Genomic DNA, 70,977 nt, shown 5'->3' on the forward strand with positions numbered 1-70,977 from the left:
AACCCTGCGCAGGTGCGTTTAGGGGCTGGCACAGGCAGAGAGGCAGGAGAGGGCTATGAGGGGGCTGGGAAGGAGGCAGGCAGGAAACCTGGAGGAGAGCTTCACTTCAGAGGGCTTCAGGGGGAAGGTCCAGCCCAGGAGGCGGGGAGCAGGGTCAAGAATGTGCACTGGTGAAGGGATGGGTGTTCGATCATTGTGTGAGTGTAACCCAAACATGAAAGCTTGCAACTACCTCATGGTGATTTAATAAAATTTTTAAAAAGAATGTGGCCAAGGGACTGGAGCAATAGCACTGCAGGTAGGGCATTTGCTTTGCACGTGGCCCCAGGTTCAATCCCCAGCATCCCATATGGTCCCTCGAGCACCACCAGGAGTAATTCCTGAGTGCAGAGCCAGGAATAACCCCTGAGCATCGCTGGGTGTGACCCAAAAAAGAAAAAAAAATGTGGCAGGCAACTGGGTCAACCCTTTTGGAAAACAGTATGGACGATTCTCAATAAATTAGAATTTGATCTCCCATTTGACCCAGCAGTACCACTCCTGGGAATATATCGCAGAGAGGCATAAAAGTATAGTCGAAGTGACATCTGCACTTGTTTGTTCATTGCAGCACTCTTTACAATAGCCAGAAACTGGAAGAAACCTGAGTGCCCGAGAACAGATGACTGGTTAAAGAAACTTTGGTACATTTACACAATGGAGTACTATGTAGCTGTTAGAAAAGATGAAGTCATGAAATTCACATACAAGTGGTACTACATGGAAAGTATCATGTTAAGCGAAATGAGTCAGAATGAGTGGGATAGACACAGAAATATTGCATTCATCTGGGGAACATAAAGCAACAAAATGGGAGATTAACACCCAGGAGTGGTCGAGATTAGTACCAGGAATTTTGCTCCATGACTTGGAGGCCAGCCACACGTTCTAGTGGAAAAGGAAGCTCAGATAGAGAAGAGAACACCAAATAAAGGGTGTTGGGAGGATCCTCCCAGGGTGGGAGAAGCATGCTGAAAGTACATTATAGACCAAACATGATTGTCACTCAATGCCTCTCTTGCAAACCACAGGACCCAAAAGGAGAGAGAACAAAAGGGAATGCCCTGCCACAGAGGCAGGGTGGGATGGGGGGGGATGGGGGGTGGGAGGGATGCTGGGACCCGTGGTGGTGGAGGATGGGTGCTGGTGGAGAGATGGGTACCTGATCATTGTATAACTGAAACCCAAGCACAAAAATTTGTAAGTCTACAACTGTACCTCATGGTGTTTCACTAATAATAATTTTTTAAAAAAAAGTGGCCGGGAGGTGTGCGCAGGCGCGAGGTGGCACATCCCTCACTGATTGGGTCCTTTTGCTTCCAGCACTGCATTGGGGGAGGTGGTTACTTTCCGGAGGGGGTCAGACAATGCGGGGACTTCTCTGCTTTTGACTGGAATGGATACGGGACCCACTACTGGTACAGCAGCAGCCGGGAAATCACGGAGGCGGCCGTGCTTCTGTTCTACCGCTGAGAGCTCAGAGTTGGAGACCCAGAGCCTGAGCCACATCCCAGTGACAGAAGGACAAAGGTTACCCGTGAGCACAAAAGAATAAACTGCACTGTGGCGAGTGTGATGGCACCACGGGTAGGGTGCTTGTCTTGCACACTGCCAACCCAGGTTCAAACTTTGCTCAGTTTGAACCACCTCTGGTCCCCTCGTCAAGAGTGATCCCCAAGCACTGCCGGGTGTGGCCCCAAAGCAAAGCAAAACAAAAAAATAAACTGCATCCATTCACGACTCTGGGTTTCTCAGACTTCTTCCATTGAGCTGAACCCTTAAGAGTAATGTAGCTAAATGATACCATTCTGATGGATTTTTATCGCCAGCATCCTAGTTGGAAATCACATCTCTGGGACTCCAGAACACTCTCCTCTGGGCACTCCATGTTAGAGTGAAGGGTGGGAGGAAAGATTCCTTTCTTGTTCACCCCTCCTGCCGTGACATCAGAGGCTACTCAAGCTACCAACTTACAGGCTGGTAGCTCTGTTCTGTGGAAACAGAGGGCCAGAGTGACAGTATTGTGGGCAGAGCATTTGCTTTGCATGTGACTGACCCGGGCTCCATCCCCGGCACCGTATATAGTCCCCTGAGTCCTACCAGGAGTGATCTCTGAGCACAGAGCCGGGAACAAGTCCTGAGCACCTCAAAAACCAAAGAAATAGAGGCCCAGCCACTGTTGCCAGCGTCATTCCCACTCGGAGCTGCAGGAGAGTCTCCCTGCGTGGATTCTGGTGCCAGTCCTGCTGTGGGTCTGTTTCTCCCAAGGACAGTCGCTGGCTGCAGACTTGAGTGGGCGGGGCTGGGCAACTGCTCCTGCAGCCACACCCCAGCATTGGCTCCTCCGTCCAATTCCCCTCAGGGTGGAGGAGCACGTCAGGCTGCATGCAGGCTGTCCTCTCCTCTCCATGGAGGGGGGACAGGAGAGCCCACCCCCCTCGGGACCGGTCCTCAACGGGACAGGAGGGCAGATGAGGGGAGGGGGCTGGACCTGAGAGGCAAATGGGGAGGCGGGAGTGGAGGGGGCACCAGGAGACACAATAATGGGTCCTAGAAGGTGTGACCCACTGGGGGGGGCGTGCCCCAAGGTGGTACCTGCACAGGGTGATGGTCAAAGTGGGGGGTGGGGGGAGGGAGGAAGTGGTTGGGGAAGAAGAGAAGACGGGAGAGATGGAGGAGGAGGAGGAGCTGGAGAAGGAGGGGTAGGAGCACAGTCCCCCATCCCCACCCGGGCCTTGTGAGGGGCTGGGAGGAGACCATGGAGGGACTTGAGAAACCCGAGGTTCCCCTGCACTGCCCTCTCCCCTCTCGTGTCTCTCCAGCTCCGGCGTCTTCTGTGGGGGAGAACGAGACACTGGGTACTCCCGAGGTGAGATCGTTCAGGCCCAGGGCACATAGAGCACCCAAAAATAAGGCAGGGGATCCCGAGTGAGTGGGGTCATGTTTGAGTCAAAGCCTGAGGAGCAGCTGGTCTCTTCTTTTTTGCTTTTTGGGTCACACCCAGAGATGCACAGGAGTTATTCCTGGCTCTTTCACTCAGGAATTACTCCTGACGGTGCTCGGGGGACCATATGAGATGCTGGGAATCGAACCCAGGTAGGCCGCATGCAAGGCAAACGCCCTACCCGCTGTGCTATCGCTCCAGCCCTGCATCTGGTCACTTCTCACCCCCTGAATATCACTGTCAGATGGACAGGTGACCCCACTTCCGTGAGGGAACTTCCCAGTAAAGAGCCGAAAAGTCCCCAGGGGGTAGAAAAGCTTCTCTGCTTCCCCCTGCAAAAAGGATGTTGCTACATGAAAGCCTCCCCTGAAACTCACTGCCTGGTGTAGCAGGTGAGGGCTCACTTCTCTGCAAAACAGTGCTGCTCCCTGGAGGAAGTTTAATTTTTTTCTTTTGGGGTCACACCCAGTGATGCTCAGGGGTTACTCCTGGCTCTGCATTCGGGAATTATTCCTGGCAGTGCTCGGTGTTTGGAGGACTATATGGGATGCCAGAGATTGAATGTGGGTCAACTGTGTGCAAGGCAAATGCCCTACCCACTGTGCTATTGCTCCGGCCCCAATGAATGCAGGAAGTTTAAAGGGGATCCCGGGTCCCTGGACTGCTGTCAGGTCACTGCTGTGTGGGGAGAGGCAGGCTGGGTGGCCTGCTGCTCACCCAGAGCCTCACATTTGCACCACCCAGTGCCAGAGAGCTTTGTGGAAGACACCTCCAGCCCATGTCCCCCACAGTTGCCAGGGCCTAGGTCTGTGGCTCTGGCCCCAAAGATCAGAACTGAGACCCGGAACAACAGTGCAGTGGGGAGGGCCTTTTGCCTTGCAGCGGCTGACCAGGGTTCAATTCCCAGCATCTTATATGATTCCCCGCGTAACGCCAGGAGTGATCCCTGAGCCTAGAGCCAGGAGTTAAGTCCTGAGCATGTGACCCAAATCCTAAAGAAATAAAGTGTTGCTGTGTCGATCTCAGCATCACCTGTGAGATCTGTCCCCAGTGTTTCCCTGGGCAGTGGGGTTCTCCCTAGCCCGTGCCCTCGCCGGCAGCTGGGGATGGGGTAGGTTTGTTCATCTCCAAGCACAGCACAAGTTCCTGTGTCCTACTCGCTCCGTGACGTTGAGCAGACATGGAGAACAGACAGAAGCACGTAAAAGGACCACTTCTCTGAAATCCTGAGAAAGCAGAACAGCCGCTCCATCCACTGCAGCAGCACCTCTCTGCCATCCCCTGGGTCATTTACTGACCCCAGGGGCCAGCTCGAGCAGCGGCCTTCAACAACTGGACCCCAGCCATGCCAGTGTGCAGGTGTAGACAGGCTGAGGAACTCGGAGCTAAGAATTCAGGAGGAGCCCACCTGCGAGTGCCCCCTGGTGGCCACAGTGAGGAACAGCAAGACACAGCGAGGGTCCTTGGGCTCAGTGCAGAACTGGTGGGTTACTTATATGGGTTAATTTCAGTTCCAAACAATGACACAGCAAAGGTCCTCACAGGAGGGTGAGCTGAGATTCCATCACAGCATCCGGAGATATTGGGGCATCCACACAGATCCTGAGGCAATCCTGTTGTCTAATCCAATAGATATCAGGGAGCTCCACACATATCAGTCTAGCCTCGCTCCTGTCAATCACCCTGGGAGACACCAGAGAAGATGAGCTTCCCCCAGGACTGCAAATTTGGGGCTCCCGCGTGCCAAGCATTCTTACCAGTCACCTCCCCAGTCTTCATGCAGCCAGAAGACTGAAAACTTTGTCCTGGATGGCGTCTCATTCCAGAATCTCAACTGTGCTGGGGGCCACAGTGTTGGGGATCAAAGAATGCCCCATACATGCTAGGGATGAACTCTACCTGTGAGAGCTCTCCCGAGAGCTGGGACACATATTGTAATAACACAAGTAGGATTTCTGCGTTACTGACAGAAAAATAAACCCGCAATACTGGAGTGGTGGTGAAAACAGTTCCTGCATTATGTATAGTATAAAATATATTCTACATCCATAATTTATATGACATAATAAGCACAAAATTTATTCCTGTTCTTAAAAATTGCCTTACTGGGGGCTGGAGCGATAGCACAGTGAGTTTGCCTTGCACACAGCTGACCTGGGTACGATTCCCAGCACCCCATATGGTCCCCCCAAGCACTGCCAGGAGTGATTCCTGAGTGCCGAGGCAGGAGTAACTCCTGAGCATCGCCAGGTGTGACCCAAAAAGAAAAAAAAATGCCTTACTTGGGAAGCAGAGAGTTGGACAGCACATTAAAGAGACGGTAAAGCCATTTGCCTTGCATGTGGCTGACCCAGGCTTGATCCCCAGTATCCCATATGGTCCCCCCAAGAACCACTAGAAGAATTTGCTGAGTGCAGAGCCAGAAGTAACCCCTGAGTATTGCCAGGTGTAGCATAAAAAAGAACAAAAAAAAATCAAATAAAGTGGCTTTTTAAAGGGGGCTGGGGAGATAACTGAAGACAATGCTTGGCACGTGGGAGCCCCAGACCTGCATGATAACCTGAGTAATGCTAGGTGTGTCCCTCCAAAAAAAATTGGGTTTTGTTTTGGCTTATGGACCACACCTGCTAGTGCTCAGGGCTTACTCCTGGCTCTGTGCTTGGGAGTCACTCCTAGCGGTGCTCTGGAGACCATACGCAATGCCAGGGATTTAACTGGAGTCAGCTGTGTGTAAGACAAGTGCCTTACCTGAGTTCTGCCAGTACAGCTGAGTGTGGCCCAAACAAAAACACAAAAACAAAATCCAATGGGAATGAACTGCAGCCCTCCCCTTGAGAACACATGCGTTCATACATTCACACACATGCTTACACATAGTATCACACACAGTCACACGCTCACGCACACGCACGGAGTTGGTGGCCCTTTTTCTGCGGGGGTGGGAGTAGGCCCACACCTCATGATGCTTAGGGCTTACTCCTACACCTAGGAATCACTCCTGGAGATGGTCGGGAGGACCATATGGGAGTCCGGGAATCGAATCCAGGACAGCCTCATGCAAGGCAAATACCCTAACACCCTACCTACTGTACTATCACTCCGGGCCCTCGTGGTGATGTCTAGAATGTTGCTGTGCTCAGTGTGTTTTTTCACTGGCCAGTAGCTGGCTGGAGATGCCCAAAAGCCCCGTTAGCACGCTGAAAGATGGACCCCAGTAAACAGTTGGGAGGTGGCAACCGGCCCCCACACTGCCCCACCCTGTGTCCACCAGGGGCCACTGGCAGCACAGATGCTGCCAGAGGAAGAGTCTTGGGGGTCTGGCAGGTAGGGTCCGGGGACAGACAGATGACAGACAGCACAGCAGGTACATGTGGCACTGCCTGCAGGTGTGAGGAGCAAGTCCTGGGGAGAGATGGGGGAGAGGCGGGTGACAGGAACACCCCCAAGTGCAGCAGTCAGAGTGGTCACCTGACCCTGAGTGCTGAGGGCCCCCCGTCCCCGGGTAGTACAGGAAAGGATCTGACGGGCATGTCCAGGCTGGAGGGACGGCCAGCAGAGTCCTTGGAGCCAGAGGAAAGTGGAGAGGGCTCCTGTCTCCCACTCCCCCTCCCCCTTGCCCTGCTTCCTGCTGCCGGGAGGGCTGGGGCTGCCCTCTTGGCTTCAATGCCCCATCTCACTGCACAGGGGTCCTCCCCACCCTGTTCCCAATGATAGGGACACCCATCCACAGGCCCCACAGCTGTGCAGGATGGGGTCATGGGGCCCCGCAAGCTCCCTCCCTCCCAGGCCTGAACTCGGGAGACCAGCTCTAGGTCCTCCTGGAGCCCCCCACCAGCCGAGCCCCCCAGGATGGGTCTGCCCTGCCAGCCCCCCACTCCTGCACTGCAAGGCTACCCTTTCTGATGGCCGCCAGGCCTGGGCAGCAGGGTGGCGAGCCCCAGTGAAGACTTCCAGACTGCCCCCCTCGTTCTTGCTCCCCAGCATTCTCTACCTCCATTTATGACATTCTCGACTGGCTCCCATCACACACACACACACACACACACACACACACACACACACACACACACCAGTCTCTGCAATACTGAGACAGTGCTGTGCACAGTGTCCTTCTAAAACCTCCCTTCTAGAACCTTTTTGAGCCCCCTGTAGTTCCTTGGTGGCTGCAAATTAGCTGGCAGTAGGCTCAGGGCTCAGAGCCCACCATATGCAGTGGGACGGTGAGTGTGAGCATGCAGCAAGCCTGAGAGCGGGGAAGGAGTTGCCACGGTAACCACGCTGACACCCAAACCTTCCACAGTGATCTTGCCGCTTCCCCAGAGGGAACAGTGGGCAACAGCCTTCGAGCTGACTGCCTGATGCTGCTTTAGAAAACAAGGCAGGAGGGAAGGGCCCCGAACTCTGGGTCTGTGGCACACAACCTGGGGCCTGGCTGGTTTGTGCAGTTGAGACCTGGGTGAAGCATCTGAGCCAGAATTCAGGTGCTGCTGTGCAGGAAGCGAATCAGAAGGTCGGTGCGTACAAGGGCCCGGTGATCAGAGGATAAGGTGGAAGACAGGCAGCGCCTGGGGGACCAGAGAGGAAGGTCCAAGTGTGGCGTGGGATAATGCCAAGGTCCCATGAGGTCATGCATCTCCTTGATCACCTCTGCTGGGGAGCTTCATGCTATAGTGACTCAGCGAGACTCAGGGACACAATGACCAATATGGAGGGTGGATGTAGAGGGCATGGTGACCCCGCCCCCCAGCACTGGAATCAGGGGCCACCTCCACAGCAGGGACAGAGAAGACTGGCTGAGCTTAGAGCAGGAAGAGGGTGGCAGAAGCACACAGTGTAACACTGACCAGAGAGCAAAGTGGCCTGGCTCTGGAAGGCAAACGTGGTTTCTGCACGCTACGATCACTCTCTCCAAGAAGGCCGCCTGCCCACACCCCACCAAACCTCCCACCCCTTGCTGCCGTGGCCCACCCCGTTCTCCACTATGATCTCCCTGAGCCCCAAGAACAAAGATTCAGGTTGTGTCCTGACCCCAGCCCAAGAATGAGCCGGCAACAAGCAGACCCGTGACCACTAGCCGGGGAAGGAAGGACGGGAGCAGTGGTCAAAGGGAGCTGGTTCTGGGTCTCTGTGGAACAAAAAGACTTCAGTTAAAATGCGCCAGGGCCCGGGTGTGGCTCGGAGGTACTGTGAGACCTTAAGTTCGATGCCTAGCACCACCATGTTATGACCCAAAAATACAAACAAAGGGGCCAGAGCCATAGTGCAGCGGGGAGGATGTTTACCTTGCACGTGGCTGACCCGAGTTCAATCCCCAGCATCCCATCTGGTCCCAAGCACCGCCAGGAGTAACTCATGAGTGCATGAGCCAGGAGTAACCCCTCAGCATCGCTGGGTGTGACTCAAAAAGCAATAAATAAATAAATAAATTCTCAAACTATTCTGTGAAGTCCACTGTGATAGTTTACTGCGCAGAGGAGAGTGTCCCTCAGAAAAAATTATCCCACGTTTCCCCAGATTTTCTCAGGCCACTGTCTCGACAGCGGGCAGGCTGAAGACCGTCCTGTCCCCAAACAGCACCTGTGAGGCCTGGATCCTAGGACACTGAGACAAACAAGGCCCCCCGCACTACTTCAAAGTCTGAAAGGCAGACACATTGTTGAGATTTTTCTGTTTTTCTTTTCTTTTTTTTTTAGAGAAATTTATACAAAAATAGTTAAACTACAGTTGTTTTTTATCTGAAAACTAGCTCTCACGTGATCTACTAGTGAACATTAAGTTTCTTGGAACTTCACTCTAAGAAATAACAACCGTGAACCACATTTTTAGAAGAAAACTATATTCTTTTAAAGAAAATGAAAATACTCTCAAAGGAAAAACTTAATTTAAGTCAACTCAGATCCTTTGGTCGTGGAGCCTGGTACACAGTGCTTGCCCGCAGCCGCTGTTCTCCCGCCCGCCCCCTGCTCGCGCGTGGGACACTCCCGGGGCCACTCTGGACCCGGCGGGGGGCGGGGGACACACACGCCCCAGAAGGTTCTCCCCTGCCACTCCCTTTCTGGCTGAGGCGGGGCGAGGTGAGAGAGGGAAGGAGTGTAGGGACCAGGTCGGGTCCCAGGGGTGAAGCGTGTGGCTGAAAGGACCCCCAGAACCTGGGGGCCCACAGCCGCCAAAGGCAGACCCCTCGAGGGCCACGTTCTTCACCCCATACTGTGACCCACCCTCCCTCGGCCCCTTCCTGCCAGGCACAGACACGGCACAGGGCAGGCAGAAACACTCGAGCCCCCGCCACCCCGCCAGGCCCCGCTGGCGGCCCTGGCACCCCCTACCCTGCACCAACCACACGGTCTGGGAGCCTGCCCCCAGGGGCTGGGGGAGGAGGCCCCGGGACAGGGGCACGGGAGGGCAGGAGGCAGGTGCAATCCAGGGGGCAGCGGGGCTGGAGGAGGCACGGACGGTGAATAAATAGAATAGCTTCTCGCGGGGCCGGCCCCTGCGGACAGCAGCTCGGTGGCAGGGGTGGGGAGGGCGAAGGGAGGCAGCGCTGACCTGGGGCACTTACACACAAACACACCGCTCACACCACACAAACCCACCACACACCCCTCAGATCTCACAATCCATACACGCGCGCGCACACACACCTCGGACCTCGCAATCCACTCGCACACACACCCTCACACCAAACACTTCACACAGCACAAACCCATCATTCTCCATACACACTCCCCTCACACCACACACATCCCTCACACCACACAAACCCCTCACACCACACACACACTCCTCACAGAGCAACCTACCACACACTCCTCACACCACACAAACCTATCACTCTCCACACACACACACACCCCCCTCATACCACACAAATCCATCACACACCCCTCAGATCTCACAAATCCATTCACTCCATACACACACACACACCCTTCACAATACACACACACACACATACCTCATAAACCCATCATTCTCCACACACGCGCAAACACATACCTCACACACATACACCCCTCACACACCACACACACACCCCTCACACCACACACAAACATACCACACAAACTCATAAGACACACACACAGACACACATGTATGACAAAACCCATCACACACCCCTCACACTTCACATCACAAAGCCTGTCGTACACACCCCACACACATCCCACATCCCTCACATCTCTCACGCAGACACACAGGCCCCAGGCCGGCCGCCCTGCTCAGAGCTCCGTGACCTGCACAGTGGGGGAGGGGAGTGGGCCTGGCCGGAGGCGCCGGAGGTGGCAGCGGCGACACAGCAGGTGACCCTCCAGGGGGTAGCAGCGGCGCCCATCGTCTCCGCTCAGCTGCAGCCCGCAGTCCTAGGGAGGAACAGAGCCCCAAGGTTACAGACAGTTCAGGGGATGGGTCGGGGGGCGAGGGGGCGCTGCCCGGCCTCGAAGGACTCTTGCTGTCACTCTGGGCGCAGGAGATGTCTGCTGGGGTCAGCAATGGGCTTCAAGGCTGGGACGGGGACAGAGGACAGAGCAGTGACAGTGATGGGCATGAAAATGGGACTCAGGGCTGGAGCCATAGTACAGCGGGGAGGCCTCTTGCTTTTGCACTCGGCCAACACCAGTTCCATCCCCAGAACCCCATAAGGTTCCCTGAGCACCGCCAGGAGTGATCCTGAGCCAGGAGTCTGCCTGAGCACTGTCAGAGGTGAAAGGGTTTCCGGGGCTCCCTCTGGCACTGCTGGCTCACACTCGGGCACTCGAGGCTTGTACACCACACTCGAGCACACTAGGCTTGTGTGTGTCATCCTCGGGCACACTAGCCTTGTATATCACACTCGGGCAATGGGGCTTGTGCACCACACTCGCAGCCGCTCCACAGCCTCACAGATGGTCTGTACCCACGAAGGCCATCACACCTCCAGGGAGTGCGGTAAGGGGCACCAACAGGCAGCGGGTCAGCCCCATGAGGCGGGAAAAGTCACCTCTGCACCCACCTCTTGCAGCGGACCCTGGTTCAATCACAGGCACCACACACGGTCCCCTGAGCACCTGCCACCGAGAATGACCCCTAAGCACTCCCAGGTGTGGTTCCCCCACAAAAAAAGAAAAAAAGAAAAGAAAAGGCCCATCTTCACCCCTGCACCTCTCCAGAGTCCTCAGATCAATACAGGGAGAATGAGGACCGGGCCAAGTGGGGAGAAGGGAGAGGGCCCATGGGGTGACGAGTGCCGGGGCAGAGCCAGGAGAGAGGTGCTGGTGGCCCCAACTCTGCGAGGACACGGCGCGGCTCACCTCGCAGTGGTAGCACTCCACGTGGTAGTCCCTGTCCATGGACACCACCCGGATGGTCGTCTCGCAGCCCTGCAGGGGGGAGAAGGCGAGAGCTCAGTGTGGGGCTCAGCACGAGGCTTGGCACACCCCACACAGCAGTCCTGGTCCAAGCCTGGCCTGGTGGCAGCACCACCCCTGGGCCTGTCCTCGGCTCTGCAGGCAGGGGCGCACCCAGGGGCACCCGGGCCCGAGAGCGGCTCCATCCCCTGGGCGTCAGGAAGCAGCCAGGGGCACTGGCTGGGAGCAGCAGGTGGGCCCAGTGCTCTGGAGAGAGCAGGGCACGGTACCCCCTGGGGGGGGGGGGGTTGCTGCCAGCCAGCAGAGCTCAGGGACCCTGGAGGGTTGCAGGGCACTGGCAAGCAGAGGGGCCCCATCTCCCTGGAATTCGAGCAGGGCCCCTTGGCATGTACCTACCTGGGCGGGGAGGATGGGGCGGGCGCAGGAGGCACACTTTGGTGCAAAGACCCTGGAGGGAAGAAGGGAGTGGCTGTGACCGGGGGAGTGGGGATGGGACACGACACCCAGACCCCAGCACAATGGAGACCCTCAGGCCTCCCTCCGCTTGAGCTGGTGGGAGCAGCCCCTGTCCAGCCTCCCTGCAGGCACCCCGTCTCCCCCCATCTGCAGGGGCAGCCTCTGCCCAGCTCCCTGTGGGTGCCCCGTTCCCCCAGCAGGACGGTGCCAAGTCTGTGCTCTCGGGCTTCTGGTGACTTCACTGCGAGGTTCCCCCCAGCCCCGAGCTGAAGTCCCTAAATGCCTGACTACATGCCCAGTGCGAGGAACCAAGCCCAGCAGCACAGAACCAGCATCCCGGGCCAGGCTGGACCCACAGTGAGGCAGCATGGAGTCCCAGGCAGAACCCCCAGCCCGGAGCCCCCCACCACAGGAGGACGTGCATGCAGGTACAGGCAGGAGAGGGAGGAAGGTTGAGTACAAAGGAGGCTTCAAGGTGGTGTGTAACCCTGTGGGGGATGGGGGTGGGGGTGGGGGGAGTTACAGGGACAGGAGAGAAGCAGAAACAGCTTGGGGGGGGGGGTGTAAGACATAGCACAGAGAGGAAGGCGTCTGCTGTGCACCTCCCCACCCTGTTCCATCCCGATCACCACCTAGTGTGACTCCGAAATCCCCCACCCTGGGAGAAAAAAAAAAAAAAAAAAAAGGACCACAAGAGTTTCCAGGGGAGGCAGAGAAGGGGCAGCGCCCACTCACGTGTGGTAGTCTCGGACGCAGTAGATGTTGTTCTCCACGTCCACCGTGAAGGGCACCCCGTCCAGGCACTCGTTACACACCGAGCACCGGAAGCAGCCCGGGTGGTAGGACTTGCCAAGCGCCTGCAGGATCTGGGGGTGGGAGCGCTGAGGGGTCAGTGTGGGTGGAAGGTTTGGCACAGCCCCGGCAGGGCTGCAACAGGTACAGGGCCCCGGGAGCCAGGAGGGGGGTGGTGCAGCATGGGGCGGGGAAGGGGGTGTCTCACCATCTCCATGATGAGGTGACCACACACACTGCACTTGTCGGCCGTTTGCTGGAACCCAGAGTACTGCGGGGAACAAGGGGGTCAGGGCGTCACATCACAGCGGGCAGGAGTGGGGGTGGGCAAAGGCGGCCCAGGGCCCACGCGGCCGCAGCCCTGACTCACCAGGAAGTCCTCCCGGCAGTACACCTTCTCGCCCACATTGTAGAAGGCCTTCCCGCGAAGCCGTCTCCCTGCAACAGGAAGGGGACGGTCCCTGGGCTGCTGGGAACTGCTTCCACTTCTCAGCACCTTGTTTTTGTTTGCTTAGGGGAGCTGTTCAGGGGCCTCCCCCGGCCCAGCACTGCTGGGGACAGAGCCTGAGCCGCCTCCTGCCCTAATAATGTTTTGTTTTTTTCCCTTTAATTTTGCTAGGAACTGAACCTCGAGCCTCAACACAGGGCTTCTGGACCTCACCTGACTGCTCAGAGCTTCCTCCCAGCGCTGTGCTCAAGGATCGTTCCTGGCAATGCGCAAGGGGCTGTACATGGTGCCAGGGACTGAACTGAGGTTGGCAGTAAGCAAGGCAAATGTCTTCCTCACTAAACATTCTGTCTACAGCCGAGATATATTATTTGGCTTACTCCACGCTCAGGGATCACCCCAGGTGGGCTCACTGGCTGGGAATTGACCCAGATCAGCCCTGTGCAAGGCAAGCACCCTACCCACTGTACTCTCTCTCCGGCGCCCCAGACACTTATTTTGATTGAGCTGGAGAGACGGCTCAAAGGGCAGGGCGCATAGTCTGCACAGAGGAGCTCTGGACACAACCCACAGAACATGGTTCTTCTGGCACCACCAGAAGGGACTCCAAGCACAGAGCCAGGAGTGGCTCCCAAGCAACACTTTTTTTTTTTTTTTTTGCTTTGTGGGTTACACTCAGCGATGCACAGGAGTCACTCCTGGCTCTGCACTCAAGAATTATCCCTGGTGGTACTCAGGGGACCATATGGGATACTGGGAATCAAACCTGGGTCGGCCGCGTGCAAGGCAAACGCCCTACCCACTGTGCTATCACTCCAGTCCCCCAAGCAACACTTTTTGCATGGCCCAAAGAACAGAGAAAATTTAACTGAAGGCCCATGGATGGCTCCGTAGCAGAACACCTGCCCTACAGACGTGAAACTGAGTTTGATTTAGTTCTTGGCCCAAAAGACCTTAGTTTTTGTTTTTTTTTTTTTTGGGGGGGGCCACATCCAATGGTGCTCAGGGCTTACTCCTGGCTCTGCACTCAGGGATCACTACTGGTGGTACTCGAGGGACAGACAGGGTTCCAAGGATTAAAACCGGGTCAGCCACTTGCAAGGCAAGTATTCTTTCTCCAACCTCCAGAAGACATTTTTAATCAACCTAAACAATAAGCATAGTTTTTAATTAACAAATTTGGGGGGCAAGAGCAATGATATAGCAGGTAGAGTGCTTGCCTTGCACGTGGCTGACCCAGGCCTATCCCCAGAACCCCATAAGGTCTCCTGAGCCTGCCAGGGGTGATCTTTGCGCATACAGCCAGGAGAAAGCCCTGAGCACTGCCAGGTATGTTATGGCCAAAAAAAAAAACAAAATAATAATAATAATAATAATGTAATAATTTTTTGAATTTCAAATACTTCCCCAAAAGGAAGTCCTTAAGGGATCGGGAGGCAGCTGGAAGGGCTCTGCATGCCAGGGGCCTGCATTTGACCCACAGCACCCATAAACCCTCAGCACCCATTCGGCTGTGGCACCACAATGAAACTTTTTATTTTTGGCTTCTTTGGGTCACACCCATCAATGCTTGGGGGTTACTCCTGACTCTGCACTCAGGAATTACTCTTGGCGGTGCTCAGTGAAGCATATGGGATGTCGAGAATCGAAACTAGGTTGGCCACGTGTAAGGCAAACACCCTCCCCACTGTACTATTGCTCTGGCTCCAACAAAACATTTTGAAGACATTCTTTCTTTTTTTTTTTTTTTTGCTTTTTGGGTCACACTCAGCGATGTTCAGGGGTTACTCCTGGCTCTGCGCTCAGGAATTACTCCTGGAGTTGCCTGGGGGACCATATGGGATACCAGGGATCAAACCCAGGTCGGCCACTGCAAAGCAAACGTGCCCTACCCGCTGTGCTAACGCTCTGACCCCAAAGACATTCTTTTTTAAAAAAATGTTTGGTTTTCAGCCCACCTGGCTCTACTCCCAGGCAGTGCTCAGGGGTTGTTCCCAGAAGTGCCTGAAGGACCTCTGCTAGGGTCCGCCCTGAGCCTCCTACGTGTACTCCAGTGCTCTGAGCTATCTCCCAAGCCCCAATGTTTTTCAGTTTTTAAAAATCACATTAGAGAGGCTGGAGAGATAGTTCAGTGGGTAGAACACTGGCCTTGCCTGAAGCTGGCCTGGGTTCAATGGCTGGCACCACACAGGGGCCCCCAATAGCTGCCAGGAGTGATCCTGGAATCCTAGGCACCATCAGATGTGGCCTCCACCAAAAAAAACACCAAAAACATAGGAGTTACACTAGAAGAAAATATTCAGAGCTTATGTGCAGAATAATGAATATATATTCTTAAATTCCTAAATCATAAAAATAAAGCAGTCTCAAAATTTAAAACTGTGTGAAAGATTTCAAACAGAATTCACAAAAGATGAATTCACAAAAGATGATCCACAGCCAACAAGCAGATAAAAAGACACCCAACCCTGAGTCATCAGAGAAACACAAATTAAAACGACAGTGAAAGACCGCTTCACATCCATGTGAACGGAGAAAATGAAAACCACCAAAATACGCACTGCTGGCAGAAAGAATAACCTTTCTTATTTTCTGGTGGGAATTTAAAAATGACTCAATCCCTCTGGAAACGAAAAGCAATTTGGCGACCTCTTAAGATTACACATCCACGTTAGCCCATGACCCAGAAATTCCACTCCTTGGAATCTACCCAAGAGAAACGAACACCTCTGCCCACAAACAACCTGTCAAGAATATTCACAGAGCACTGGGACGGCTCTCAACAGTGAAACGGGTAAATAGACTGTGACAGAGTAACCCAGCGGAACCCTACTCTGCAGTAAAACTGAGCTGCTGACACACGCAACAGAGCGGTAAACAAGAAATGCTCAGCAAAAAAAAAAAAAGAAAAAGCCAAAAAAAAGTATAGACCGCAGGACTGCATTTATTCTGCAGTTCTAAAACAGATAAAACTAAATGACTGGGCCGAAGCGGTAAGACAGTGGGTAGGACCATTCCCGGGTATGCAGCTGACCCAGGTTTGATCTCTGGCATCCCATATGGTCCCCCAAGCTCCAGGAGAAGTGATCCCCAAGCACAGGGCCAGGAGTAAGTCCTGGGCACCGCTGGGAGTGTTCCAAAATCAAACCAAGAAATTCAAAAACAAAAACAAACTGAGAAATCAGCCAGAGGGAGAGGAGTAGACTCAGAATAACCCCTCTCAGGTGAGGGGCAGAAAGCAGCCTCAGAGGGGAGCATCAAATGCCCAACGGCAACAGGAATGAAGAGCAGGAGAACTAGTCTTACTGGTCTTCAGTGGGAAGCATGGCACTGGGGCAGGGTTGGTAGGGGGGTTAAGTTAGGGAAGGGACCACTGGGACAATGGGGCAGGGGAAAGTGCCTATCACAGAGGCAGGCTGTGGGGTTAGAGGGAGACTGGGGACACCGGCCAAGGGCAGTGGGCACTGGGGAAGGGACTGGTGTTGGGACAATATGCTTGAGATTCAATCATAAATACCTTTGTAACTTTGTAATTCACAGTGATTCAGTTAACACTCTCTCTCTCTCTCTCTCTCTCTCTCTCTCTCTCTCTCTCTCCTAACGAAGGTAGAAATCACAAGTCTGGTTGTGCAGGGGCAGGTGTGGCTCGGCCATAGGACATGAGCTTCAGGCCTGGGTGTAGTCCCTGACACAGAAACAAACTAGGAGCCATAATGGTAGAGCAGGTGCTACGGAGAAACACAAGGACCATCTAAAAGAGGACAAGACGTAGCCCGAGCGCACGTGAGGGTCCGGGCACGTGCTCTGCTTGCAGGGGTCCCTGAGCCTGAATGAACGGCACCTTGAGCACAGAGCCAGAGTGACCTGAACCCCCAAGGAGGATCCCCGCTCCCAGCACTGCCAGGTGTGACCCCAACACAACCAAAGGACCAGAGAAGGCCCTGTGCTGTGGCTCAGAAGTGGGAGACCTGGGCTCCGGGCCCAGCACCCCCACAGACCGAGTGCCCGGGTGTCTACACCGAGTGTGTGAGCACCACAACTGAGCAGTGTGCATGCATGGAGTCCAGTGTGCAAGCAGCACGCCCAGGTGTGTGAGCATGACAAACACACCCTTCCTGCGTGTCTGCACCCTGACCAGGTGTGTGGCACAGCAACAACAGCAAAGGGAAGGAGGACTGACAACTTTAAAATGCTCGGTTTGGGGGCTGGAGTACAACAGGGAGGGCTTTTGCCATATACACAGCCACGCCGGGTTCAATCCCCAGCATCCCACCTGGTCCCCTGAGCACTGCCAGGAGTAATTCCTGCATGCAGAGCCAGGAGTAACCCAGGAGCATCACTGGGTGTGCCCCCCCCCATAAAAACTGGTTATTAAAACAAAATATGAGACTAATCTCCAAGGATAGTAGAAATGAGGTCCAGGAGGACCAGTCCATAGTTGGAAGCCTGACTCAAGTGCTGAGGGTGGGGAAGGCAGTTGGAATAGAGAAGGGACCGCTATGACAATGATAGTTGGAAATGATCACTCTGCGTTAAAAACTGTGCGCTGAAAGTAGGTAAAGGAACAAACATGATAACCTCTCAGTGCCTGTTCTACAAATCACAAAGAAGAGAAAGATGAAAAGTTTCTGCCACAGAGGAAGGCTGGGCAGGGTGTACATTTATTTAAAAAAAAAATTGTTTGGGGTCAGGCCAGTGTGTCAGCATGGGTGGTAACGGACTTGCAGTTGACCCAGTTTGATCCATGGCACCAGGACCCATGGCACCGTATTATCCCCCATCAGTACCTAGAGTAGCCCCTGAGCACCATGGGTGTGGCCCCAAGACAAAAACAAAGCCCCAAAATGCAGAGACAGTGTACAGGGGTTAGGGAGTCTGCCTTGCACACGACCAACCCCACTTGGATCCCCGCACTGCCAGGAGTGACCCCTGAGCAGTGTCAGGAGGAAGCCCTAAGCACCACAGGGTGTGAGCCCCAATCCCCACCACCACCACCAAGAAAAAGAGGCTGGGATGTGGCTCAGTGGCAGCAGCTTAATTTCCCAGCAACCAAAGACAAAAATCAAATGAAAATAGAAACAAAACCTGGGGGCTGGAGTGACAGCACAGCGGGTAGGGCGCTTGCCTTGCACACGGCCGACCCGGGTTCGATTCCCAGCATCCCATATGGTCCCCCAAGCACTGCCAGGAGTAATTCCTGAGTGCAGAGCCAGGAGTAACTCCTGAGCATCGCTGGGTGTGGCCCAAAAAGCAAAAAATAAATAAATAAAATAAAATAAAAACAAGGAACCTCTTATGCCAGAGTCCAGATGTCCTCAGACTGATGGGGGACACCCAGCGGAAGGGCAAGGGGCCAATGCAATGGAACAAGTGGGAGACAACTTGTGCACTCAAAGGAATTCCGGTGGGGATCAGGAAGAGAGTTGGAGGCCCCAGTGCAAATCTGGCCCTGAGATCAGTCTCTGGCCCCACGTGCCCGCCCTGAGCATCGCTGGTGTCGCCCTGGTGGGCCCTGAGCACGGCTGAAGTGAGCTCATCAAGACCCAGATGCACCCTGCACCTCGCTGACGGGGTGAGCATCGCACAGTCCAGCCCAGCTGGCAGAGTGTCACAAGGAACGGACCCAGGCTGGATCCCAGCCATGGAGCACTGTTCGACAGTGCAGAGGTTAAGTCCCTTTCCTGGCCTGAGGCCGAGCCTAGTTCAAAACCTGAGCACAGCCTATGGTTCCCCAAGCACCAGCAGGAGTCACTTCTGAGCAAGGGCCCAGGAATATCCCTTGAGTGCCACTGAGTGTGGCCCAACTGTCCTTGACCCCCCATCCCAAAACTGACTGCATACACTGCAGGAATAAATCCTTCCATGTGGAGACACTTGGAGCACATGCCCGGGGAAGGGTCTGGAAGGGCTGGTGCGATGGAGCAGGTGTTCTCTCTGCCCACTCTAAATGAACCCCTGGTGGCCACAAACTTCTAGAAGAAAAACTCAGCTACATGAGACTAGGGACTGAAGACGCCAGGCCACATGGCAACGGGGATGTGCTGTCCCTTCCTGTCTCCCCACCCCTTTGGGGTCCTGGCTGTCAGGCCCGCGAACTGCCTCCGGGTGCCATTTCAGTGGGTCAACAACCTTGATCCAGGCAACTCACAAATGATTCTCGGGATGGATTAGCTTGCTACAGAGATGTCTCCGGACCCCAATCATTTACAATTTAGAATTCCAGGAGTGCACGGCTGCTTTCACAGCCGCGTGACCTCTCATGATATTTATAATAAGAAATGGAAAATAAATTATCTAGCATCTGTCTGTGGCAGACATGCAGGCTTGAGTGGTGGTGGGAAAATTCGAAATAATGGTGGTGGGAAGGTTTAATGGTTAGTGGGATTAGTGTTGAAATATTGAATGTAATCAATTAATATGAACAACCTTATGAAAATAAAATTGAAAAATAAAAAAAAAAATGAAAGGGCTGCAGCACACACCTGGCATGGGGAGGTTCAGGAATCACCCCAGGACTGTGTGCTCCCCCAGAACACGGCTGAGAGTGACCACACTAGGCCAGCAGTACCCCAGCCATCACACAGGGAGGGCAACTCACTTCAAACCAAAAGTACCATATTCCACTTTGAAACTTGTCTTAGCGTAAAGGTTTTAGAGCGTGCCCGGAGAAGACCGCCTTCAACACAGACCTCAACAAATCTCCGAGGAATTCGGCTGCCACTGTCAAAACTCAACATGTGCCCTAGTCAAGCGTTGGGAAAAACATAAGTAAAAGAAGTGGGACTTGCAGAGATGACAAGAGTCAGCATTACAACCATGAGACACAAAGTTAAGTATGCTTCATATGCTTATAAAATAAAACCAGATGTCTAAAACAGAAGCTTGCAAAGATTTTTTGGATAGGACATTAAAAAGCAGTAACTACAAACAAACAAACAAAAAAGATCAAACTGATCGTAATTAAGAATTTCATCAGGCTAGGCACTCACTCCAGACTCCAGTGAGCGAGGAGGAATTCTGCCATGTCCCTGCAACCCCAGAACTACTAAATTTCTTCTGGAAGTGAAATCGAATTTTGATGTGTGTGTGGGGGGGAGGGGGAAGAATTACACCCTCACACCCAGTAATGTTCAGGAGTCACTCCTGGCTCTGCACTCAGGAATCACCCCTGGTGGTGCTTGGGGGGACTGTAATGGATGCCGGGGATCAAAAGCAGGTTGTCCGAGTGCAAGGAAACGCACTGCCCACTGTGTATCGCTCTAGCCTCTGAAGTAGAACTTCTTAAGAACATAATGGATGTAGGAGAGAAACCCTACAGTGGCTATGAAGGCCCCGAAGCTCTGTTTGCCAAATCAATACCCTCTGCCGGCCACGAGTTCATTGTAAAAGGAGAACACGCTTGGACCTCAGGAACAACAGAGGTCAGCCTGCTGGAAAGCAGGGAGGTCAGCGCCAGAGGCCCTCGCTTCACACGCACCACGAGGAGCACGGGGGGTTGGCGGGGGGCATTCCCCTACACACAAAGCTTGTCACTCTGACAGTCTGACAGCTCGGCCAACTGAGCTTCCTGAGTCCCCAACTGCATCTGAAACTGCACTGGAAACTGCTGATGACCTAGATTATTAAATAAAATAAATTACAATACATTGTTGCCTTTCTTCAGTTAAAAAAATAAAAAGACTTTTCTGAAAAGTCCATTTAGAGAGTAACAAGGGGCCCAGTGGACAGTTCCGTGGATAAAAGTGCCTGCCGATGGTTCTGTGGATAAAAGCCCCTGCCGTACACTAAGAGGCGATGAGCAGGATCCCCTCTGAGTCGAGTGGGGCCCTGGCAGCTCTGCTATGTGGCACCCCCTCAGCACCCCAATAGTGTGGGAGATCTCTGGCACCCAGCCAGGTATGGGCACTCACCATCAGTTAAGCCTGTGGCCTTGGTGAGCCTCCCCCCACCAGCATGTGCATCAGCAGCACAACTATGGGAGTGTGACCCCAATAAGCACGTGCCCAGGCCTGGGAGGGCCACAGCCACAGGTGTGCACCTCCTGACTATCACAACAGAGGGAAGGAAGCGGGGCTGGAGTGACAGCACGGCAGGGAGGGGGCTCCACCCCTGGTATATGGTTCCATCACAGAGCCAAGAGTAATCCCCGAGCACTATCTGGTGTGGCCAAGGGGGGGAGGGGCTGGGGGAGGGGAGGGGCGAGTGAGGGGAACAGGGAACAAGCAGTCTGTGAACTTATTTCTCATTTATCACAGCAAAAAATAAACAGGCCATGTCTAAAACTGACACATAAGAAACAGGACGGGAGGATGGAGCGATAGTACAGTGAGGACTTGAATGGAATGCAACCACATATAGTACCCGGGCACCGCCAGCAGTAGTTCCCTGAGCACAGAGCTAAGGAGGAAGCCCCAAGCACAGCTGGGTGCCCCCACCCCACCTAAATAACAAAACAAAGAACCAGTAGGCAGTGGGCTGGAGAGGACAGGGTTAAGGCGCTGCGCATGACCCACCAGGTCCCCTCCTCAGCATGGCTGAGTCCTGGTGCTCCATGAGGTGCCAAGGAGGGGGGACTGGCTGCCTTGGGGAAACAGGGGCCTGAGTAGGGGGCTGGCTGTCCTCTCTCATGCCCTCTTGCTGCTGGCCGCTGCAACGACCAGGACACACACATCCCCACTCAGCTGCAGGATGCTTGCCTTCTGGGTGCAATGCTCACACACACACACACACACACACACACACACACATACACAATCCTAGTGCACGAAGAGAGCACACTCTTGGGGCTGTGCCAAGGCCGTGGAAAGGCCGGGCTGCCTGGCAGCTCTGGAGTGCAGGGTAGTGCTGAGTACCCAGCCTCATGCCTACAGGCAGGAACCCGACCACCAGGCCATCCCCAGCCCCTGGCCCGTTTTTGCTACTGCCGAAACAGTTTCTCGGGACTAGCTGACTTCACACATGCTGCCTTACACGCAGGTGGAATAACTATCAGAATGTTTTGTGTAAACACACAGAAGATGCCCATGTCGGGGCAGCACCCCGACGCAGAGTGGGAGAATGCAGCGGGCAGCTGGATTATGTTGGCTGGAGTATGGTTATATTTCTCTCTCTGCAACCTTTCCCAGGTTAAATAATAGCATTTACAGTTTATGCAGATCTTAACTCCGGGGCGAGGGGTGGGGTGGGGGGAACGCCATGGTCCATGCCTGCAAGTGCTCAAGGATCAAACCCAGGTCCCCTAAATGCAAAGCACATTTCCCAGCCCTCTGAAACAGCTCTACATGATGTTTCACGTGGGGTGCTATAGTTTATAGCTGAGACAGAGATTTGACTGCAGGGAAAAGAGGCACTGACCCCAAATCCAGGTAGGCAGAGGGTCCCTCCCTGACTGTTCTCCCCCTGGGCAGTGGGGAGACCCAGAGGCCCAGTCAAGGTTGGAAGCCCAAAGCCCATGGTGAGAGCGTCAACTAAGGGTCCTTCCTGACGCCCTTCCTCCCCGTGGCCCCCGCAGATGTGCTGAGGCCCAGTCCTCTCCATCAAACAGGCCGGGGGGTAGGGGTTAAGGGGTCACACAGTGCCAGCATCCTTCCCCACCCTCCAGTTGAATCGGCACACAGGGCCATGGGGAAGAGATCACCTACCGCAGGAGTCACAGGTGAAGCAGTCGGTGTGATACAGGCCCCCCATCGCCTGGCAGGCCTGACGTGCTCCGTAGATGCCAAGCCCACACTTGATGCAGATGCCTGCGGGGGGAGAGGCAGGGAAGAGTAGGGTGAGCAGTGGATGCAGAGCTGGGGGTCCAGTTCCCACTCCCAGGGGTACTGCTGTCGCCAGCCTGCCCTCAGGCCTCTGTGCCTGGGTCTCTAACTGAACCGGGGGCAACTGGGGAGCCCATCACTCAGCATTCATTATCACCATACTAGTTTTGGGCCCACAGCTGGTGATGCTCAGGGCTTACTCCTGGCTCTGCACTCAGAGATCACTCCTGGAATCTGGGGGACCATCTGGGGTGCGGGAACTTGAACCCATGTTGGTCATGTTGGAAAGCACCCTGCCCGCTGTGCTATCACTCCAGCCCTCAGAACTCAGAGTTTAGCCGGGCAGTGCCAACACACACGGACACTGTCCTCGCCCTCACCGTGATTCTGACATGCTTGTTTAGGAAGTCCCCTGAAAATCTGCCATCAGACTGAAGCTAAGAACCCAAAAGATCCAAAAGATTAGCCGCCAGCCCCAGGCACGCCAGGGCAGTCACCCGCCAGCCACACACCAAGTCTACACCGAAGGTAAGTCTTCTTACTGAGCGCAGTCAACGCAGGGGCACAGCTTGCTCTTGCTCTCTCACTCTCTCTCTCGCTCTCTCGCTCGCTCTCTCTCTCACACACACACAAACACATACACACACATTCACACACACTCACACACTCTCTCTCTTTCACACACACACAAGCCCCACCCTCTTCAGGGGGCTACCTCCCTGCAGGAAGAGACCCCAGCAGAGAATCCGTATTTCAGGTGAAACAGGGAAAGGAAGAATGTGTGAGGGTCACAGGATGGTTCCAAGGCTGACCACAGGCTTCAATGTGGGAGCCAAAATTTGATCCCTGACCCCACCACATAAGGTCCCCCAGTCATGCCAGGCCAGGTGTGATCCCTGAGCACTGAGCAGAAGCAACAGCCACCAAGTAAAGCCCAGATACAAAAACAAACGACAAACAGCCCATGCAGGAGGCCAGGCACCTGGCTCAGCCCTGAGCGTGTGTGAAGTCCTGGGTTTGATCCCCCACACTGCAAAGACCTGCTGGATGGCACAGTTTATAAAGAGGGTATCAGGCGGGACGGAATGAAGATTCAAAGGAAGAGAAGGAAGGGGGGGTCTGGGATTACTGGATGGAATCGGAGGCCGCCGCTCAGCAAGCAGAGCAGGCCGGGAGGATAACCAGCTGAGTAAAGCCCAGCTCCTGCTGAAGGGCCTCCCTGCACAGACCTAGACAGGGCCCTCGCAGTCATTGAGGCTTGCCGTGCCCCAGAGAGAAGGGGAACGGGCACCAGGGACTGGCTTCTGTTTCTGTCTGGGAGATACACCTGGCAGTTCTGTGCTTGGGCTTTGCTGCCAGAGGTGTTCAGTGCTCTGGGAACCACACAAAGAACCACAAATCCAACAGGGCGTCCCACAAAGCATGTGCTCAGTCCTCAAGTCACTCTGCCAGTCCTCTAGCTCAGAGCTTTTGTTGTTGTGTTGGGGGCTTGGGTTTTTTTTTTGGGGGGGGGGGGGCTTTCCATATCCTGCAGTGCTCAGAATTACTCCTGCCTCTGCACTCAGGAGTTACTCCTGACAGGTTCGGGAGACTATATGGGATGCCAGGGATCAAACCGGGGTCAATTGTTTGCAAGGCAAATGCCCTGCTTGCAGTACCAATCTCTCCACCTACATCAGAGTTTTTTTTCATTGCCAAGTTTCTGTGATTTCCAATGCTGTTGGTTTCCCATGCACGTAATTCCACACCACTATGCCAGAGGGTCTTCAAGCTTTTCCCCTTTTCACCCAGGAGGAGCAACACAGGCGAGCACCGCAAGCCCCATGTAGTGGATTCTGAAATTGTCTTTAGTCGCTGCACATTCAGAAACCTTCCCTGTTGCCGGGCCGCCAGTGACCCTTCACAGAAGCTGGGCTCTGGGCATGGTGCCCTCCCTGCTCCTCCACTGCCTGCCACATTCCTTTGTACTGCTCAACCAGGCTAATCATCTGCCACCTGAAGACACCCTCCCCCAGATGCCACCCTATGTCCCCTCCCCACAGCCAACCAGGGCCCCACCCGGCCCTTCCTGACAGCCGAGCCTTCCTCTCCTGTCTCGCCGTGGGGAGGATAGCCCGGCTGCCTGCAGCCTCCAGGTCACCGCCTGCACCTGGCTCCCTGGCTGTCTCCCAGGGCCGTTCAAGGCCTTACACGTGAAGGTGGTCGGAGGGGTCCCCGGAGGCTACTGGAGGGGGCTGCACCTCTGGGCTCCACTGACAGCAGTTGGCGGGGGGGGGGGAGCCGGCCCAGCACGGCTAACGCGTCTTTTTTAAGAAAAGCTAGAAGCCTCGACCCGTGGGTGCAGCCTTCCTGTGCTCAAAGGACTGACTTCAGTGTCTGGAAATGCAGGCGCCGACCCGCCTTGGCTGAGGGGCCCACCTGTGGCTGTCCTGTGGACCATCGCTCTCAGCTGCTTAGCCCTGCTCCGGGCGGGCACCCTGCCCAGGCCCAGCTCCTGACTCACCCCTCCTCCAGGCTCCCCACGGAACTCCCCAGACCATCAGGTGCCTACTCAGGACACTGCACTTGGGGAGAAGGCCAGGCCCCGGGACGCCCCTTGACCCAAACTCCAATTCTGAATCGTGGCTGGATCGAGGCTCCCTAACTTTGACCTCCCTCACTCCCAATAATGTAACTGCAAACTGTAGCCAGGCAGCTCTGCAGTGAAGAGCTAAAAAGCGCCCCTTTAAACTTGCCCATCCACTTAGTCACTCCCCTGGAGACTCAGACAGTGGTGAGGATGCTTGGGACAGATAGTGGAGACTCCAGCTAGCAGGACTCAGGACGGGAGAAGGGCAAGAGCAAACGTCTGTCTCTGGCCTGCTTCTATTTTCTGTTTCCCCCCCCCCCCCCATGTGTGTGTGAAACAACATACGGAGAAGGAGCAGAAACACCCTCAGAAATACAGGGACTCCAGAGCCCCAGAGAGAGCACAGCGGGTAAGCCTTGCACCCCCTCGACCCAGGCTCAATCCCCAATACCCCATATGGTCCCAAGTCTTACCGGGAATGATCCCTGAGAGCAGAGGCAGGAGTAACGCCTGAGCATGGCCAGGTGTGGCCCTCCCACAAAAAAGGGAAAAAAATAACAGGGACTGTCTGAGGAATGCGGCTGCACTAACCCACACAGACAGGCCTGGCAGACGCGGGATGGGGTGGGGTTGGGGGCCGGGGGTGCTATGCCCAGCCTCGGCCAGCACACCCACCACACCCACCGGCCACTGCTAGACAAGAGCTGGAAAGACTGACCAGACTGTGGCCTTGGAGTTTTAGGGCTTTTTGTTTTTATTTCTTAATAAAAGCGACACCCATGGGCACTGGCGGGGGGGGAACCCCAGCCAGGGAGCCACCTATGGGGCGCACACACGACAGACATGAGCTCTAATAATTAAGCCCCTCCCCAGTTTCAGGTTTTTGTTTTGGAAGTCACCAGGCAGAGCTCAGGGGACCAGGGGACTACACCCAGGCATCCGGCGTGCCCAGCATGTGCTCAGTCCATCAGCTCTCCCTCAGGCTCCTTTAGTCCTTTTACTGAGATGCCAGAAACCAAATCCAGGACCTCATGCCTACAAGCATGCCACAGCCGAGCTCCAGCTCTGACAGGGTTATTGGTTTACATATTGTTTGGGGGTTAAACCCCACTATGCTCAGAGGCTCTCTGGCTCAGTGCTGTGAGAACCACATGGTGCCAGGGATCAAACCCACAGAACTATCTCTCCGGCCTGAGTTTTTTATTTTATATAAAGCCCTGGTATATATTTCCTTTTTTTTTAACTTTTTATTTTCATTTATTTTTTTAATTTCTGTCACTGTCACTGTCCTCCCATTGTTCATCAATTTTCTCAAGCGGGCACCAGTAACATCTCCATTGTGAGACACTGTTACTGTGTTTTGCATATCGAATACGTCATGGGTAGCTTGCCAGGCTTTGCCGTGCAGACGGAATACTCTCGGTAGCTTGATGGGCTCTCCGAGAGGGGCGGAGGAATCGAACCCAGATCAGCTGCGTGCAAGGCAAACGCCCTACCCGCTATGCTATCACTCCAGCCCATATATTTCTAAGGAAGGAAAAAGGGTCAGCAGGAAAAAGAAAAGATGAGACAGAAGAGGCTGAGGTTGGGGATGGAAAGACCCTTATTCTTAGACGGGGCGTGGACTGGCAAGCCTTCAGGTTAGTACAGGAAGGGAAAATGAGGCCAGACGGACAGTACAGCGAGAGAGCACTTGCCCTGCAGGCGGCCAGCCCAAGCTCCAACCCGGACACCACATATGGTCCCCCAAGCCCACCAAGATTGATCCCTGAGGACAAAATCCAGGAGTAAGCCCTGAACAGCACTTGGTCACTCCCTGGAGACAAAGACAGTGGGGGAGGGGGGGGAGAAGAAATCCAGGAAGGAGTAAGAAAAAAAAATCCAGGAAGCACTGAGAACAGACTGCTGACTTCCACATTATTTTTTTCTTCAGCCAGCAGTGCCAGAGACCATGTGGGGTGAGGGAGCAAATCTGGGGCTCTTACATACAAAGCATGCTTTCCAACCCTTTGAGCCATCAACCTGGCCTCGGTTCTCAATGTTCTTGGCAAAGTAGACAGTAAGGCAGGAGCTGAGGAAAGAGGGAGCTTGCTGGGGGAATGAAAGAGGAATGGACAGCGGTGCGAGGGGCAGGTGGTGGGAGAGACCAAACAGGAGCTAGAGCGATGACGTAGCAGGCAGGGCACTTGCCTTGCACGAGACTGACCCAGGTTCTGTCCCTGTTACCATATATGGTCACCTGAGCCCCACCAGGAGTGATCCTCCAGCACAGCTAGGTGTGGCCCCAAAGCCAAAACCAAACAAAAAAGTCAGCCCTACCACTCGTTCATATCACAGGAGTAGGTGGGGCAGGCCAGCGGCAGGCAGCAGTGAGGAATCTGGCCCAGAGGAGGCATGAGGAACAGTCAGAGGCTGGGGGTGTAGCTCAGGGGTCCAGCATGGATTTTGCATGTACCAAGTCCCGAGACTGGGAGCTGGTGCCTTGTTTGGGCAAGGCCCTGGATTTAATACCCAGTCCTGCATAGCCCTCTGAGAAACACTGGGCATGGCTCCCAAGACTGTAAGTATAGACCCCATAACAATAGCCAAAACAAAAGTCCCTGGCTTTTATTCTTAGTACCATAAAAAAAAATGGAGCATGTCATTTTATAGAGCTCCGAAAGGTCAGCTGAAGCAAACAGTTGTCCTTATTTTTAAAAACCTGGGTAATGAGGGCCCAGAGCGATAGTACAGTGGGTAGGGTGCTTGCCTTGCACGCAGCCAACCAGGGTTCAATCCCCAACATCCTGTATGTTTCCCTGAGCACTGCCAGGTGTTGCCCAAAAAGCAAATAAATAAGTACATAAATAATAAAAAGCAGAAAGAAAACATAAAAAAAAAAAAACCTGGGTCAATGTAACCTAAATCTGAGTTCTCTTAAAAACAACCAACCAGTCAGTACGGGGATTAAGACCTTGCTGGTGACCAGCCCTGTTTGAATCCCCAGGATCATGTATGGTCCCCAAAACCACCAGGGGTCACCCCTGAGCACAGAGCCAGGAATAGTCCATAAGCATTGCCGGGTGTGGTCCAAAAAGGGGGGAGGGGCACTGAACTCATTCCAGGCTCCCTTCCCTCTCCGACCTCCCTTCCTGGGAACAGCCATGGGCATGCCACCCACACATCCACACCCCCCCACCCCAGTCTCTTCCCTTGGACCTTCAAGTGGGCGCGCGCGCACACACACACACACACACACAGAGCAGAAACCAGCAATGGGCACACACTCACATACCCATCTTTTCCCTTAACCTTTCAAGTAGACATGCATACGTGCACACACACACACACACACACACCCTGTGAGGGACCAGCAATAGACACACACACATGTACACACACTGACATATACCCTGTCAGGGACCAGCTGTGAGCACACAAATGTACACACACACATACACATGCCCCATCAGGGACCAACTGTGAACACACACACACACACACACACACACACACACACACACACGCGCGCTGTCTTTTCCCTTAAGTCCTTCTCTCCTCCCCTCACCAGTCTGGATCTTCCTGACTTCATCTTGCCACACACTCCCCCAGCTCTCCTTCCCCGGACCAGGGCCAAGGCCTGTAGTGTGTGGGGTGGGGGAAGTGCAGTGTCTCCTCAGAGGACCGAGAAGACAGCCCGGGCATGCCAGGCATGCACTCAGCCCAGGTTCCACGCCCTGCACTACACTACACGGTCCCCTGAGCATCACCAGGTATAACCCCCGGAGTGTCCCAAGCATCACCAGAATGTCCTGGAGAATCTCCTTGCACGTCCTCCATCCTGTGGCTCTGGGCTTCCTGAGCATCACTCCGGAAGCCCCCCGACCCTCCTCAAAGGAGGAGGCAACCCTGGCTCCCCCACCAGGCCCAGCACAGAAAAGGCCAGTTTCCCAGCAGTGCTTCCAAAACAGACAACAGCAGCCACAACCAAGACAAGCACAAAGTTCCCCTATGGCACAGAAGAGCTGGGGGCGGAAGGAGGGGAGGGGGCTCCCTCTCCCGAAACGGAGGCCACCTAAGGGACCACGGGGGGGGGCTTGGGGGGATTAGAGAGGAGTCTGCAACAGTTGGGGGCTAGAAAGACCTTGCACCCTGACTCCCTATTTTATCCCACATCCTCCCCACTGGAATGCCCCCATCCAGCCTCTTCCTGTCTCCAGATACAGCTCAGGCAGTCGGAGCTGCCAGCAGGAAGGAAAACCCCCCCAGGACAGTCTCCTCCCAAAGGGCTCAGCTTTCAGCTCTTCAGGGGGCAGGGAGCCCCTTACCCAGGTCGGGATTGTTCTCGGTCTTTGGGCTGAGCACCCAGGGATGACTCCTGGTGGGGCTCGGAGGACCCTAAGGGGGGGCTGGAGGCAGAACCTGGGTTGCCCTCCCAGCTGCCTCTCTCTCCTGCCCCTCCTGGTCTAAAACTTCACGCCCGAGTTTGTTCCAAGGACCAGGATGAGGGGACGAGGGTCAGCCTGGGAAATGCCGTGAGTGTGATTCCCTGGGTGCCAGCTAGCTCAGAGATGTCAGCCCAGTGGTGGAGGCCTCACGCGACAACCCCCGCACCAGGGTGGGCGTCCCCTCGGGCCACCGGAGGGTCGGCAGGGTGGCCGGGCCACTCACATCCCCCACACGACTGAGGAAGGGAAAGAAAGACGCGACAGAAGGTCCCGACCAGCTTCTCCCGACCCAGAAAGGAGGAGGAGCGGAGAGGCCAGCGCCACGGGGACGGCTCGTGGGCGCGAGGGCACGTGCCGCTCGGCATGTGGGAGCCCAGGTTCGGTGCCCGGCACCCGCAGGAGCGACCCCCGAGGCACCGAACTGGGAGTGGCCGAAACAACCCCCCCCCCCAAAAAAAAAAATAAGAAGACGACGGATAGGAAAGTGACCTATCTCTGCCCAGGATCGTGGAAGAAAGGAGCTTCGCAGCGCCGCCGCCGCCGCCTCCCCCCCAACCCCGTGCGCGGACAACCGTGGGCGGCGCCCCCCAAGCCCGGCCCGGCACGACCCGGCCCGGACGGCGCAGGCCGGCGCCCCCACGGGCTCACCGAAGTAGTCCCGCGCCGAGCGCGCCTCCAGCGCCCGCTCCAGCTCCCGGGTGAGCGCCTCGAGCCGCCGCTCCGCCGAGCTGGGGCCGGCCTCGCGGCCCGGGGGCAGCGGGAGCGACGGCAGCGCGAAGGGCATCCCCGGGCCGCCGGGCTCCGGGGAGCGCGCGGGCGCCAGCAGGTCGGCGTAGGCGCCGGCCGAGCCGCGGGAGCCCAGGCTGGACACGCTGGAGCGCGCGCTGCCCCCCGACGGCGGCCCGGGGCCCGGGCGCAGGTCCGAGCGGCCGGAGCGCGGGCTGCCGTGGCGCTGGTCGTAGCCCAGGCTGATGCCGCTGGAGCGGGCGCTGCCGTCCGAGCCCGCCAGGCTGGCCCGGGGGCTGCTGGCGGGCGGCGCGCCCAGCTCGGGGGCGGCCGCGCGCCGCGGGCCTCGCTCGCCGCGGCTCAGGCCGTCGGCGCCGCCGGCCTCGGGGCCGCCGCCCTGGCCTCTGCGGCCCAGCGTCGCGGCCGCCTCGTCGCCCGGCCCGGGCCGCGGCCCCCGCCGGCCACGGCCCGGAGAGTCACCGCCACCGCCGCCGCCGCCGCCGCCGCCGGGCTCGAGCTCCCGCAGGCCCAGCCCGGCCAGGAGCAGAGCCGCCTCGTCCGCGGCCGCCCGCGAGCGCTGCATGGCCCGGCCCGCCGGCCGGAGCGCGTCACCTCCGCCTCCGCTTCCCGCCGCCGCTCCGGCCGCGCCGCCGCATCGTCCGCCCGAGGCCCGGAGCCCGCCCCGGGACCCCTGGGCGCGGGGCGGGGCGGGGCCGGCGCCCGGCCGGGGTCGCTGCGCCGGCCACGCGCGGACGGGCCGGGGGCCGTGGCGCTGCTGGCGGCGGCGGCGGCGGCGGCGGCGGCGGCGCGCGCGGCGGAGGAATGTGCGTTCGGCCGCCCCGGGCCGCGCCCCCTGCCCGCGCGGCCGCCGGCCGGAGGGACTCCTTTGTGGGGGCAGGAATGCGAGGAAGGAGACGGCGCTGCGGCCGCTGGAATGCGGCGGGGGTGGCGGCGGCGCTGCCGCCGGCGGGTCCGCGCTGCGCCCCGAGCTCGCAGGGACTGAGCCGGCCCCGCGCTGCGCCGTCGGGAAGGCCTGGGGGCCGGCGGGCTGGGCTGGAGGCGGCTCCCCGCAATCCGGCCCCGGGAAGTGGGAGCAGCTGATAACGTTTCCCACCTCCTCCCCCAGGGGACTTCCCGGCGCCGCCGCGGTTTCGGGGCGCTGGGCCCCCCGCGACGGCGACTTTGGGCCAGGCAGCGCCCAGCAAGGCGGTGCAGGACGCTGCGGGACCTACGGGACCTCGGGGGCGGTCAGGCAGAGGCGTCCCCCTACGTCCCCCCGCACGCGCCTCGCTTGACCCCAGGAACCCCGTCCCTGAGTCGGGAGACGGCGGCGTACTGGTGCTAGGCACTCCATCTGAGCCCCAGGAGCGCGCCGACGCAGAGTTAGGGCTCAGCGGGGAACTGGTCCCCCCCATGCCAGGCTCGGCCGGAAGCAGGCCTCTAGCTGAGCCGCTGCGTGGGTGCGCCGCAACCGAGTCCCCCCACTGGCAGTCAGGAGGAGAGAACCCCCCTTTTCCAGCACCTTGCCCTACAGTGATGCGCAGAGCCGGGTCTTGGCGCCGGGTCTTGGAGCCAGGTCTTGGCTCCGAGTGTAGAGTCCGGGCACATGGGCCCCTGGGCCGCAAGCCACAAAGCTCTTGTCATACTTTCCAAAGAACTGGGGGGTCTGGATCCTGGTGCATCCAGAACATGGAGCGGATGAGTTCTCTTTCCCACTTCTCTGTTTCCAAGTCTCCAAGAAGTACCCCAACTCTCTCACCCAGGGGGAGGCGGGCAGGCATAAGTGGGGCAAGTAATTTGGGGCCCAACTATCTAAAGAAGCCTCCTTGGAAATGATCTTGCTCGGAGAAAAACCTCAGCCCACAATAAGCCCTCACATTCCACTGATCACATTACTACCACTGGAAAGCAGAAACACTGGCCAGACCAGGTGAAGAGGTTGCGCTGAAGTTTTCCAGGAAGTGCAATTTGATCAATATTAACACATCAAAGACAAACACATGCTTATAACAGCAATTCTCTTTCTAAGAACCTGTTTCTAGGGACATTCTAAGAATCTGCTCTGGGTGGGGGACGTGATCCAGAGTGCAAATTACATATGAGCAAACAATTATGCATCACATTATCATCTCAGTGTACCGAAAACTGCATAATGTGGGACAGAGAAGTACTGGATCTAACCAATGGTTCAGGAGTAGCCTCAGTAGGCCAAATAAGTTTGGGAACCTCTGATCTGATAGATTTCCATCCACTCAGTTCTTGTATTTTTAGGATGCCATGTCAAGTGGTGGTCAGGGCTGCTCCTGATTTGGTGATCAGGAGACCTCAGTGTCAGGGATGCAACCCCGGCCTCTATCATAGAAAGCATGCACTCGGCTCTTTAAAGCTCTCTCTCTCACCGGGGCTGGAGTGATAGCACAGCGGGGAGGGCGTTTGCCTTGCACGTGGCCAACTCAGGTTCGATTCCCAGCATCCCATATGGTTCCTGAGCACCGCCAGGAGGAATTCCTGAGTGCAGGGCCAGGAGTAAGCCCTGAGCATCGCTGGGTGTGACCCAAAAAGAACAACAACAAAAAAAAAGCTATCCCTCTGGCCCCATCAGCCATATTCTTAAATAACTCAGTGGGACCAGGAGATGTCACATCTGTACTGTCAGGACCCCAATTATGAACACAATAGGACACAAGACCTTTTCAAGGAGATGTGGCTGGATAACTTGGATTACAAAGGAAGGGATAGTGGGCATGCAGTCAGACTTTATCATATAAAGGAATGAATCCATTCTTCCTTCAGATCCACCCTTCTTTCAACTTAGCCTGCAGTGGTTGCTCACCTGAATGATTTTCCCTAGAAGAGTAACTGGACTCTGAGCCAGAGCACATTCCTGCCTCTCTCCCTCAGCTCCCCCATACTCCACACAGCACCACAGCCAGGCTGTGCCCTGATACACTGAGAAGCTCCTGTCCACTGAACAGAACCCAGGGCCTCCTGCATTCAAGGCACAAGGCACGCTCCACCACGGGGCCACAGCACACACTCTTTGAGGTTCAGTTTTTTGAGTCAGATCAACCGGCTTCCTCTGATCCTGGGTGTGCCTTAGCTCTCTTGGGACATTTATCTGCAGCCCTGGACAGGGGTTTCCAGTCTAAGAGTCAGAATCTGACAACAGTTGCTTTCTTCATCAGGGACCAGCTGAGACCTTTGCCTTCTTGCCTTGAAACCTCACCCTGAAATGGGATCTATGCCCAAACTTTGTACATAGCAAAAGACCAGGCAGCCAAAGGCTCAGCTCCGTGGGGAGGATCTATTTGTAGCTCCAGATTTGGTAGCCCAGATTCCTACAGCTTTTTATAATCACATTTCTGAGCATGACGGTAGCTTTCACAATTTTCACTGCAGCTTGGAAGCAGCCCCTGGGAAACTTGGGAGAGCAAAGGATGTGGGTGCTCGGACGCTCAACCTACCACCTGGGTTTACGGTGCTGCTTTGAAAAAGATGGGTTTGTGCACATGCCAGCGCTTATGTCCTACCACTTTGAGTGACCTCCCCCATGCTGCCCCTGTGCTGGCCAGGTTGGCAAAGTTTTTCAAGAAACACAGCATAGTGCCAGTCAGATATGCTATCCATGCTTGCAGAATAAGTGAGTACCAGATGCCAAATGCCCAATGCCTTGTTTCTCTAAAGTTTCAGGGATTAACCCTGGCAGGACTTGGGGAAACCACATGGGGTGCTGGGGATCGAATCCAGGTTGACTGATTACTGGGCAAGTGCCCTACCCACTATACTATCTCTCCAGTCCCTCAAATCCTTCTTCATTTTTAAGGTTGTAAAGAAAAAGTCCAAGTTCCTTAGCTATAGAGCAAATCCATTTCAAATACATGTGCCACCAGTGGATAATTGTCAGAAAGAGAGGATATATTATGAAGCAAATGCTCTCTGGGCAGTGTTAAGTGCCCATACATCTCCTGGGAAACACTTGGCTCTCAGTTCCTGAACATTCTGATAAAAAGAATTCTTCTTAAGTCACAGTCTAGCATGCTGCAGGATGGGTATAGCTAACTGCAGCAGTGTTGGACCCAGGAATAATCATAATACTTTCTCATTCCAAATTTTATTGGGCGTTTGGGATAGGCACACTCACACGGTGCTCAAGGAACCGCATGCAAAGTATGCACTCTGCCCTCTGAGCCATCTTTCTGCTCCCCAAGTTTTACTTTCAATCTCTTTATTGATTTTCTGATTATAATCATGGGAAATATTCATACTCATTTTTTTCCCCAATACAGAACATAAGTGTCACATAGGTGGGGCTGGAGCGATAGCACAGACGGGAGGGCGTTTGCCTTGCACACAGCAGACTCGGATTAGATTCCCAGCATCCCATATGGTCCCCCGAGCACCCGCCAGTAGTTAATTCCCAAGTTGCATGAGCCAGGAATAACCCCTGTGCATCACCTGGTGTGACCCAAAAAGCAAAAACAAAAACAAAAAAAAGTGTCACATAGGTGGAGAAATAGTACAGAGGGCAAGGCAATTGTTTCACACCATCCAACCCGGGTTCAATTCCTGGCACCCAGTATGGTCTCCTGAGCTCTGAGCCAGGAGTGATCCCTGAGTGCAGAGCCAGGAGTTACTTGGAAGGGGGCCTCCCAAGCAGTGCTCAGGGGACCCAGGGATCACTTCTTGAAATTCTTGGCCATTTGGTTGCAGCTGTACAGATTAAATGGGCCCCTCTGCCCATTCAAATGTGAAGGAAAACAAAGATGAAATGCCAGAACACATTGTTGATCATTGTTTTAAAAGGCAGGGTGTGGTTTTAAGGAATGGAATTTCAAAAATTCTAACTCCTGCAGCCAGAGAGATAGAGGAATACTTGCCTTTCACGCAACCAACCTGAGTTCAATTCCCGAATCCCACCCAGAGTTATTACTGAGTGCAGATACAGAAGCCCAAGAGCAGACGTGGTACCGCTCCCCCATATTCCTAACTTCTAGACTCAAAGGGTGGAGTGCATGCTTTAGTCCAGGTTCAACCGTGATCCTTAACCCCATGCCCCAGTACTGATGACCCAATACCCCTCCCCCCCTAAAAATATCTCTGGAGCTTTTCTGAATTCAAAATTGATCATCAGGAAACAGCAAACCAAACTTATTTCTACAAGGGGATATTACCAAGTTATAATGTCAGGGATTGAATTCAGGGCCTCACACATCCAAGGCAAATGTTCTTTCATGGAGCCAGTTAATCACCAGAGTATTTCTTTCTGGTTTGGTTGTGGGGATTGGTTTTTGTTTGGCGGGGGAGGGGGACACACACACAGTAGTGAGGGAGAAGTATTTAATATTTGGCTGTTACATAGTTCTGTAATTTTGAGTATTTCCCCAGAATAAAATGAAAGCATCTTCTAAAATTTCAAGAATAGCACATTGGGTAGTAGGGTGCTTGCCTTGCATGTGACCAACCCGGGTTCCATCCCAACATCCCACATGGACCCCTGGGAAATGCTGAAAGTAATTCCTGAGTGCAGAGCCCGAAGTTCCTGAGCATCACTAGGTGTGGTCCACCCCCAAAAAATCAAAAATCAATAAAACCCTGAGACTGGGAGTTGGGAGAGCAGGCTCAGATTGGGAGTAAGGCAGCCACGCAGGAGGCACAAAGTCCAACGCTCTTGAGAGCTCTTTTCCCACATCTTTCTGAAGGCTTTTTAACATTCTAGATTCAGGATACAAAACCAGAAGTTAATGGCAGATGGCAGGGAAGGATAGTCCAGGAGGGAAAGCTTTTGCCTTTCAGTCAGCTCCCTCCGCTGTGACTCTGGCTCAAATCCCCGGTGCCTCATAGTGTCCCTTGAGCAGTGTCACGTCATTTTTTTTGTTTTGTTTTTGGGCTATACCCCAATGTGCTCAGGATTTCACTCCTGGTCAGGTTCAGGAGTAGGGTGACTGAATCAAAACTGGGTTTGCAGCTGGCAGGGACACTCAGGATAATTTCTGAACAGGGCCAGGAAAAGCCTCTGAACACCTCAACGTGTGGCCCCATATCAAAACAGAAAGGACAAGTGGCAAAGAGTCACTCAAGATAGAATGCAATGAGCACTCTTTACAACAGCCAGAATAATAAAGTATCAAAATAGGAGACTAACACCCAAGAGTGGCCGAGATTAGTATCAGGAATTTTGATCCGTGGCTTGGAGGCCAGCCACACACTCTAGGGGAAAACAGAGCTCAGATATAGAAAAGGCAAAGGCCCTCCCGTTGTTCGTCGATTTGCTCGAGCGGGCCTAGTAACGTCTCCATTGGAGACTTTGTTGTTACTGTGTCTGGCATATCGAATACGTCACGGGGAGCTTGCCAGGCTCTGCCGTGCGGGCGAGATAACTCTTGGTAGCTTGCCGGGCTCTCCAAGGGGGCGGAGGAATCGAACTCAGGTCGGCCATGTTGGCTGCGTGCAAGGCAAATGCCCTACCGCTGTGCTATCGCTCCAGCCCAGATACAGAAAGGAGCACCAAATAAAGGGTGTTGGGAGGATCCTCCCAGGATGGGAGAAGCATGCTGAAAGTAGACTATAGACAAAACATTTTTGTCACTCAATGCCTCTTTTGCAAACCACAACACCCAAAAGGAGACAGAGAACAAAGGGGAATGCCCTGCCACAGAGGCAGGGTGGAATGGGGGGATGGGGGATGGGAGGAATACTGAAATCCGTGGTGGTGGTAAATGGGCACTGGTGGAGGGATGGGTATTTGATCATTGTATAATTGAAACCCAAGCACAAATGTCTAAGTCTACAACTGTACCTCATGGTGTCTAATTAAAAAAAAAGATAGAATGCAATGAACTCGAACTGTTACCTGGGGTCTGAAACAAAGGTGTTGCAGTGTTGCAGCCGACATATGCAGTGGGAGAGGTGGGTGACTTGGAAGTCTGCCACTTTCCTCTCCACTCATCTGTCACCAGGGGAAGAGTTCAGGATCCAAGGAAGTCTGCACTAAGCATCTTTTTTTTTTTTTTTTTTGCTTTTTGGGTCACACCTGGCGATGCTCAGGGGTTACTCCTGGCTCTGCACTCAGGAATTACTCCTGGTGGTGCTTGGGAGACCATATGGGATGCTGGGAATCGAACCCAGGTGGGCTGCCTGCAAGGCAAACGCCCTCCCTGCTGTGCTATGGCTCCAGCCCCTGCACTGAGCATCTTACGGTACAAACCTACTGCCTCACTACAAGCTCCACACCACAGATGTTGAGCTTTTATCAGTCACACTCATTCTACCCAGTGGGGGAGTGATCCCAGGCACCGTATTTCTTGGGCAGCTGTGGAACTTTGGCTGAACTGAGGAATCACTCACTGCAGGAAAACCCAGGTTCAGGAGGAAGTAAAATTTTGTTCAGAATTATGAGTATAGAGAAATCTACTCAAGAACAAACATGGGCTTCTCCAGAAAGGCAGAAGCCCCCAAAATGGGTCAAAGCCTCGCTAGCCATTGCTGCTGTTAGTTTTCTCCCAAACTGCTCCCTTGCTAGGGTATAGTTAAGGGTAAGAGGTTAGAACTTCTGGTGGTGGTCCACCTTCATCTTATCATTTTTACTCCTGCTGAAGCTTCTCTGGAGGAAGAGTTAGCCTTCTCTGGCCTGGTGCATGCATGTCTCACCAGGCCTCAATTCGTAAGTCCAACTGGGTCTACCTTAATGCCTTTAGGCTACTTCACAGATAGTAACAGAGTAACTTCTATGAATCATATTATTTTATTACTCCCCAAGAACTCAATGCTAGGTCCTGCCCCACCTCTCAAATTATCTGCCTGTTTCAAAGGCAAGATATTGAATGGGGTAAAACTCAAAGGACATTTGTGCATATCTGCCTGGGTCTTCTGAGATTGTGATCAGCAGTGCATTAGTCTTGCCATACCTTAGGTTGAAGGTAGGCAATGTCACTTGGCACAACATCAGGAGTAAGCCCTGACTACAGCAATGTGTGGTTCCAATACCCACTTTCTCCCTCCTCCAAAATGCCACCCAGATTTAACAAGCAACATTTCCACTAAGTGCTTTTTCACCTATGACAAATATGAAAATTTAAAAAAATAATAAAAATTTTGAGTCGTACCTGGCTGTGCTCAAGAGTTCACTCCTGGCAGTGGCTCAGTGTTCTCACATGCTCTACTTGGAGATCAAAAGGGGGGTCAACTGCATGCAAAGCAAGCAATTTAATTCCTTTAATTTTCTCTTCAGCCCCACCATGGAGATCTTATACGTGCACACATAAATGGGTATTATTTTGGAGGGTGGGGAGGAGGTGCCACTCAGAAGTCATTCCTCTGTGCTAAGTGACTCCTGGTGATGTCTGAGGGACAATCAGAGATTCAAAATGGATTTAACGACACAGGTTCCTTACATTCCAGCCCACTTTTAAATTATACTTTTAAAAGAAACTAACACACTGACGTTGAACACAAACAACAAAATATAAATTCAAGGAAACAGGAGAAACAAGATCAGTGCAGCCACGTGTAACAAAGTATGCAGATGCCATTTATTTGGTCCATAGTATAGCTGTATCTGAGTCTTACAAAACATGGAATATAAATAACCTGAACTTTAACAATACACAAAAATTGGCTTCTTACATAGACATACCAGGCAGTACAAGCTGAAAACTTGAGGAAATTAACATTGTTTTACATTAATATACATAGTGCTAGATAACATTCTTAAAAACAAGTTTCAATGCATAGCACTTGATACTTCTTTTAATCTGTTTCAGTCAGTTTAGAGTATGAAAATGGTTAGATCTAGGCTAAAAATAATTCTTCTTATAACCAAAAATAAAGGCATAATATTTATAACCAGGTATCAACTTTACTAAACCACAATATTTTAAAACTATTAAATGATACCGAAGGGTATTTACATTAGAAAGGCAACAACATGCACTGCATTGTTTCATCTCGTCATGACTGGTTATGCACACTGCTCAAAGGGCTTTAAAACTATCCTACTTGCAAACATACCGCAATGTTTCTAATGGGTCTAGCAAAATGAATGCTTTCAAAGGGAGCAGAATCATCTTCAAGTCACTGGTATCAATTTTTTCCCCTTTGAAACAAAGGATCTAAACAAATAACCTGGCTCTGCCCCAAAGGCCGAGTGCAGTGAAAGAACAGCTGTGAGGCAGTGCTCACTGCTCTTTAATCCAATGCAATAATATCTTCACCTTCCTCTGGCTGCTCCGTGCGGGACTTCTTTGCACTGACATTCTCTTTCTCTTCTAATTTTCTCTTGCGAGTTCTCTCTTCTTCACTGATGTCAGCATTATTGGAAGGACCTTCTTCATCTGAATTAACAAGGAGCACATCATCTTGCTCTTGTGCTTAGTTCAGAAAAAAGAGGAAAAAACTGGTTTAAAATGAAGCAAGTTACTAACAGCTCACTACTATTTAACAGCTAACTTTTCACTGGTTTTTGAGCCATTCCCGATGGTGTTTAGGGGTCACTCCTGGAGATGCTTGGGAGACCTTAGGTGCTGCTGAGGATCAAATTGGGATTAGCAGAGCTAAAACAATAGTACAATGGGTAGGGCATTTGCTGTGCATGTGGCAGACTCAGGTTTGATCCTCATATGATACCCCACCAGAAATACCCAAGTACTACAGGGTGTGTCTCCAAAAATAAAAAATAAAACACAAATGTCAGGTCATCTACATGCAAGGTCAAGCGCCTTACTCCTTGTACTATCTCTCCGGACTCTGTTTTAATGTTTCATATTAATAAGCATCCATTTCATTTCTAATCAAAATATTGATTAGACATTATATATGCAAGGGAATCACTAGATTTCTTTGTTACTAATTTCCCCAACAGAAAAAGGGAAGATGGTGACTACGAACGATAGTAATATTAAACAATAACAAAAACATATATATAGCACTTACAATGTGCCAGGAACTGTTCTGAGCACTTTGCATATAACAACTCATTTAATCATCACAACAACCCTATAAAGAAGATAACATCATTATCCGTCTTCCAGAAGAGGTAAATAAAGTCAAGAGACTGACTTGCCCAGGTCACAGTAGCAGAGGAAGAATTGAGGACTTAGACCAAGCAGAGTGTATGCTCTTCAATCTTACACTAAAAGGTTGTTTCGTGTGTGCTTATCAGTTCCCAACCCCAAATCAATCTACAGTCCTCACTGTCAAGTCTCTGAAACCTACACACTTCAAATCATCACCGCACCCGACCTAGATCTGATCCCCAGTACTCCATATGGTCCTCTGTACTCCATATGGTCCTCTGAACTCTGCCGGGAGTGATTCCCTCGGCACAGAGCCAGGAATAAGCCCTAAGAACACTGTATGTGGCCCAATAAATGAAAACAAATTTAAAGAAATAAAATAATCCGAATGCTGACTCAAAGGCTGGAGCACAACGTCTGTGGAATCCCAGGTTCAATCCCTGCTTTTTCAAGCACTGCCAGGAGCCTAACTCTGAGCACCACTGGGGTGTGCTGCCACCAAAACAGGAGAGAACAGACCCAGCAAACACACCCCAGCACCACTAACTAGGGTTGGAGAGTAGGCTCAAATACAAACCTACTATGCAGGAGTCCTGGATCTGAGCCTTTGTGCCACATGGTCTCTCAAGCCATGCCAAAAAGAATAGCACCCAAGCACTATAGGGTGTGACACTGCTCCTCCCCTACCCAAAAAAAAACCCAAACAATTCTTCCCTACCAAACTAAATAAAATTCTGAGAGTGAGCTAGGGAGGTAACTCAAAGGGCTAGAGAACATGCTTTACACTGTGGGTTTAATCCCTTGAGCACCACTGAGCCCCAAAACAAAAATCCCCTTTAGAATCAAAACTACAAAGAACACGAAAGACACAGGAAAGTACAACAAAGACATAAACACACGAGACGAAACAAAGAAGTAAAGACTCAGGGAACTTTCATTACTAAAAAATTATTAAAAGGGAACGGGAGGAGTGAGGCTGGCAGAATGTTGACAGATCAGAGCCTAGTTAAGCATCAAGAACCAACATCCAAATGAACCCCAGGGGAACAGAGCCTCTGTCTGATGCACCTTACTTAAGTCCTCCTAGTCCTGAAAAACTGAACTGCTATTCCTTATAGAGCATCTCTTAAATAGTCAGATACACTGACTTGTTGCCCCAAATAAAACAGGCATACAAAATTTAAAGTACAGAAGGTCTTTTTGATTAATCAACTGACTAAAGTATTTCCATTTTCCCCAAGAATCCCCCTTATCTGTCTTCATGGCACACACATTCAAAACTGCCAAGACTTCTGCCAAACCACCATATACTTCTTCCTGGTTTTATGACTGACGTAGTCCATGGTTAATGTTCCCAGAACAATGGCTCATTTCTATGGAGTCTACCTTAGTTTGTACTGAAAACCTGCTGGCTGGAACGATGACTCACCTGTGGATGTAGAAGGCTGAGCTCCATCATCACTGCCATTGGTTATGCTTTTGGAAGTATCTTCAGCTTGCTTGGGCCCCACTTTTTCTGGGGCATCACCAACAACTTCAAATTCAACATCCTTTCCCAGGTCTTCACTGTAAGAGAACCACACAACACTGTAAAACTAGAAAACTGCTACCACAATCACTAAAGCAAAGGTGTACCAGAAAGAAACTTTCTCAAAGCAAAAATCTGAAAGACCATGTACAAAGTTTTACGCTAAATAAAAATTCACTGAAATAGCAATACCACTGCATTTCAAATCAGGGAAAGGTTTTGTTTTGGAAACACTATGACTCCCCTCTTAAATACTCTGTATTTCCATTTTTATTTCTTTTTTGGTTTTGGCCACTCCCCAATGGTGTTCTCAGGTGGTGCTCCCGGCTCTATACTCAGCAATCACTCCTGTTGGAGTTTCATATGGAATGCTAAGATCAAACCCAGGTTGGCCATAAGCAAGACAAATGCTCCACCTGCTATACAATTGCTCTGGCCCCTCATTTCCAGTTTATATTTCTTAAATTTCTTTTTTTTTCCTATCATGACTGAACAAACACAAGTATACAACTGACAATTCAACAGAAGTCAATCTGAAGTTAGAAATAATTTTTTTGAGGGGTGGAGGTTGAGAAGTGGTGCAGCACATTCAGTAGTGCTCAGGGATTGCTCCTGGTGAGGCTCAAGAACCATTATGTGGTGCCTGAGACTGAACCCAGATTGGCATACACTATTGTATTATTTCTCCAAACCTGACTAAAATAATCATTTTTTGGGCCACACCTGGAATGCTGGGGATTGAACCCAAGTAAGCCTCAAGCACCCTACCCCTATACTGCCCTGACCAACCCCAACTCCACAAATATTTAAAAAAAACTTTTACTAGATCTTTAAAATTAAAATTTTTTACCCTATCAGTTCTCAAAATAAACACCTCTAATTAAACCTCTCAAATACCTGGAATTCTATCATCCCAGAATCTAATTAATGAACACTGACTAAAGTTAACAGTACATCTCCCCTGCCCCCAGATGCTCCTAGCAGTGCTCAGGGGCCACTTGGGTCCTGCACGTGCAAAGCACATACTCGAGTCCAGCAGTCTTGAACCACTGTCTGTGGACTGGTGCAGGCCTGCAGGTGTAAAAGGTTGAAGAATACTGCCTTAGTGCTTTAAGCTACTTTCTGGGACCCTAATCTTTTTTTTTTTTTTTTTTTGGCTTTTTAGGGTCACACTCAGCGATGCTCAGGGTTTACTCCTGGCTTTGCACTCAGGAATCACTCCTGGCAGTGCTGGGGGACCATATGGGATGCCGGGGATCGAACCCATGCCGGCCGCATTGCAAGGCAAACGCCTTACCCGCTGTATTATCACTCCGACCCCCCTAACCTATTATATTGCCTCGTTCTCTAACTCTAAATTCCCAGATTTTTTCTTGGGAGCTAATTAACCAATATAAGCAAGTAAGCTATGTAGTTTCAAATGAAGAGTAGGACTTGTGGGTAAAAAAAATCTTTTCTACTCTTTCCGCTGTACATCAAAATTCAAATAAAACTGAAAATTCTTACTTGAAATATTCAAATATTTCCTAATAAATAATAGCACTTCTTACCTATGAAGAATATTGATCAATAAAGTGTAGTCTTGAAGGAAGTCATCTGCTTGAAGTCGGCTCCCATTTCTAATTCCAAAATCGGACAATTTCTTGTGATTGTTACCTAAGATATTTGAAAGTTTCCATACTTCTTACATGTACTTGAAATCAAACTCACATATTAAACTTACATGTTAGTTTTTAAACTCTGCTTTAAGCGGAACAGCCACCATTTCCCTGGCCCAATCTTTTCTTAGTTATTTCATTCACTGCTTATGGGGGGAGATGTCTGAAAAGAACCTCCCTAGATTGAATTTCAAAAACACAAGAAATTACCATCAGTTTTTTTGTAGTTGTCTGGTTTGGTTTGGTTTGAGAGCTCTTCCTGGACATCTCCTGATAACTCCAGGAGCTGGGATAATGAGGGAAAAGGGGGGCCCTTGAAGTTCCCGAGATCAAACCAGTATACACGCTAGCCCTTATTTTCCCATCATTTGTTTTATACCCCTTATATACATATACAAAAATGTTCCTTAAGGGTTTGACAGTTTGTACCTACAATTCTTTCATTCCCCAAGTCCTTTCACACATTTTCCCACTCACTACAAATTCCATGAACCCAATTACTGTGCATTCTATGTTGAATGACAGCCAGGGAGGTAGACTAATAGTACCACTTGCCTCTTTGTGGCCAAGTCTGGTTCAATTCCCAACACCACATGTAGGCACCTTAAGTACTGCTGGGAGTAATCCCTGAGAACTACTGGATATGGCACAATCCCTCATCCCCATGTTCATGTAACATCACCAGTGAAGCCACAGTCCTCCTAACACTCCCATTCACACACCCAACAAAGCTGCTTTTCCTAGCATGTGCTCTCAATTCTGAAATTCTGACCTTGCAAACCTCAGATAGGTCACCAGCCTTTTCCTTTTTTTTTTTTTTTTTGCCTTTTGGGTCACTCCCAGCGATGCACAGGGTTTACCTCCTGGCTCTGTGCTCAGGAATTACCCCTGGCGGTGCTCAGGGGACCATATGGGATGCTGGAAATCAAACCTGGGTTGGCCGCATGCAAGGCAAACACCCTACCCGCTGTGCTATTGCTCCAGCCCCAGTCACCAGCTTTTGCCTTAAAAATCACCCTCTCGAGGCTGGAGCAGTAGCACAGCAAATAGGGTGTTTACCTTGCACACGGCAGACCCAGGTTCGATTCCCAGCATCCCATATGGTCCCCCGAGCACTGCCAGGAGAGATTTCTGAGTGCATGAACCAGGAGTAACTCCTGTGCATCGCTGGGTATGACCCAAAAAAGAAAAAAAAAAAAATCGCCCTCTCTCCCTGCCTCTACTCTCACCGCCACCCCCTCCTTTAAACTCACCTTTCTGCGGATCATGAAAGTAGCTAAACCTCATTATTCAACCCTTGTAAGAGGAAGTCACTGGGGCTGGAACTGAATGTTTGACATAGAAACTCCATCTCACTACTGCCAAACTCACACACGAATCTTCCAGAAAAACAATGACTGGCCACATACAGGCTTTCACATTATTTTCTAGGTTCGGATCTTTATAGATATTGCTTATGTTGCTGAAATGCTCCCTTCTCTGATTAGTCCTTACTTCAACAACTGACCCCTGCATCCTCCTGTATCTTCACAGAGCTCCAATTCATACCAGGTACATTCTTTCTATGACACTATTAGACAACACTAAAAATACTTGGTGATGTTCTCTTTTAACTATAAAATGCTTCAAAATCAGGCATTAGAATATCCTTGGATTATGAACACCTGTGACTATTTTCAGAATACCTAAGGACACCACATAATTTGAATAAATACCTTTAGTAGCATGTTTTTAAAATTTTTGGACCACATCCACCAGTGCTCACAAGTTGCTCCTGGAAGTGCTCAAGATGATCATGCAGTACCAAGAAAAAAATCTAGGCCTCTTGTTTGCTTTGTATGCAGGAGGCCTGGATTTGATTTCTGTCATAGTCTGTTCCCTAAGCACCACTAGAGGTAACCGAAAGTAAATAAAGCATAGGCACCCCCTACTACTCAAAAACTAACAACAACAAAATAAAATACAGCATTTAAGTCACTGAGACTGTTAAGCAATTTTTTAAGGCCCTACAGGAATAAAAATACGAGGAAAATTAAATTTTCTCAGTGTGTAAAGACAGCTGGCCCGAGAGGGACTTAAATGTAGAACTCCTAAAATAGACTACCCAGTCAAAACAAGGTCTCCAATTACTTATGACCTAATATCTCAGACAATTTGCCAAAACGTCAGTGAAGAACTCTGAGTGTCTTTTAAAAAGGTTGACACTGAATCCCATTTGGGCATACTTATGCTACCAAGGCTCTTGAATGAACCACCAAATGGGTTCACACTACCCTAAGAGCACCTTTTTGTAACTAATTTCTTAGGAAGGAAAGGTGGGGTGAGAACAGTGGTGAGTGGGCCATACTCAGCAGTGCTCAGAGGTGATCCCTAGAAGTGATGAGGGCTAGGGCTCAAACCAGGGTCAGGAGCAACAGGGGCAAGCACCTTAACCCCTCTCATAACTAATTTAACTTCTGGAACCCAATGATAACAAGGCAATTCCTTGCAAGTGGATAAGAGCCGAGTAATCAATGAACTGATACGCTTTGAGTTACTATGGTGACTCCAAGGAATGCCAGCCTGGGAGAGTTCCTCAATGACTTAGCTAATGTATAAACATACTAATACTTTTAACACAGTTCCTACTCAAACAATGAGAATGAATAAATGCAGTGTTCAATACCTTCTGTCTCTCCCTCTTCTGAAGATATTAAGATTGTTCCTTTCCCATCTTCAATCTGGACATCTGGTGCTACCATAGCAAACTTTTCTTTCACTATCTGCAAGAAAGAGATTCGTTCACAGAATCAGTATAAAGACCATTTAGGAAAACCCAGATTGGGGCTAGAGAGAGAAGAGAGGGTAAGGATATTATTGCCTTGCATGTTGCCTGATCTGGGTTCAATGCTAGCCACCATACAGTCACCCAAGACCTGCCAGGAATGATCCCCTTAGTGCAGGACCAGAAATAAGCCCTAGGCACTGCTGTACATGCCCCCACCCACAGTCCCAAAAGTAAATACACCAGAACCCAAAAACTAGATAAAATATTTTTCCTAAAGGCCCTTACTTTCTCCATTGGAAAGAGGCAAAGTTATTCTTTAAGATACTTTATGGCAAAGATAAATGCTGCAAGAATCAACCCAAGTGTGACCATATACAAGGATCAATTTTCTTCCCTAAATAGGAGACTAAGAAATCAGGCTCTTGTTACTTTTTCCCTGTAGATCTGGTACTAAGACATTAAGCAATAAATTCTATACAGGTCCTATTACCCTACGAGGCTGGAGAGGTACTGTAAGAGTTTTGCCTTGCATATGGACAACCCTGATTGGAATCCCCAGAACACGTTCCCATGAGCACCTTCAGGAATCACTCTTGAGCACAAAGGACTAGACCTTGAGCACTGCCAGATGTGACCACAGCCTTCCTCCTCCATGACTGAATTACCTACTCATTTAGCCACACTTGGTGATGCTTGGGGGCTCCTCCAGTCATTCTAAGTCATTTTTAAGTCATTCATTTTTAAGGTTCTCTGTGCTCCCAAATGTTTAAGGAGCCCTAAGAGGGCTACTGTAGTGATTCTCAGTCACTCAGGAAGGTTTAGTTAAATGGCAAGGGACAGGATACAGTGCTACTTCAGTTCTACAGGTGAGGAACAGCTGGGTCAAACCTGGCCGTGCTTGAGGGCCACCTGATGATTTTTTGCCGGTGTGTGTGTCCTGTGATGCTTGAAACTGAACCATGGTTGGGCACATGCAAGGCACTGCACCCTGATCCGGTCACCCCAGACTGAACTCACGGTTTTTAGAATAGAGAACACACCTGGCAGTGCAAAAGTCTACCAGAATTTCATGGGAGTGTGCTCAGAGGGTCACCTGATGCCCGAGTTTAAACTCATGGTACACACTAGACATGTGCTCTGCCACTTGAGTTGGGTCCCTGGTCCCAAGTCTCTTAAGCACTCTTTATGACCATGAGGCTTATTTCCCTTTGTTAATGCCACCATGAACATACTTAAGAGGCACAATGTAAAATGAACTCCAAAGTGGGAAACAGCACGGATATAGGCTATTCCCAAAATTTTCCTTAATAAAGAAACTGATTTGTCAAAATTTAGGAGCAACCTAAATACAAAAGGACGAAAGACAGACCATATCAAATATCTTCATTCCCCTCATTATAGTTCTATGGACAATCCAGGTGTACAAATAAATGCTACACCGATTCGGGAAATAACACACCAGCTGTCACAAGATGATCATAACTTACATTTCTGGATTTCTTGTGTGCCAGAAGTATAGAATTTATGCACTATGTAGTAAACAAAGAGCAACAGAATCGTCAGCAGGACCCTAGACACTAATCGGCCTCTTGCTTATTACTGCAACACTGGAAAAGGCAAATGATCACTTATAAACAAAAACTGTCTTGCAAAGAAATACTTACCTTATCTTGCAAAGTAAGAACAGTCACCTGATGCACATTCAGCCTCACAGTCACCTCTGGTTTGCTGGCACACACGTAACAATTAGCATTGGGAGGATCCAGAGCACAAGGCACAAGGAGTTTCTTTCTTGGGTTTGGTTGTTTATTCAAAAATATCTTTGGGGGAAGGAAAAAATAAAACAGAAGCAGAAATCAGAAATCTGAACCACAGTTTTGTATGCCATAGAATAGCAAAATGTTGTTTATTGTATACGCAATAAAAAGTGACAAACACATCCTTTTAAGTCACAACAAGACAAAATTATTACCTAAAAAAGACAGCTTTCACAAATTCCAGACAGGCAACTATTAAAAACTGAATTTACAAGAAATCTCTGAGACTGGAACAATAGTACAGCGCATAGGGCATTTGCCTTCCATGCAAAGGAGACCGCAAAGTCACAGTACAGTGAGTAAGGTGCTAGTCTTGATGTGGCCAACCCAGGTTTTATCCTGGTATCCCATAGGATCCCTTGAACACTGCCAGGGATAATTCCTGAGTGCAGAGCCAGGAGTAACCCCTGAGCATCGCTGCTGTGACCCAAAAAGCCAAAAAAAAAAAAAAAACCCAAAAAAAATGAACAAACTTTAAAATATTTCAGAGAGAGGCTGGATAGAACCGCGAGGTAGGCGTTTGCCTTACTGATCCCTTAGGAATCTATCTCCAGTATTGCATACAATTCTAAGCACTACCAGAAATGATCCCTGAACACTGCTGGGAATGGCCCAAACCCCTCTCTTTACAAAAATTAAAAATGTAATAAAGTATGGTTTGCATATGGGCAACCCCAGTTCAGTACCCAGCACCACTGTACAGTCCCCAAACCTTTGCCAGCCCTGACGATCCCTGCAAGGGCTTGTCCAGGTCATTCCCAGCATTATATCCTTAGGCCTTAGAACTGAATTCATGGGAAGGCTGAGAATTGCAGGCCTCACCCGCTGCCTCCAGGCTCCTTGAGCACCATTGTGAGGCCAAATAAAAACTTAATACCCCCACAAAAAAAAGGGAACTTAAGATAGCCCTTCTGATCACTGATGTGTAGGCCCCAAACATCCCACCCCAATAAAAACTTAGAAGTGCAAGGGGCTAGAATAGTACAGCAGATAGGGCATTTGCCTTGCATTCAGCAGACCCAGGATCAATCCCAGGAAACCCACATGGCCCTCCACACCTACCAGGAAGTGATCCCTCAATACAGAGACAGGAATAAGCTTTGAGTGCTGCCAGGTGTCACCCAAAACCCAAAAGGAACCGCCTAAAATAAACAATCTTTTAAAATACAAAGTGTCTCTTGGGTGGGTGTAATTTTCAGAAATGTTAAATAACAGGCCTTAACAAGGTAACTGGAACTTGCTTTTCCACTGTTTCAAACAAGTTTCATTATCTAATTTTTGAGGGTGGAGGTGAGGGAGCCACCACAAGGCTCTGGTTAGAGTCTATACTCCACTCAATGATCAGATACCATGTGCTCCAACCATTTAAACTATCTCTCTGGTCCCCAATGTACTTATTTCCCTTTTGTCCCTGGGCCACACCCAGAGACCGTAGTGTAATTGTGGATTTGCATGCAGTGTCAAAGACTGAAATGAGTGAGCCATATGCAAGGCAGTGAAGCACTCCTAGACAATCTTTCTAGTCCCACAAAAGTGCTTTAGAAAAAAGGGGGGAAAAAAGCTGGGGCCAGTGAGACTGTAAGTTTGCCTTGCATGCACCTGAACTGGGTTTGATCCCTGGCATCGCATTATGATCCCGAGCTCAGAGCCAGGAGTAAGCACAAAGCAATACCAGTGTGGCCCAAAAACAAAAGCTGCTTAAACCAACAAACAAACAAACATTGAAGGTGCCAGAGCCATAGTACAGTGACGCCAGAGTTCAGTGATATATTTCCCTTGTAGGTGGCTGACCTGGGTTTGATCCCCAGCAACCTATATGGTCCCTTAAGCCCTGCCAGGATTGATTCCTGAATAGAGACAGGAGAAATCTGAGTACAGCTGGTTCTCCCCCAAAACAAAGAAAGACAACTGGATAACAAACAGAAATACTCACAGTTTTACACTGGTCTATTTTTCCTGATAAAATCTTCAATCCTTCCAATACTATCAACCCAGCAATCACTGCATTTGTAGTTGCAATAGCAGGAATAATATTCCCTGCCATTGCTGAGGAGAAAAAGACAAATTAATTTTTTAAAATATTTTTAAAATAAAAATCACCTGAATTTTTATACATTTCAGTACAAGAAAACTTACATTTTATATCAAATCTGCTCTTCATATTCATACTGAAAATATGCATTCTGAGGTTTGCAGCAGAGGTGACAAAATCCATTGCAGATGGATCGTCCTGCCAACAACACAATTAAACAAGTCTGCCTACAAATTCACTAATATGACAAACAATAATTAGATCATAGCTCTGAGGGGAAGCATAGTAGGTAGTCCTCTAATAGTCCACCTCTAACGAGAAGGGACTGGTTGAGTAGAGGCTTCTCTCACCCTGGGGAATAGTCTTAACAAAAATGCCAAGAGCCACTCTGTGGATTCTAGGAATGCATTCCACAGCAGAGGCCAGAACATCAATTTTATTAAGTGACACTAAACAATCTTTTCCTAGGTTCATCATTTGGTAATGAGAAGGTTACTGACAAGCACAGAATCTAACAGGAAAACTTTTCAGGAAGCTATTTCATGAATCACCTAGACTATCAGCTTTTATTTTCTCTTCACATACTTAACTTTCCTATATTTGCTGTTCTTTACAAAATGAACCTTCCTGACATACAATTCCACCAGTATAGCCCAAAAGCAAAAACAAGAAAAATTAGCCTTTTTACATATGGTTCACAGTCCCAGAATGTGCCATTAGATATCCACAATCATCTAATACACGTCATTAATTTGTAAAAATTAGTTGAAGACAGATAAACAATACAGCAGATAACATGCCTGCCTTGCAGAGAGCCAACCCAGGTTCAATCCCTTGTACCACAAATGGTCACCTGAGCCCCACAGAAAAAGATCCCTGTGCACAACCAGATGTGGACTACAAAACAAAATTAGAATTTGTTTTTGTATTGGAATATCTAAGACCTCTAGAACAGTTTTAAAAGAACCGTTTTAATAGAAAGGAAATTTTATTGCTTTCAAAGCCAAATAGCTACCTGCAAATCTATTTATGACTTCCCTAACAAATGTTTTTCATTCCCCCTTATGGAGAGGCCAGTCCCCAGTAAAGCTGAGGGTTCACATGGTGCTGAGGACTGAACTTAGGGCCCTCCATATGGCAGTCATGTACTCAACACATTTCTTTTGGTTTCTGAGCCACATCTGGCTTTGTGCATGACTTATTTCTGGCTCTGCCTGGGATTAAACCTGGGTCAGTTGCATGCAAATGCAGGTATCTTACCCACTGTGCTATCTCTCTAAACCAAGAAACAAGTTTTCTTAAGTCAGTGAGATTTTATGCAACAAATTCACATTACTTTTAATGTCAACATAATATTTAATCATGAACACATCCCTAGAAATTAAATTGCTTTATACAGATTTAGTGTATAGAAATTCAGTTAAATGTAACATGAAATAAAAATATAATAATTAAAGATCTTCAATATCTGGTTGCATACACAATTTCTAGGAGTTACTGGGGTCGGGGATAGAGTTCAAAGGGCTAGGGCACTAGCACTCTGCCCAGCAGGCGGCCTAGTTCAGTCCCTTAGTTCAGCACCACACAGAGTACCTAAGAGCAGCACTGTGCATGGCCTATCCAATAACAAAAGAATGAACAGTTTTGGTTTCATTTAAAGAACTCGACATACATTTGATATGCAATGGCTATATTTTAAAAACAAACCTTGTCCCATATGAGCTCAGCTCCATCCCCCTTTTCAGCTAAGTGAACTCTCAAAGTTTCAATGCTCTTTGAAAACAGACAAGCATAGCTCTTTACATCTAGAACCTGCTGGTCTTTCAGCCCTAACTGCGGCTGCTCATTTTGTTGATCTGATGCATTGGTTTCTTCTCCTGAAGAAAAAGATATTAGAAATTTTATCAAACATTCCTCAAACTTTATTTTATTATACATGACCAAATTCCATTAAAATAACCTCCATGATACATGTATTTATAAAAAAAACTGCTAAAATATAATGGGAAAACTGCAAAATGATCTTATAGATATTACAAGATTTCGGCAGCATATATATATATGCAGGTAAGATGCAAAGCACTATAACCTGTACATACTTAGCACTCATGAATTATGAAATAGTTGTCTGTAAAGTACTCATTACTGTAGAGATATGCTCCCAAGTAAGTTCCAAATATGCTAATCATTGCTATTCACAAACTAACTGTAATACAACTCAAACATAAAAAGTGTTTGATGGGACCAGTATTAGTTACACTACCAGATTTTTCACATTTAACATTATATATTCCTTACTGTGCTGAATAAAGTTAGTCAGAGGGTGAGAAATCAACACTAATCTTTCTCCTATATGGGTGTAAGGAAAAGTAACAATAGACTAACAAATGTCCCAGACAATGGAAATAACGTAAGAATTGGTATTCAATAAGGAAACATGCCACCTGAGGAGGCTCTGAGGTAGGACAGAGAAGGGACAACAACTATGGTGGACGGAAGCATTCAGCCTTAGAGGAGGTGGTGCTAAAAAGGTGGTGAAGCGTTATGTATAAGTTATGTACCCTATCAGTAGCAGTACTGCAAATCACAGTGCAAAAACATGTATTATATATTTAAAAAAGTGCTCCTGGTAGTAGAGGCAGACTGGTTGGTGGGAGGCCTATAAGGGAGTGGGGGAAACTGGTGGAGGAAAGCAGACGCTGGTCAAAGAACTGGCGCTGAAACAATACATGTCTGAAAACCAATCAAGAATGACTTTGAAATCTGTGACTAAACATTTTTAAAAAATTATAAACTCCTAAATTGTATCTTGCATGCAAAGATATAAAGATATAAACATATTCATAGTAACACTTTATTTCATGGAAAATGACACAAGAACATGCTGACAAGAGATCGAATACTAACTACAAAGACTAAATCCATATTTAAATAGCACAACTATGTATGTTAAGTGCATATACAACTGCATGTATCATGTGCACAGTTAAGGCAGTCTCTAAAATGTGGCTACCTCTAAGCTTTTCAGTGATTCTCTTGTTTTCACTGACTTAAGTGAGGAACTTTCCATATCTAACAATTATTCTTTACCTTGACTTTGTACTTCAGCCCAGTCCAACGGAACTGGAGGTTTTCTTTTCCGCCACAGTTTGTCCATTGTTAAGAGATATCTGATATCATCTTTAAAAAGCTTAAGAAAAAAAATAAATAAAAAGCTTAAGAAAAAAAAGAAGATAAATTTCATTAACCTTACAGTGTGTATGTTGACAAAATTCCATTAATCAAATAATAATCTATAAAAGCATTTGATTTAAACTAAGGTAGGGATTGGAAAGATAGCTCCTACAGGTAGAACACGTTTTGCAAATGTTAGGCCTACAGATTGGTCCAGGGTGCCAGTAGACGTGTCTCTGGTGAACTCCAGCACACATGGGCCAGAGCCCTTGCTCTCAGTACTGTATAGCCAAGTCAAGGACAGCCAGGAGTGGCTTCTGAATTCTGAAACACTGTTCTAGACACCATTAAGGGAAAAAAAAAAAGGAAACAACCCAAATACAATTTCTTTACCATCAAAGTATCTTTGGAATGGGTCTCCTGGGAACTTAAAAATAGAAGGGTCTTTACCCACTTTAAAAAAAAAAGGGCACTACTTTAAAAATTTAAAAAATGTTACAAGTATAGAGACTATCATATAAACTACACCATCATATACAGTAAGAACATGATTTTTCTACCTTTGTTTTTCTCTTCACTACATTCTCTATTAATTCAGTCAATATTGTAAAAATTATTAAAATTTAAAAATTCCTATTTAATTATGTTTATCAAAGCACTTGTCTTGGATCCCTCAGACTCCGGTTTCATTTCCAGCATCACATACCACAAGTGGTCACTCCTAAGCATACAACAAATCAAATTACAAACATTTGTGTTTGAGAAAGGGATTGTTTTGTGTGCCCTCCTGTAATCTAATTTCCTGGACTCCATTTCGTCTTGGTAACATCACCTGCAGTGGTTGGAGACATAGTACAGCAGGGACAGCACTTGCCTTGCATGTGGCACCGCCATATGGTCCCAAGCCCCACCAGGATTGATCCCAGAGTACAGATCCAGGAGCAAGCCCCTGTGCACTACCAGTGTGGCCCAAAAACAAAAAAAGGAGTTGCCTGCAAAACTCAAAAGGCAGGGTGAGTCTTAGACTCAGAAGCAAAGGATGGAGGCATCCAATTTAGTAGACTGACAGTGGACTACTGGCACTTTGGTGAAAAAGTGGTATGGTGACATTCAACCTTGAATGTTTAAATTCTATAAACAATTTAGTCTTGTGAATCAATGTTACCTCAACAGAAAACAAGAAGCTGAGAGCTCAGTCCTCAGGATATAAGCAATCATGCACCAGGACCAGTAATCAAACCATCACAGCAGGTCCTTACTACTCCAGTTTTCCCACGTGTAGTGCATAGGCCCAAAGCACCACCAGGTGTGGCCTGGGCAATTCAAGGAGCCAGCAACTACAAATACTGAAGCCCTCACCTTGAGCCACCTGGCCTGGTTTACCAAATATCACTGAGGATGGCTCTAGGGTTCCAAGAGCATCGCTTGAGAAGACCACTTTTCCCCACCCCAAACAGTTAAAAACAAACAAAAAAAGATTGGAAATGAAAAGGGCATATAAGACAACAGAAGAAACCAGGAAAAACAATGTAAGGAAAGACAACCAACAGAGTATATAAGGAAGTCTCTATTTTAATTCCTATGAAGGTGCTATATACTGATTTATGTGTTAAATTTCAAAGCTTGCTCATCCTACTTATCAAGCAACCTATTTACATAATGAAGGGACAGAGAAAAGGTACATGCTTAAGACATGTTCAATCTCCTGAGCACTGGCCTTAGGCAAAAAAACCATACATAGCTTAATATAAATAGTATGAAGCTTATTCATAATTATTAAGTAAACTCAACCTTAGTAAAGAGTTTAACTGGGTCATATCCAGTTGATTTGGCCCATTCCTTAGTGGAGATACGTTTAATTTCACCATCTTCATTAGATGCTCTAGCTCTGGCTTCAGCTTCCATGGGCTCCCCTACAAAATATACACCATTTTATTTCAACTCAAATAATTTCAAACAAGCTTTTCATTCTTCTTTTAGGGAAAATTTGTCACAGATAAATGTTATGTGAGACACATTCTAAGTTCCTGGAGAAAATAATACAATCATTACCATCTCTTTTTTTCTACCTTAGTCTCTGTAGATTACATGGAGAGAATCCACAGGACAACTGTAATCAGATCAAAGAACAACTCCCTGCATTACCAGATTTGTGGCTTTTTCCTGCATCCTGATTTCCTCATCAAGAACCAAACTACCCATTTTAAAAATCATTGGTTGGGGGTAGATGAGCCCACCACCCACCCAAACAGCCCTGGCAGCCAAAAAAAACCTTCTATAATCCAATCACTGCCATTCTCATGGGCTGGACTCCACAGGCTCAGGACAAGCTTTATCCACAAATGAATCTGTTGAAAAACTCAGGTGTGTAGGTTTTGTGACTGAAATCTCCAGGCTCTAATGTAGTCAGGGATGGGCTACCTCTCCCATCTCCCTGTTCTTCCCAGAGCCTGGCAATCACATTCACGAACTGTCTCTGGCTCCATATAAGCTCATGAACCGGCCATGACCCAGAGATTCATGAATAAATCTCAAAAGAGATCAACAAGCTGCAGAGATGTTTCCGGATTCCAAAGTCAACATTCAGTTAAAAATTTAACTCCACTAAAAATTTTATAATTCCTGGAGAAACATCTCAAACTCTACACCACTGATATACTAGGACTAGCACACACCACACTGGATGGGATATAAAATAGAAGGCAATCAATCTTGATTAAGAAAATACACCTGTAACAAAATGTTAGTAATCTCTTATATAAGAGCTTAAATAGCTCCAAGGTGAAATACAACAATCTCCACACACTTCTAAGAAAATATTTTTTGACCATTTTTAGCGAATTACTCATAAAAAGCAATACGAAATAGTCATTTAGAGCCTGCTACTGGGGCAGACTTCGATAGTGGTTGAGTAAACTGGAAATCATGGTGGTTGAAAGGTTTATACATTTCAATGGTGGAGGAATTGGTGTTGGAATATTGAATGTAATAAATCATCATGAACAACTTTATAAACATAAAACTAAATTTAAAAAAAGTCAGATAAAATAAAATAAAATACATTGTTTAGGGGCTAGATAGCTGTGTGTGATATGCTTGCTCTGCATGGGACAACTGGATTCAATCCCAGGCATCACTATATTTAGTATGACTACTGTCAGGGGTCACTCCTAGGCAGAGTCAGGAAGACCTCCTGAGCACCACAGGATGTGCATCACATGCTTCCCCACACACATGCAAACATTTAAACCAAAACCTACCATTATTTTAACATGAAATGATGCATCAAAGAAACTTAATATACATAGCAAATATAAAAGTATTTTCTGTTATGCTGTCAATATTGAACTGGCAAAATACAGATTTTACTCAAAAACCAATTCCAAATACAAATTTACTCACAGGAAGCCTCCGGATCGGCTCGATCAGGTGATACTTCTTGATCAGCATCTTCTTCCCCAAACAACTGGCTATAAAATAGAAAGTATTTTATGTAATAATATTCTGAATAAAGTATGCCCTTCCTATTTCCTTAAGAATAACTAATTTAGGATACCCCAAATCTTTAGTAGAGATGATCATATTCAACCTAAATATTAGAGCAAGCTATTTAGGTGGACTCTAACTTCAACCATGAAGTAAACTCAACTACTCTATCACTGAGCCATATTTTGGGTCCCTAATACGTATCTCTAGAGTTATACTACTGTCTCAACTTCTGTGCTAATCTAAATTTTAAAAAAAGTGAAGGTTGGGAGGGAGAGGGGGCATGCTGTGCCTGCACGTAAATAAGACCGTAAGAACCAGGTTATGCATGCTGTGCCCAAGACCCTGTCTCTATACCTGATACTACCAGGTATAGAGACGGGACAAGGGTCCATATGGGGTGCTGGGAATTGCACCCAGATTAGGTGGAAATACCCACTATATTTCATCTCTTATCCCTCTCATTTTAGAGAATGTCATGAAAGGGTATTCGCTAAATTTTACAAAATGCTCTTCTACAGTATTTAATACTTCATTTTAAAATAAAGTATATGAGATTCATACTGAAAAAGTATTCACTCACTTTTGCAATTCTGAAATAAATACAACCCAATCATGCTAAACGTTTTATTTTATATAATTCCAGATTCATAGAAAGTATTTCATACAAAATTTAAATTCTAATCCATGAGTGAAAATGCTGATATTTTTGTTAAGTTGGATCTTACTTCACTTAATGCTCACATTTCTTTATGAAGTCACCTTTATTGGGTTTAACCACTAGTTACCACATGGTTCCCTGGAAAAGACTGTATACAGCCTTGGAGGTCCAAATAGCACTGGGTTGGTCCAGGTGATCCCTTGCAACACAGGACCCTAGCAGTACCACATCCTCAGAACCTAACATTGAACCGCTGGCCTGTTGGATGAGTATCTCTGGGAATGGTCCCATGGATTCCCTGAACATCAACACCAAAGGGCTTCAGAGGCTAGGGATATAGCTCAGTGATAAAAAATACTTGCCTTGTATTGGTAAGGACCTGAGCTCTGACCCTAGGCACCACCAAAAGGAAAAAAAAAAAAAAGGACTCCCAACTTCATCATCAATACTGAAAATATGAAAAGAAACATATTCTTACTTGAACAAATACTTTGCCCAAACAATGCAATGAATAGGTTCTGAAGGTGTGTTACGAATTGTACAGCCAGGGAATGTTCTCTGGGTTGGTTTGGGATGGCATTCATAGCACTCAGTCACACCCTGCAAAATCAGTATGAGGAAAACAATTATTCCATAATTTAAGGTTTTTCAACATTTTAAGGTAATATAAACACTTCCTTCAGTCACCTACATACAAGTAGTTACTATCTATAAAACAAAACTTTAGACATATATTGTACATAACTTCTACATAAAAGCTGATGGCGAGAGATAGTTAAGGAGGTTTTTCTCTGCTGCAACTGTGCTTCAAATCTCAGTCACTATCAGCGGGTAGGGCGTTTGCCTTGCACGCGGCCGACCCGAGTTCGATTCCCAGCATCCCATATGGTCCCCTAAGCACCGCCAGCAGTAACTCCTGAGTGCAGAGCCAGGAGTAACCCCTGTGCATCATTAGGTGTGACAAAACAAAACAACAAATCAGTCACCAAATATGGTCTCCTGAACACCACCAAGTGTGACCAGAGGTCAAACTGAGCACAGATCTAGGAATAGCCTCCGAACATCGCCATGCGTGACACCCCCCCCCCCAAAGAAACAAACAAAAAACCTGAATTGCCAGAGAAATATTTAGCTAACCGATACAACCATAGGTAACAGCTGAAGTTAATCCAGGAAAATCTTTAAAAAACATGTGACCCAGAAACCCAAGCACAAAAATTTGTAAGCCTATAACTGTACCTCATGGTGTTTGTCAATAAAAATTATATCTATCGAACAGAAAACCTTGAGGGGCTAGAGATAGAATAGTAAACGGTAGATGTAATTTTTTCAGAGGGTTACATGCAGTGCTGGGAAACACAAGGGCGGGGGGGGTCGCGCACACAGGTGAGGGTTGTCTCAGCCAAATGTATGGCAATTTTATAACCACTGTACTTGTTCTCTGACCCAAGTATAATTTCTTTTGTTTGTAGGCAACCTGGTAATGCTCAGCAATCACTCCTGGCAGTGCTCAGGGGATCACATAGATGCCGGGAATTGAACCCAGGTTGCCACCTGCAAGGCAAGCACCTTAACCACTGTACTCTCTCAAGCCCTAGAGTAATTACTTTTAGCTTTCAAAACCTGCAATGTAACTTCCTTTTCTTCATATATGGTATTTTTTAAAACTAGAAGTTACCCAGTGCCAGAGAAAGAACTCAAGGCCTTCCATGTGTTACGCATATACTATTACCTGAGTCATGTTCCTGACCAACTAAAATTTCATTTTTTTCTAGAGGGAAGGGGGTGTGTGTTGAGCCGTACCTGGTGGTACTCAGGGGATGTTACTAGCTCTAGGCTAAGCTACTATACGTAGTGCCTGCTAATCAGGATCTGCCTAATTCTAGGCAAAGAATATACTATCTCCCTGGGCCATATTTAACATTTTGATTTTGTAGCTTGCTCGTCAAGCCATATTCTCCCTTGAAGATATTATCTTTCTTATTTCTATGTCCCTTTGCTTGCTTTCTCCATTGCAGAGAAGCCCCTTTTTTTTCTGGTTTTTGAGCCACACCTGGCAGTACTCAGGGGTTACTCTTGGCCATACTCACTGGACTATGACATACCAGGGATCAAATCCGGATCAGCGTGTGCAAGGTACACGCTCTACCCACTATACTAAGGCTCCAGCCCCTGGAGAAGCCCTTGTTCTCTAGAACAGGTACTTCTTCACTTATTCTCCCCTTACATCTTCTGTTTCATTTTGGGGCCACATCTGGTGGTACTCAGGGTTACTCCTGGTTCTACTCAAGAATTAGTCCTGGTAGTTCTCCCGGGACCATATGGGATGCCGGGATTAAACCTGGGTTGGCCATGCATGGCAAGCACCCCATCTGCTGTACTATTGCTCTGGCCCCTCTCCTTATATCAGTCTAAGTAAGTTTCATCCAATAACTATCCTGCTTCAGTGAAAGACTAAATTAAATTCTGTTTTTGAAACACATCCAGAGGTGCCTGGGTATTCCTGGCTCTGCACTCAGGGATCACTCCTGGCAGGGCTTGGGGGAACACAAGAATCCAAAATTGCAGAGAATCAAACTTAGTTCAGCCACACACAAAGCAAACCTTACCTCCTGTATTATCCCTCCGGCCCCTATTTTTAATTTGTTAAAAAGAACTAAATGACAGGCCAGGGTAATAGTACAGTGAGTTCCAACCCTGGCATCTCATATGGTACCGAGACACGCCAGGAGTGATCCCTGAGCATTGCCAGGTGTGGCTGCAAAAACAAAAAAAACAAAAAAGACCCTGAAAGAAAAAAAGAAAAAACCATAGCTCAGAGGTAGAGTGCTAGCCTTGCATGTCTAAGATCCAAGACTCAAACTATAGCTTTAGGGAGAAAAAAACTGAATAGCAAATGTATTATGATGCTGAGACTTTACAAAAACAGTTTTTTACAAATCTGATTCACCACGTACCATCTACAAGATGAACTGTAGATTTGCAGCTACTAAGAACTATTCTTTTGGCTTCTAGGCCATACCAAAGTATTACTCCTAAAGTGGCACTGTGTCAGGGATTAAGCACATATGCATGTATTCCAAACCCTTGCGTTATCTCCCCAGCAGTCCTCTAACAAATTCATTGATTTCTTATACACACCTAAATAGAAATAAATGTAAGTAAATCGCAAATATTTGAAAAGATTAAAAAAAAACTTTTACCTTTTTGATAGTAGTTACTTGCCCAAGATAACCAGCAGTTCCACTCTCAATAAGAGGGACATCAGCTGCCAGACACATTCTATTAACATGGTTTCGAGCAGCTGAAAGGGAAACACACTAATTAGGAAAGAAAACACCACCACAACCAGGGAAACAAAAAAGAAAACATTACGTTACTATGACATTTACCCAATCTACTTCATAGTTTTCACTTTGCTGGTAATTTTCTTATATACCCGGAGTAACACAACTATTAATCGTTATCAAATTTGAGACAATCACTAAGAAAAATCAAATTTTTCCCCAAAAAACTGGGGGGTGGGGGGGAAGCAGCTTGAGTATAGTGGGTAAGGCACTTGCCTTACATGCTGTTTGACCAAGGTTCCATCATGACACCCCATATGGGTCTGAACCCTGTCTTTCCCCATCCCCCCAAAAAGAGAGGGCTTGAAAGCGAGAGAATTTCAAGAGCGCACGCATGGGCCCGCTCCTTTCTTTTGCCTTGTTGCCTCTGAGCAAGCTAGATAGGTCACCAGCAGCTCTATTGGAGCCATCCGAGAAAATATGGCCAGGGGTCGAGCTCTTGCCATGCCTGCTCCAACTGGCATAGCCTGATCCAGAAATAAGACCTCAGTTTGTGCCGCCAGTACTTGAAGGACATCGGCTTGATCAAGTTGGACTAAATGAACTTCTGGAGTTGGTCATCAGAGACATCTACCCGGCAGCAGAAACAATGCTAGCTCTTTGTACATAATATAAAGTGACTTCAATTAAAAAAAAGAAACAAAGGGAAAGAAAAAAGGAGTGGAGTATTTGCCTTGCAGTATTTGTCTTGCAAGTAAGTGACCTGAGTTCAACCCCCAGCCTGTCATAGGCTCCCCTAAGCCTGTCAGGAGGAATCCCTGAGAGGACCAGGATGCGCCCAGAATACTGCCAAGTATGGCCCCAAAACAGAACAAAGTATTTTTCCAGTCTCATACAAGAAATTCATAGCACAAATTTAACTAAAATTCCTATATTAAAAACAAATAATTGGAGCCAGAGCAATAGTACTGCAGGAAGACTACCTGCCTTGCATGCAAACTGACCTGGGTTTGATCCCTAGCACCCCATATAAAAGCTCAATTTCTTTTTTGCATATGCTCTAATTAAAATTTCAATCATTGGCAAGGTTTAAGAATCTAGGAACCTGATAGTACAGTAGTTAAGGTACATGCTTTGCATACAGCTGACCCGGCTCAATCCCTGGCACCCTATACCCCCAGAGGACTTCCAGGAATGACCTCCTTACCCCCCCCCCACAATAGAGAGCCAGGATTTAAGTCCTGAGCACAGCTGAGTATGGCATAAAAGCAAAAATTAAAATTTCAAAACAAATCTGAATCTAACTCAGAAGTAAACACATTTGGTTTTTCAGTGTTACTGATTGAACCCAAAGTTTATGTAAGTAAAGTAAAAGTAAAGGCCCTCCCATTGATCGTCGATTTGCTCGAGCGGGCCCAGTAACGTCTCCATTGGAGACTTTGTTGTTACTGTGTCTGGCATATCGAATACTCTAGGTAGCTTGCCGGGCTCTCCAAGAGGGGCGGAGGAATCGAACTCGGGTCGGCCATGTTGGCCGCTTGTAAGGCAAACGCCCTACCGCTGTGCTATCGCTCCAGCCCAAAGTTTATGTAATTCATGTATTTATATCCCTAGTCTAAGAAATATTTAATTGAAACTAAGTAGTTTTTAAAAATGAAATAAGCAAAGATAAAATATAGAATAAAAAATTAAAATAATCTCACCTCTGTTATCTAAAGCATTCATAACCAGTATAAATTGTCGGAAAAATTCCACATTATAGTCAGGGCTACAAAATAAAACGAAACAGAAGTCACCAAAGCTTGCCTTGTACATGATCTTCATAGTATAAGAACCCTAAAAAACATACTAATTAAAGTATAAAAATTAAGAATTACTAACGTAAGCAATCTGTTGTCATAAATAAAGCTTTGATTTTTCCCAACCACATGCAAATTTTGGGTTATTTCCCAGGGTTGCTAGAGTCCATTTGGGCTTGTTATGTCTGCATAAGAGCAGGGCCTCAAACTGGCATAAAGATGGTATGACTTAACTAATCCCAACAGGCCTTTCTCTGGGCAACAAGTGCCTGGGAACATACAAAGACCACATTCCCAGGATCTGCCTGCCCTCGGTTTTCACCTCACATGGTTAGAAACAGACCGAGTTCAGTCCCCTAGAGTGCCTACTTTTAGAAGCACTGGAAAAGCAACAGAATGGGGGGGGGGGGGGGGGGCATAAGGCAATGGTCAGGCTTGCACAGCAACTATCCAGAGAATAGAAAAATTAGATAAAAATTCCCTGAGAAAATAAAAGACTAATTCCAGTCCTCAAGCAAGAACTCACTCCTTTTTAGTTATCATTTGCTTTTGAACTAGACAATTATAGGTAAAAGGTAGTTTAAAAGGCCAGAGCATACTAGGTAGGGTGCTTGCCTTGCATGTTTGTATGAGGCAGACTTGGGTTCAATCCCTGGCAACCCATATGGTCCCTCGGGCTGTGCCAGGAGTATTCCCTGAGTACAAAGCCAGAGCCAGGGGAAAGCCCTGAACACAACCAGGCCCAAACCCCATAACCCCCCAAAATTAATTTAGGCCCAAAATGCCTTGCCCTCCAACATGCCTTAAAAAAAAAAAGACCAGGAATAAAATCAGGGGCTCACACATGTAAGACAAGTACTCTACCACTGAACCTCGTTCTGAGTCCTGCACCTCCGAGAACAAAGCATTTATGTACTCTGGAAATTACTGCTCTTGTACATTAAGTATGAAAGTCACAGTCCTAACAAATTATTCTGGGAGGGTTCTATAAGTATCCACAGCTGAAATCAACCCAATGAAACCCCAATAGCACTATATTTATAAAAGTTTAAGTAATCACATAAAAAAGTGGTTTTTTTTTGGGGGGGGGGCGGTGGGGGGGTGTCCTGTAACTCCCCTGGCTGTTCTCAGGGCTGCGCTCAGAGACAACTCCTGGCAGGATCAGGGAATACATAGGGTGCCAGGGATTGAACCGAGGTCAACTACACGCAACTGTACTAGCTCTGACTCCTACGTAAGAATTTTTCAGAGTCAGAGCAGTAATATAGAGGGTAGAGTGCTTGTCACATATGTAGCCAACCTAGGTTCCCCTGGTACTCCACATGGTCCCCAAACTCCCCAAGAGTGATCCCCGGGGATCCCCCGGGGATAGCATAAAAAAAAATTGTTCACAGAGCCTCACACATGCAAAACAAATGCTTTACTACTGATCCAGATCCCTGGTCCTAGACCATCTTTGTAATAAAAAACATTATATGGGTGCTGACTATGAGTATAGCAGGTAGGCTGCTTGGCCTGCATATGGTCAACCCAAGTTTAATACCTAGCACCCCATATGGGTCCCCAGGCACTGCCAGGAGGGATTCCTCAGTGCAGAACCAAGAGAAACCACTGAACATTGCCAGGTACAGTCCCCTATGCCCTCACAGAAGATTAAAGGTGTAGAGTGATAGAACAGGATCTATACAGCCAACGCTGGTTTGACACCCCCACCCCAAGTATCTCAGTCCCCCAAGACTCCTGGGTGTGGCCCACCTCTCCCACCCCCCAAATGACACCCCCACCCCAAGTATCTCAGTCCCCCAAGACTACTGGGTGTGGCCCACCTCTCCCACCCCCAAGTTTTATAATAAAAACAACTTTGCAACATAATAATCAATGCATACTTCATGATGCTGTCATGATAAGCTATAATATTAGCTTTCGGATAAAACTGCAGCACACTTTCTTTGGCAACCTAGAAGAACAAAACAGTGAGTTATTTTTGTTCATCTGTACTTGAAATCTACTTATGGCAGCCCTGCTGTTTCACCTTACATTTTGTACTAAGGACTACAAAAATAGCATAAAAAAATGTGTTTTCATTAACTTAACATTAAACAAGTTTATAAAATACTAGAATGAATTGTAAGCTTCAGCAAAAATAACCACGTGTCAATCATTTAACAAATACTTTTATGAACATATTCTATATACCAAGACATGAATAAGGCACATGATGAGCAAGTCACATTATCCAAATAACCATCTACATCAGTTTTCTCCAACCTGTGCACTACCCTGAGGAGAACTAGAACAATTCTGGGAGGAAGCAACAGCCTCAGATGTAACTGGAGGGTGCTTGAAGGAGGTGTGGTCAAAAATAAAAAAGGTATGGTTAGAGACAACACAGGATGGAGGCATTTGTCTTGCATGCAGATGACCCAAGCTAGATCCTGACAGACCACACTTAGAAAAAGGAGAGGTTGTTATGAGAGGAAGATCTGATTTAGGTTAAGTTTAAGAAAGGGATGAAAGGGTTGAAGGCATCCTTTGTATGCTGGAGGCCTGGGATTTATTCTCAGCACTGCATCGTTCTGAGCACTGCAGGTGTGGCCCAAAATCCTCCCTCAAAAAAAACAAATTGTTTTCATAAAAAATGGGAAACTGACAAGGAGCAAAGAGTAAAAGTTTGCCAGAAGGGCTAGGAAGAAAGCAAAGGGAAAAAATTTCTCAGAGTCAGGAGGGAAAATTTAAGGAATCAAAGGCAGGCCAGAGTGGCTAGACCCTCAGGGGATACGAAGTTCTCAAAGAAACAAAACAGACTGTGGTTTATGTCCCAAATATGGCAACAGCCACTTCCTTAGGAATGCAGGAACACAGGGTTCATCTAAAGTAATGAGAAATAGAAATACTAAAGGAACACCATTTACTGGTTTGGGCAGAGCACTTTTCAGACCAAAAACAGGGGTCAGAGTTTTTAGTTCTTTACTCAAGACCTATTTTTATTCTCCACAATCATTTGGCTACAAAGAGATGGCTCCACCCCTGTACTCCCTCCTACCGAAGAATGATATCATCTGATGTCAAAAATAGAATATTCATCAAAGCAAAAAATATAAATAAATCAATAAAAATGGTATGAGAAATAATTACCTGGGCCTTTGATCTTCCAACATGCTTCTTTTGAAACAAAAACTGCCTGTTCAGGTTGCTGACATCAATAGTATCCAAATCAATCTATAAATGCATAAACCCCAGATAAATTATAAATTTCCCAGTATATTCATGCAATATCGCCGTCCCTCAGCATCCAATCCCCCAACTTTTGATATTTGCTTCACTGGGAAGAAAAAAGCTCTTCAGAAAATTCATACCAAAATTCATTTTAAAAGAAATTAACACACATTGGGACCAGAGTGGTAGTACACCAGGTAGGGGCTGTTGCCTTGCACACAGCCAACCCGAGTTTGATCCCCAGCATCCCATATGGTCCCTGGAGCACTGCCAGGAGTTATTCCTGAGTGCAGACCCAGGAGTAACCCGAGCATTGCCAGCTGTGACCCAAAAGCCCAAGGGGGGGAAAAAAAAGGCTTGAGGGGGCCTGAGTGATAATACAATGGGTAGGGATGAGCTAGGTTGGATCCCTGGTATTCCAGGCTCCTCAGAAACTGCTAGGAAAAAAACCCTGCATACTGCTGGGCAGATGAAGCCCCAAAACAAAAACAAAAACAAGAGAGGCCTGAGGCCTGAAAGATAAGGTTAAGGCACCTGCCTTGCTGTCAATTGGATACTCTGCATTATACAGAAACCTAGGAGCACCACTCCAAGTTATCCTGACCCCAAACCCAGAAGAAAGTCCGGAATAGTACAAATGTGGACCAAAAGTGGTTTGAATATGAAACATTTTCTCAAAAATATTTTAGAGTATTTTTTTCGGTTTATTCAAATATTTTAAAACTCCTTAAATGGAATAGAATGCTTATTTGCTGAAATTACAGAATTTCCCTATCAATCTATTTTAAAAATCAATAGTAAAGCAGGTAGGGCATTTGCCTTGCACAGGCTGACCCAGGTTTAATCCCCAGCATCCCATATGGTCCCCCCAGCAATGCCAGGAATAATTCCTATCTGCAGGGTGTGATGCACCCTCCCCCCCAAAAACCCACACATACATACTTAACTGTGCCTGTTTTCTTACAAAGCATCAGACTAAATTTTTTTTTCTTTTGCTTTTTGGGTCACACCCAGCGATGCTCAGAGGTCATTCCTGGCTCTGCACTAAGGAATTATTTCTGGCGGTGCTTGGGGGACCATATGAGATGCCGGGATCGAACTCAGGTCGGCAGCGTGCAACGCAAACGCCCTACCCGCTGTGCTACCGCTCTGGCCCCCAGACTCAATTTTTTTTGCTTTCTTTAAAGTTCAGCATGTAATTACCTAAAGGCTGTGAAGGGAGCTGTATATGATTTTAAAAAAGCGGTGCCTGCTTCTTAAAAGTAAATATAAGAGCACAATAGAATGACAAAAACCATTTTGTCCTTCCATTTCAATAAACTTCTATGAAAAGTAGTAAAAGGTTCTAACCGTGAAACATCCCAAATGCTTGGTTATAGTTTCTGAAAATTACGGAGACATGTAGTGACCTAATCTCTTATTTGCATTCGGCAAGTTTACTGAAAAAAGTTAAAAGAAAAATCCAAAGGTCTGGCTTTTTTCCCCCACCCAGGAAGCAAATTCACGGCCGGCTTTACAAAAAAAAAAAAAAAAGCGCGCCTTTTAAACAATATTAGTAGTTATCACTTAACGCACACTCGTGTTTTGTAGCTGGGAAGATTTCATTCTTATAAAGAACAAAGGGAAGCGTTACTTCTCTCCTGCACCCTCAACCAGTCACTTGAATTTTTTTTTTCCCATGACACGTTCCCACTGAAATACTCGGAACTCACTTCCCAAGTTAACACCTCCAGTCCCTAAATTTAACTTTTGAAACAAAACCTGAAAAGAAAAAAAAATGTCCAGCCACAGCCACTTCCCGCACCAACGCAAAGCTCCCAACTCCAACGAATCACCCCCCCCCGCCCAACCCGACCACCACCACCAGGAGAAAAAATACGAATTCGACAACAGCGAGGTACCCAGGACCCACTTGCTCCGCTACTTCCGAGACCCTCAAGTGACTGAAAACCCTCTCGGGCAGCTCCCGTTTCGTCGTCGGTTAGCTCCCATTCGTCGGTTAAAATGATAAACTGGAGGGCGGGGGGGAAAAAAACGGCGCCGCGGAGCGTCGGGCAGCGCCGGGCTCTGAGCGCCAGGCTTGGCGCCCCGGGATGCTCCGACCGCCCCCGCTGCGCTCCGGAGCGTTACCCGAGCCCAGAGCGAGCTCCCAACTGAGGAGCCACCACACCCACACCGGGCCGTGCTCGCCTCCTGCCGCCGCCGAAGCCGCGGGCCGCTCTCGGGCGGCGACGACCCGGCGTCTGAGGGGCGCCTGAGGGGGGCGGCGGCCGCGCCGCGGGGCGCCCGGAAACCGCGGGCTCGCGGCCTCCTCGGCGTCCGGAGCTGGCCCCGTCGCCGGCCTCCACGACGCGGGCGGCCGCCGCCGCCGCCACCACCATCACCACCACCACCACCGAGGCTCTTCGTTTTGCTTGGGTTTTTTTGTTGTTGGTTGTTGTTTGTTTCGGGGTTTTTTGGCTTTTTTTTTTGGTGATTCGCTCCCTCAGCTCCTCAGCTTCCCAGAGTCCCGGCCCCGAGCCCCCCGCGGCCCCCGGCATCACGGCCCGCCATTCAGCCCGCGCGCCGCTCGGGCCTCACCAGGTCGATGTGGGAAAAGCCGGTGAGCACCAGGTTCTTGAGGAGCTCGCAGCCGATGCCGCCTGCGCCCACCACCAGCACCCGGCCCCCGGCCACGGCCTCGGCCAGCTCCCGGGGCAGCCCCCGCGACAGTGCCATGGCGGGACAACCACGAGCCGCGGCGGAGGCGGGAGAACTGAGGGGCGACCGGAAGCGGGTGGGGGAAGGGCGGCCCGGCTTCCGGTCCTGCGCACTGCGGGCGCGCCGGGCGTGCGGCGCGCGCGGGGGCGGCGCCACCTGGCCGGGCGAGGGTCGGCTGCCTCAATCCCCCCCCTCCCCCCCTCCCCCCGCCCCCTTCCACTCCGAGCGTTTCGCCGCGCTTCCCGTGAGACTTTCGCAGATGCTCGCGGGGCCTCGCGGCTTCGGGAAGCTCGAGAGCCTGGTGTTGCGACTTGCAGCCCAGACTCTGTTACAGGTTGGAAACCGGTTGTCCCCGCAGGCGAAGGGCCGGTACGAATTCAAAACAAAACCTGATACTCTCCAGGGGGGCTGGAGAGGTAGTGCAGCTTCAGGTAAGGCGCCTGCAAAACACAGCGATAGCAACATGAATGAAGAAGAAAACAAATGCTACTCCCTTAATAACAATAAAAAAGAAAAAATAAAAAGAATTGAGGGGCCCGAACGATAGTACAGCAAGTAGAACGTTTGCCTCGCACGAGGCAATCCGGATTCGAGGTCCGGCATCCCATATGGTCCCCAGAGCACCACCGGTTGTGACCGAAAAAGCAAAAAAAATAATAATTTTTGGTCCCGCGAAGGAGTAGAGCAGGGAAGGGCTATTGCTTTGCACGCGGTTGACTCGGGTTTGATCCCCAGTACCGCATATGGTCCCTGAACATCGTTGGATGTGGTCCCCCTCACTTTCCTCTCCCCCCCCCCAAAAAAAAGACATAGTGAGCAGAGACAACGAAAATTTGGATGTCAAAAAAGGGCCAGAGAGAAAGGACCACTTATGGTCCCCCGAACTTGACCTGGAGTGGTCCCTGGGCATTGAGCCTGAGGCTGGAGTCAACCCTGAACACAGGTGTAGCCCCAAATTATATATTTGTTAATTAAATCCAATCAAAGGCGAAATAGTTAATAGTAGTATTAAACTCTGTTATAATGCACTCCTATACCTTGCAGTTTAGAACTAAACTTGGGGAAAGAGCTATAGTACAGCGGGTAGGACGGTTTACCTTGCAACACAGCCAATGCATGTTCGATCCTGGTCATTGTATATGGTCCCCTGAACACTGCCAGCGTAATTTCTAAGCTAGGAATAACCAGGAGTAACCCCTGAATATTGCTGGGTATGACCCAAAAAGCCACATATCCATATACAGTCCCCTGAGCACAGAGCCAGGAGTAAGCACCAGCATAGCCCAGTTGTTGGCCCAAAAACAAAACCCCAAAAGTCCTCTGGAGAGCCAGAGAGATAACTCAATGGGCTAGAGTACATCCCTTACACACTGGAGGCCAGAGTTGGGTCCCCAAAACTGCATGGTCCCTGTATCAACAAATATATAAGCATAAGCAGGGGTTTGGTCCCATAGCACCAGGGTTTGGCCCAAAAACAGAAAAAGAAATACTGAGATTTTAGAAAGGCTCAAGCATATTGGTTAACAGCTTCTTAATATTAAGGCAGGCAGATGGGTGAGGAGCATGGCAATGAGGTTTTTGGAAAAAAATTAACATATTAATTAAAGAAGTGTCCAGCCCAAAAGAAGTCCAAAAACCTAAGTGCCAGAGACCCACTCAGATGCAGAAATGAGGCCAGCTAATATTCTGTTTCCAAGACAGACTAGTTTGCCTCAAGAGAGAAGAAACTTCAGCAAGGAACAGAAGGTCATGATAAGAACATAACTGAAGACCATCAATATTCCCAGTTCTTGACCAGTTATAAACCAGCTACAAAGGTTAAGGCATGCAGCTAAACCTGGGTTCAATTCCCTGCTAAGATCTATGGTTCCCTCAAGCCCTGCCAGGAACGATCACTAAGCACAAAGCCAAGACTAAACCCTGATCATTGCCATTGGAACCCCAAAAATGGAAAAAAATAATGTGAGCATGAAATCTTTGTTTAGATTTGCAGATGCAATGGAGCAACCTGCAACCTGACTTCTCTGAAAGTGTGCTTCTCAGTGGGTAGGGTGCTTGCCTTGCACACACATCCAGGTTTCATTTCCAGGCCCCCATATGGTCCCCTGAGCATTGCTAAGAATAATTCCTAAGTGCGGGGCCAGGAGTAACCCCTGAGCATTGCCAGGTGTTCCCCACCCCAGCCCCCCCAAAACTCCAACCTGTGTTTCCCTGTTCTTTTCCTATAAAAGCCATTCCATGGCCAGGTTGTTAGATGGTGACTTTGAAGACCAAGTTCACCATCTTCCTGCCTGTGGGTTTACTGCCATTTTTCTCAGGACCAGAGTGATGGTAGTGT

General features: G+C 49.0%; 3 protein-coding genes and 1 pseudogene across 4 annotated transcripts in view; 2 read left to right on the forward strand and 2 right to left on the reverse strand.

The window, feature by feature from the left end:
* LOC130043666 (intelectin-1a-like) overlaps positions 1-1,512 on the forward strand; it is a 7,149-nt gene extending 5,637 nt beyond the window's left edge. The window contains exon 6 of the mRNA XM_056136098.1: positions 1,363-1,512. Within this exon, the coding sequence (XP_055992073.1) occupies positions 1,363-1,512 (150 nt within the window). The remainder of the gene's footprint in view (positions 1-1,362) is intronic.
* Positions 1,513-8,700: 7,188 nt separating this feature from the next.
* WTIP (WT1 interacting protein) lies at positions 8,701-31,188 on the reverse strand. Its single transcript, XM_056136347.1, has 8 exons — positions 30,427-31,188; positions 22,666-22,767; positions 12,947-13,014; positions 12,785-12,847; positions 12,520-12,650; positions 11,725-11,776; positions 11,272-11,340; positions 8,701-10,344 (listed from the first exon to the last, which is right to left on the reverse strand). The coding sequence occupies exons 1-8, from the start codon at positions 31,085-31,087 to the stop codon at positions 10,204-10,206; spliced, it is 1,287 nt and encodes a 428-aa protein (XP_055992322.1). The 5' UTR covers positions 31,088-31,188; the 3' UTR covers positions 8,701-10,203.
* A 7,822-nt stretch (positions 31,189-39,010) lies between these two features.
* On the reverse strand, positions 39,011-68,706 carry UBA2 (ubiquitin like modifier activating enzyme 2). Of its 2 annotated transcripts, none has more exons than XM_056136611.1 (17): positions 68,520-68,706; positions 65,859-65,942; positions 64,610-64,680; positions 62,628-62,692; positions 60,841-60,941; positions 58,116-58,237; positions 56,893-56,960; positions 55,282-55,403; positions 53,407-53,506; positions 52,024-52,193; positions 50,421-50,514; positions 50,218-50,330; positions 48,132-48,287; positions 46,366-46,462; positions 43,593-43,698; positions 41,944-42,080; positions 39,011-39,869 (listed from the first exon to the last, which is right to left on the reverse strand). In XM_056136611.1, the coding sequence occupies exons 1-17, from the start codon at positions 68,655-68,657 to the stop codon at positions 39,688-39,690; spliced, it is 1,926 nt and encodes a 641-aa protein (XP_055992586.1). In that variant the 5' UTR covers positions 68,658-68,706; the 3' UTR covers positions 39,011-39,687. The 2 variants fall into 2 exon arrangements, with proteins under 2 accessions (XP_055992586.1, XP_055992587.1); XM_056136612.1 differs by lacking the exon at positions 39,011-39,869 and adding an exon at positions 40,264-40,494.
* Positions 61,319-61,523, forward strand: LOC130044414 (40S ribosomal protein S29-like; annotated as a pseudogene).
* Positions 68,707-70,977: the final 2,271 nt, after the last annotated feature.

Source organism: Sorex fumeus, unplaced genomic scaffold, assembly GCF_029834395.1.
Source record: "Sorex fumeus unplaced genomic scaffold, SorFum_2.1 ptg000122l, whole genome shotgun sequence".
NCBI classification, from domain to species: Eukaryota; Metazoa; Chordata; class Mammalia; order Eulipotyphla; family Soricidae; genus Sorex; species Sorex fumeus.

Bases quoted from the DNA above. Each gene is read 5' to 3' on its own strand.
- WTIP (XM_056136347.1), bottom strand. From the start codon at position 31,087: ATGCAGCGCTCGCGGGCGGCCGCGGACGAGGCGGCTCTGCTCCTGGCC. The intron at 22,768-30,426 runs GTGAGCCCGTGG...CTCCCCCCGCAG, and splicing joins CTCGGCGCGGGACTACTTCG to GCATCTGCATCAAGTGTGGG. The intron at 12,848-12,946 runs GTGAGTCAGGGC...TGTTCCCCGCAG, and splicing joins ACTGCCGGGAGGACTTCCTG to TACTCTGGGTTCCAGCAAAC.
- UBA2 (XM_056136611.1), bottom strand. From the start codon at position 68,657: ATGGCACTGTCGCGGGGGCTGCCCCGGGAGCTGGCCGAGGCCGTGGCC. The intron at 55,404-56,892 runs GTGAGTAAATTT...TATATTTTGTAG, and splicing joins AGCCGATCCGGAGGCTTCCT to GGGAGCCCATGGAAGCTGAA. The intron at 50,331-50,420 runs GTAAGTTTTCTT...TTTTCTCCTCAG, and splicing joins GAGCAGATTTGATATAAAAT to CAATGGCAGGGAATATTATT.